The sequence below is a fragment of the Aquarana catesbeiana genome, linkage group LG08 (assembly GCF_042186555.1).
Source record: "Aquarana catesbeiana isolate 2022-GZ linkage group LG08, ASM4218655v1, whole genome shotgun sequence".
Lineage (NCBI taxonomy): Eukaryota > Metazoa > Chordata > Amphibia > Anura > Ranidae > Aquarana > Aquarana catesbeiana.
Genome location: NC_133331.1, coordinates 299,382,059 through 299,443,006, shown reverse-complemented (window position 1 = coordinate 299,443,006; position 60,948 = coordinate 299,382,059). Strand labels below are relative to the sequence as shown.

General features: G+C 45.8%; 1 protein-coding gene across 1 annotated transcript; it reads right to left on the bottom strand.

The window, feature by feature from the left end:
* Positions 1-205: 205 nt before the first annotated feature.
* On the bottom strand, positions 206-40,470 carry LOC141104764 (uncharacterized). Its single transcript, XM_073594479.1, is given in 7 exon segments — positions 206-2,469; positions 25,413-25,554; positions 25,990-26,087; positions 27,275-27,416; positions 27,532-27,629; positions 27,746-27,919; positions 40,344-40,470. Coding segments are annotated over 6 exon segments (2,778 nt in total). The 5' UTR covers positions 27,780-27,919; positions 40,344-40,470.
* Positions 40,471-60,948: the final 20,478 nt, after the last annotated feature.

Here is a 60,948-nt window from a genome sequence, read left to right as displayed (position 1 = left end):
GTGTTGTCCATGTATTGTCATATCTGGCCATGTATTAGCACAGTTTAGTTGTATGGTGCGGTCTGTGTGAGTGCGGGACCGAGTCATCTCTATATGTTTAGAGGATCGTATTACTAGAATTCAATCCCTGCAGACTCAGATCTATCAAACCGAAACCTGAAAAACATTCAATATATTCCGCCCCACCCCCAACACACCACTGTTATCATGAGAAAGATTGTTATCTCGTGTGACTTCTCTGATGTAGCACAAGGTTTCCCTTCTGAGTGAAAGATTTCCCGCACTCTGAGCATGAATAAGGACGTTCACCCGTGTGAATTCTCTGGTGTTTAATAAGGTCTCCTTTGATAATGAAACATTTCCCGCACTCTGAGCATGAACATGGATGCTCACCCGTGTGAATTCTCTGGTGTTGCACAAGGCTTCCTTTCCGAGCGAAAGATTTCCCGCACTCTGAGCATGAAAAAGGACGCTCACCTGTGTGAATCCTCTGGTGTTCATCACGGACGTTTTTCTGACTGAAAGACTTCCCGCACTGTGAGCATGAATAGGGACGCACCCCCGTGTGAATCTTCTTGTGTTCATCGAATGAAAATTTCCACCTGAAACATTTCCCACACTCCGAACATGAATAAGGACGCTCACCTGTGTGACCTCTCTGGTGTACATTAAGTTTTTCTTTTGTAATGAAACCTTTCCCGCACTCTGAGCATGAATAAGGACGCTCACCTGTGTGAACTCTGTGGTGTATATTAAGATTTACTTTCGTAAGGTAACCTTTCCCACACTCTGAGCATGAATAGGGACGCTCCCCCGTGTGAAGCTTCTGGTGTCTAATAAGATTTCTTTTATTAGGGAAACCTTTCCCGCACTCTGAACAAGAATAGGGCATCTCACCCGTGTGACATGTCTGGTGTGCAATAAGATTACTTTTGTCGGAGAAACATTTCCCGCACTCTGAACATGGAAAGGGACGTTCACCCGTGTGCATTCTAAGATGTTTAAGAAGGTGATTTTTCCGAAAGAAACGTTTCCCACACTCTGAACATGAATGGGGGCGCTCCCCCGTGTGAAGCTTCTGGTGTCTACTAAGACTGCTTTCACAAGTGAAACATTTCCCGCACTCTGAACATGGAAAGGGACGTTCACCTGTGTGCATTCTAAGATGTTTAAGTAGGTGATTTTTCCGAAAGAAACGTTTCCCACACTCTGAACATGAATAGGGGCGCTCACCTGTGTGAATCATCTGGTGTTTATTAAGATGTTTTTTCTCAGTGAAACCTTTCCCGCACACTGAGCATGAATAGGGAAACTCACCCGTGTGAAATATCTGGTGTGCAATAAGATTTTTTTTGTCGGCAAAACATTTCCCGCACTCTGAACATGAATAAGGACATTCACCTGTGTGACTTCTTTGGTGTATAAGGAGGATTCTTTTATCAGTGAAACATTTCCCGCACTCTGAACATGGAAAGGGACGCACACCCATGTGCATTCTAAGATGTTTAAGTAGGTGATTTTTCTGAAAGAAACATTTCCCACACTCTGAACATGAATGGGGGCGCTCCCCCGTGTGAAGCTTCTGGTGTCTACTAAGATTGCTTTCACGAGTGAAACATTTCCCGCACGCTGAACATGAATAGGGACGCTCACCCGTGTGAATTATCTGGTGTTGATCAAGATATTTTTTCTCAGTGAAACCTTTCCCGCACTCTGAACATGAAAAGGGCCTTACACCTGTGTGAATTGTCTGATGTTTAAGAAGGCTTTTTTTCTCAATGAAACCTTTCCCGCACTCTGAACATGAATAGGAACGTTCACCTGTGTGAATTGTCTGATGTGTAAGAAGTCTTTGTTTTCTAGTGAAACATTTCCCGCACTCTGAACAAGAAAAGGGGCGTTCACCAGTGTGAATTTTCTGATGTTCAAGAAGTTGTCCTTTCCTAATAAAACATTTCCCACACTCTGAACATGAAAAGGAACGCTCACCCGTGTGAATTATCTGGTGTTTATCAAGATATTTTTTCTCAGTGAAACCTTTCCCGCACTCTGAACAAGAAAAGGGGCGCTCACCAGTGTGAATTTTCTGATGTTCAAGAAGTTGTCCTTTCCTAATAAAACATTTCCCGCACTCTGAACATGAATAAGGACGCTCCCCAGTGTGACTGTACCAGTGTGTAAGAAGGTTTTGTTTACTAATGTAACATTTCCCGCACTCTGAACATGAATAGGGACGCTCAGCAGTGTGATTTTTCTTGTGTCTAAGAAGTGATCTCTTTTTTGTGAAAAGTTTCCCACACACTGAACATGACAATGAACTCTCTTCTGTGTGATCTCCTTCCTGCCCTGAAGAAGATTCCTCGGGAATAGACGGATCTATTAAAGTATTTCTACTGTGAGATCTTAGAGTCCTGGAATGTGATTTATCAGAAGATTCCTCAGACGTATTCCGCACATTATGGTCATCTGCTGAAAAATAATTTTACAATAAATGTTAGAAGAATTTTTGAAATTTTGTATTCAATGTCCCTTTACAGTGCGGTCCCCTTTATATCACTGTGCCCCTTTACATTACAGTGCCCCCCTCCCCCACAATCACAGCCCCCCATCACTGTGCCCCTTTACATCACAGTGCCCCCCTCCCCCACAATCACAGCCCCCCATCACTGTGCCCCTTTACATTACAGTGCCCCCCTCCCCCACAATCACAGCCCCCCATCACTGTGCCCCTTTACATCACAGTGCCCCCCTCCTGCAATCACAGCCCCCATCACAGTGCCCCTTGCAGTCATGGTCCCCCCATCACTGCCTCTTTAAATCTCTTCCTCCCCTGCACAGTCCTACCTTCAGTAGAGCAGAGGCAGTTATCAGCCCTCTGTGTCCTCTGCCGGGTCTCCCGCCCCACCGACAATGTCATCCAATCAGCAGGGCAGGGGGTGGGAGGAGCTGCAGATCTGAATGCTTGGTAATATGAAAAGACTCCCACTCTCTCTCCAGATCTCCTGCCCCCTTCCCTGCCGATTAAATGATATAGTCAGTGAGGTGAGAGGCCCGGGGGAGGGCACACAGGCTAAGTGTTATAAACGCACAGCATGAGGTGAGTGGTGACCGTGCTCTGTGATAGTCCTGTCCGGACTGCAGTCACCACTCACCTCCTGCTACGTGGACCGGTCATCAACAGGCCACGGACTGGTACTGGTCTGCAGATTGGGGACTCCTAGTCTACAATGTCTACACCTCATTTGTTGGGAACATGACGTTATATTGAGGAATGGAGATGGACCTTTCATATGGTGTACAGTATCTCCTCCTCATTTGTTGGGAACATGACATTATATTGAGGAATGGAGATGGACCTTTCATATGATGTACAGTATCTCCTCCTCATTTGTTGGGGACATGATGTTATATTGAGGAATAGAGATGGACCTTTCATATGGTGTACAGTATCTCCTCCTCATTTGTTGGGAACATGACATTATATTGAGGAATGGAGATGGACCTTTCATATGGTGTACAGTATCTCCTCCTCATTTGTTGGATACATGACATTATATTGAGGAATGGAGATGGACCTTTCATATGATGTACAGTATCTCCTCCTCATTTGTTGGGAACATGACATTATATTGAGGAATGGAGAGGAACATTTCATCTGATATGATACCTCATTAATTGGGAACATTGGTTAATATGGTAAATATAATTGGCATCTTCTGGTGAGGACTAGAGTTGATGCTTTCAAATGGTTTTCAGTACCCACAGCACATTGATGTTTTTACTATCAGCAGTTAAAGAGGAACTAAACCCTGATGGGTTTTACTTTCTCTTGGTTCCCTGCAAAGTAAAAGAATAATAGGCTAGTATGCATCGCATACTAGCCTATTATGTGCCACTTACCTGCAGTAGAAGCCCGGGATGTCACGCTGTCCCCACTGTGTAATCGCATCCATCTTCCATCCATGACACAAGCACTATAGAAATGACATGATCGTGCCCTTTCTTCAGTGCGCATGCACATATCAGTGGTGGGCCACCCATAGGGGGCGCAGGGGTGCCTCCCATCCAAAGCTACTCATCATAAAAAAATAAAATTAAATAAAAAATAAATACTGGCCCTTTAACTGTGTGCAGAGTGCCGGACACACAGCTGCTATGGGAAGCGTGATGTGTTTGCAATCACATGATTGAAAATAAGAAGCTCTATTGGCTTCCTTTAGAAAGTCCTCGGGGAGCTGAACTCTGCGCCCTGAACACTCCCTCTATAGCATTGTTCCCTGCTGTGATGTGTGATTGGCGGGTCCTGTGCCTTCACTTCCATTTCTCTGACTCACCCTGGCTGTCCGAAGGTGGATGACAGACGACTTGCTGTGAGTACGAGGGAGGAGGGGGGGACATCTAATGTAAAGGGGACTCTGATGGGGACATCCAATGTAAAGGGGACTCTGATGGGGACATCCAATGTAAAGGGGACTCTGATGGGGACATCCAATGTAAAGGGGACTCTGATGGGGACATGCAATGTAAAGGGGACTCTGATGGGGACATCTAATGTAAAGAGGGGCTCTGATGGTGACATCTAATGTAAAGGAGGACTCTGATGGGGACATTGAATGTAAAGGAGGACTCTGATGGGGACATCGAATGTAAAGGAGGACTCTGATGGGGACATTGAATGTAAAGGAGGACTCTGATGGGGACATTGAATGTAAAGGAGGACTCTGATGGGGACATTGAATGTAAAGGAGGACTCTGATGGGGACATCGAATGTAAAGGAGGACTCTGATGGGGACATCGAATGTAAAGGAGGACTCTGATGGGGACATTGAATGTAAAGGAGGACTCTGATGGGGACATTGAATGTAAAGGAGGACTCTGATGGGGACATCGAATGTAAAGGAGGACTCTGATGGGGACATCGAATGTAAAGGAGGACTCTGATGGGGACATTGAATGTAAAGGAGGACTCTGATGGGGACATCGAATGTAAAGGAGGACTCTGATGGGGACATCTAATGTAAAGGAGGACTCTGATGGGGACATTGAATGTAAAGGAGGACTCTGATGGGGACATTGAATGTAAAGGAGGACTCTAAAAGGGAGATCTAATGTAAAGGAGGACTCTGCTGGGGACATCTAATGTAAAGGAGGACTCTGCTGGGGACATCTAATGTAAAGGAGGACTCTGATGGTGACATCTAATGTAAAGGAGGACTCTGATGGTGACATCTAATGTAAAGGAGGACTCTGATCTGATGGTCACATCTAATGTAAAGGAGGACTCTGATCTGATGGTCACATCTAATGTAAAGGAGGACTCTGATGATTACATCTAATGTAAAGGAGGACTCTGATGATTACATCTAATGTAAAGGAGGACTCTGATGGTGACATCTAATGTAAAGGAGGACTCTGATCTGATGGTCACATCTACTGTAAAGAGGGACTCTGCTGGGGACATCTAATGTAAAGGAGGACTCTGATGATTACATCTAATGTAAAGGGGGTTCTACTGGAGACTAGGGATGAGCCGAACACCCCCCAGTTCAGTTTGCATCAGAACATTTGAACGGGCCGAAAGTTTGCGTGAACTTTCGAACCCCGTTAAAGTCTTTTGGACTTGAATGTGAGAAATCAAAAGTGCAAATTTTTAAGGCTAATATGCAAGTTATTGTCCTAAAAAGTGTTTGGGGACCCGGGTCCTGCCCCAGGGGACATGAATCAATGCAAAAAAAAGTTTTAAAAAAGGAAGTTTTTTCGGGAGCAGTGATTTTAATGATGCTTAAACACTTGAACACTGGGCACTTAAACTCCCTTAACCCCTTCCCACTGACCGTACGCACATCTGCGTACTCAGCTTTCGGGGGTTATACCGGGATGATGCCCGCAGCTGCAGGCATCATCCCAGTACCGTTGTTTAGAGCGGGCGATCGGCTATCCGAGTATAACAACCGATGCGGTTAGAAGCCGCTCGGCTGTTAAACCGGAGGAGCAGGAGGGGACACCCCCCCTCCCACCGTTCTTACCGGGCCTCCCGTGCGATCGGGAAGCCCGGTGTCCAATCGGCGGCCTTGGGCGGCTGGGGGCGGGCTGGAACGAAGCTGTGGGCGGCTTCGTTCCAGCCTTCTGAATGTAAACGCGGAAGCGACGTCATGATGTCACTTCCCGTTTACTCGGCTGCCAATGGCGCCAAATTTAAAAAAATACACAGTATTCAGAATCCCCGTTTTCGGCGATCTGAATACTGTGAAGTGCAAAGGAGGGATCGGGGGTCCCTTTATGGAGGTCCCGATCCCTCCATAAAGAGTACCTGTCACCACCTATTACTGTCACAAGGGATGTTTACATTCCTTGTGACAGTAATAAAATAAAAAAAAATAAAAAATGTTTTTTTTAAAATGCAATTTACAAGTATAAAAAAAATTTAAAGCGCCCCCGTCCCCGCAAGCTCGCGCAGCGAAGAAAACGCATACAGAAGTTGCGCCCGCATATGTAAACGGTGTTCAAATCACACATGTGAGATATCGCCGCGATTGTCAGAGCGAGAGCAATAATTCTAGCACTAGACCTCCTCTGTAACTCAAACCTGGAAAGCGTAAAAAAAAAATTTAAAGCGTTGCCTATGGAAATTCATAGCTACCATAGTTTGTCGCCATTCCACGAGTGCGTGCAATTATAAAGGGTGACATGTTTGGTATCTATTTACTCGGCGTAACATCATCTTTCACATTATACAAAAAAATTGGGGTAACTTTACTGTTTGGATTTTTTTTAAATTCATGAAAATGTCCCTTTTCCAAAAATTTGCGTTTAAAACACCGCTACACAAATACCGTGTGATATAAAATATTGCAACAATCTCCATTTTATTCTCTAGATTCTCTGCTAAAAAATATATATATAATGTTTGGGAACTCTAAGTAATTTTCTAGCAAAAAATACGGATTTTACCTTGTAAACACCACATTTCAAAAATAGGCTTAGTCATGAAAGGGTTACCAGACCAATTTTCAGCTTTCAGTGCTCTCACATTTTGAATGACAGTTATTCAGTCATGCAACATTGTATCTATATGACATTTTTGTCCTTTTTTTCACACAAATAGAGCTTTCTTTTGGTGGTAATTAATCACCGCTGGGTTCTTTATTTTTTGCGCTATAAAAGAAATAAGACCGAAAATTATGTAAAAAAAATGAATTTTTCTTCGTTTCTGTTATAAAATTTAGCAATTTAGTAATTTTTCTTCATATATTTTGGCCAAAATTTATACCGCTACATATCTTTTGGTAAAAATAACCCAAATCGGTGGATATTATTTGGTCTTTGTGAAAGTTATAGAGTCCAAAAGCTATGGTGCCAATATCTGAAAATTGATCACACCTGAAGTACTGATGGCCTATCTCATTTCTTGAGACCCTAAAATGACCCTTTTTTGGAAAGAAGACATTCCAAGGTATTTAGAAAGATGCATGATGAGTTTTTTGAAGTTGTCATTTTTTCCCACAATTCTTTGCAAAATCAAGATTTTTTTTTTAATTTTTTTTTTCACAAAATTGTCATATTATCAGGTTATTTCTCACACACAGCATATGCATACCACAAATTACACCCAAAAACACATTCTGCTATTACTCCCGAGTATGGCGATACCACATGTGTGAGACTTTTACACAGCATGGCCACATACAGAGGCCCAATATGCACGGAGCACCTTCAGGCGTTCTGGAGCACCTAGGCCAATTCTGACATTTCTCTCCTACATGTAAAAATCATCATTTATTTGCTAGAAAATTACATAGAACCCCAAAACATTATATATGTTTTTTTAGCAAAGACCCTAGAGAATACAATGGCGGTCGTTGCAACTTTTTATCTCACACGGTATTTGCGCAGCAATTTTTCGAACACTTTTTTTTGGAAAAAAGACAGTTTTGTGCTTAAAAAAAAAAACAATAAAATTAGCCCAATGTTTTTGCATAATGTGAAAGATGAAGTTATGCCGAGTAAATAGATACCTAACATGTCACCCTTCAAAATTGCAAACGCTCGTGGAATGGCACCAAACTTCGCTACATTTTTTACTGGTTACATGTTTTGAGTTACAGAGGAGGTCTAGGGCCAAAATTATTGCTCTCGCTCTTCCGATCGCAGTGATACCTCACATGTGTGGTTTGAACACCGTTTTCATATGTGGACGGGACTTACGTATGCGTTCGCTTCTGCATGCGAGCACACGAGAACAAAAACATTTTTTTTTTAATTTTATTGTTAATTTTACTTTATTTATTTTAGTTTGATGCTTTTTTCCAAAAAATTATTTTTTTGATCACTTTTATTCCTATTACAAGGAATGTAAACATCCCTTGTAATAGGAATATGGCATGACAGGCAGGGCTGGATTTGCCACAAGGCCACCGAGGCCAGGCCTCGGGGCGGCAGTGGTTCAGGGGCGGCGCTGCTCCTGCGGCGACTTTGCGGCCACCCGCCCCTTTCGGGCTGCCCGTTAAAGTCAATTAAGGGCACCGGTGCCCTTAGAAAAGATGGCCACGAGCCACCCACTACTGCGCATGCGCTGTTCCGAAGCAGCCGGGCTTGGGAAGGCTCATACGCGCTCGGCCAAGCGGCGCATGCGCAGTAGCGTGATTTTTGAAAAGATCGTAAAGCAATGTCATCGGTGCGGCGGCGGGGGAGAGATGACATCTCTCATTGCCCGCACCGCTGTTCCGCCCTCCTCCATCTGGTGGCAGCCAGGCAGCGTGGCAAGTGACATCTCCATTTGGTGGCAGCGTGGCAAGTGACATCTCCATCTGGTGGCAGCCAGGCAGCGTGGCAAGTGACATCTCCATCTGGTGGCAGCGTGGCAAGTGACATCTCCATCTGGTGGCAGCAAAGCAGTGTGGCAAGTGACATCTCCATCTGGTGGCAGACAGCATGGCAAGTGACATCTCTATCTGGTGGCAGCGTGGCAAGTGACATCTCCATCTGGTGGCAGCGTGGCAAGTGACATCCCCATCTGGTGGCAGGCGGCGTGGCAAGTGACATCTCCATCTGGTGGCAGGCAGCGTGGCAAGTGACATCTCCATCTGGTGGCAGGCAGCCTGGCAAGTGACATCTCCATCTGGTGGCAGGCAGCCTGGCAAGTGACATCTCCATCTGGTGGCAGGCAGCCTGGCAAGTGACATCTCCATCTGGTGGCAGGCAGCCTGGCAAGTGACATCTCCATCTGGAGGCAGACAGCCTGGCAAGTGACATCTCCATCTGGAGGCAGACAGCCTGGCAAGTGTCACTTGCCACGCTGCCACCAGATGGGGATGTCACTTGCCACGCTGCCACCAGATGGAGATGTCACTTGCCACGCTGCCACCAGATGGAGATGTCACTTGCCACGCTGCCACCAGATGGAGATGTCATCTCCATCTGGTGGCAGCGTGGCAAGTGACATCCCCATCTGGTGGCAGCATGGCAAGTGACATCCCCATCTGGTGGCAGCATGGCAAGTGACATCCCCATCTGGTGGCAGGCAGCGTGGCAAGTGACATCTCCATCTGGTGGCAGGCAGCGTGGCAAGTGACATCTCCATCTGGTGGCAGCCAGGCAGCGTGGCAAGTGACATCTCCATCTGGTGGCAGCCAGGCAGCGTGGCAAGTGACATCTCCATCTGGTGGCAGCCAGGCAGCGTGGCAAGTGACATCTCCATCTGGTGGCAGACAGCGTGGCAAGTGACATCTCCATCTGGCAGCATGGCAAGTGACATCCCCATCTGGTGGCAGGCAGCGTGGCAAGTGACATCTCCATCTGGTGGCAGGCAGCCTGGCAAGTAACATCTCCATCTGGTGGCAGGCAGCCTGGCAAGTGACATCTCCATCTGGTGGTAGGCAGCGTGGCAAGTGACATCTCCATCTGGTGGCAGCCAGGCCGTGTGGCAAGTGACATCTCCATCTGGTGGCAGACAGCGTGGCAAGTGACATCTCCATCTGGCAGCGTGGCAAGTGACATCCCCATCTGGTGGCAGCATGGCAAGTGACATCCCCATCTGGTGGCAGGCAGCGTGGCAAGTGACATCCCCATCTGGTGGCAGGCAGCCTGGCAAGTGACATCTCCATCTGGTGGCAGGCAGCCTGGCAAGTAACATCTCCATCTGGTGGCAGGCAGCCTGGCAAGTGACATCTCCATCTGGTGGCAGGCAGCGTGGCAAGTGACATCTCCATCTGGTGGCAGGCAGCGTGGCAAGTGACATCTCCATCTGGTGGCAGCCAGGCAGTGTGGCAAGTGACATCTCCATCTGGTGGCAGCCAGCGTGGCAAGTGACATCTCCATCTGGTGGCAGACAGCGTGGCAAGTGACATCTCCATCTGGTGGCAGCGTGGCAAGTGACATCCCCATCTGGTGGCAGCGTGGCAAGTGACATCCCCATCTGGTTGCAGCATGGCAAGTGACATCCCCATCTGGTGGCAGGCAGCGTGGCAAGTGACATCTCCATCTGGTGGCAGGCAGCGTGGCAAGTGACAAGTGATGGTGGCAAGTGACACGCTCAGGGCTCCCAATTATTCTGCATTATGGTGAGTTGAACTATTTCATTTTACATTACAATGTAATGATAGAAATAATGTGTTTCAATCATCCTGACACCATACCAACCATGGTGCCGGGGATGATTGAAACACTAACACCAGCCATTGCCCTGAAAAATTGCCCGCGAAAAATCCTTACCCCGCGTCCCTACCCTGAAGTATTTTTAGTCTGTACAATTAAAGCCAGTTATTTTCAGTGTTCTCATGTGTAGAGATATGTTTTTAATTGATCTATTGTAGCAGTCATCGATAAAGGATGAGAATGGTGGTGTGTGTGTGTGTGTGGGGGGGCAGCATTGAAGGGAGTAAATCCGGGCCTGATGACAGGTCCTCTTTACAGTGAGATATGGGGTCAATAAGACCCCACATCTCACCTCTAGGCTGGGAAGCCTGAAATAAAAAAAATAAAAAGATCCTGGCTTCAATCATAGCGGTGAGTCGGTAGAAGCACCTGAGGGCGGTGGGAGGGGGGAGTCCCCTCTCGCCTCCCGTAAGAATGATCAAGCAGTGGAACAGCCGCTATGATCATTCTTATGGTGTGGGGAATCGCCGGCTGAAAAAGTTGATATCTGAATGATGCCTGTAGCTGCACCCATGATTCAGATATCCCCGCACAAAGTCAAGGATATCGTATGATGGCAGGCGGGTGGGAAGTGGTTAAAAAGCATTTTCTTTTAACACAAAGTTGTCCATTTATACAATATTTCTAACACATAGCATGTACATACCAAAAATGACACCCCAAAATATATTCTCCTCCTCCTCCTGAGTACGGCAATACCACATGTGTGAGACTTCCACAGCCTGGCCACATACAGAGGGCAAGTACAGCCGAGTATGGCTTAGAATGGCAGAGTATGGCCAAGCATGGCCGAGTATGGCTGGGTATGGCTGAGTATGGCAGGGTATTGCAGGGTATGGCAGGGTATGGCTGGGTATCACCGAGTATTGCAGAGTATGGCTGGGTATGGCAGAGAATGGCTGAGTATGGCTGGGTATGGCAGAGAATGGCTGGGTATGGCTGGGTATTGCAGGGTATGGCTGGGTATTGCAGAGTATGGCTGGGTATGGCAGAGAATGGCTGAGTATGGCTGGGTATGGCAGAGAATGGCTGGGTATGGCTGGGTATTGCAGGGTATGGCTGGGTATTGCAGAGTATGGCTGGGTATTGCAGAGTATGGCTGGGTATTGCAGAGTATGGCTGGGTATGGCGGGGTATTGCAGAGTATTGCGGGGTATTGCAGAGTATTGCGGGGTATTGCAGAGTATGGCAGGGTATTGCAGAGTATGGCAGGGTATTGCAGAGTATGGCAGGGTATTGCAGAGTATGGCGGGGTATTGCAGAGTATGGCGGGGTATTGCAGAGTATGGCGGGGTATTGCAGAGTATGGCACGGTATTGCAGAGTATGGCACGGTATTGCAGGGTATGGCAGAGTATTGCAGAGTATTGCGGGGTATTGCAGAGTATGGCACGGTATTGCAGAGTATGGCACGGTATTGCAGGGTATGGCAGAGTATTGCAGAGTATTGCGGGGTATTGCAGAGTATGGCGGGGTATGGCAGAGTATGGCGGGGTATGGCAGAGTATGGCGGGGTATGGCAGAGTATGGCGGGGTATGGCAGAGTATTGCGGGGTATTGCAGAGCATTGCGGGGTATTGCAGAGCATTGCAGGGTATTGCAGAGCATGGGGGGATGGCTGAGCATGGATGGATGTGACTGCACTTGTCACAGAGCAGCGCTGTGGGCACTACACATCCAGGCCACAGCGCTGCTGCCATCCGATCCCTCCCCCTCTGTACCGATCGGTGCACAGAGGGGAGGGAGGAACCGGCGTCATGACATGACATGGTTTGTTTACATGTGATCATCCGTCATTTGACGGAGCGATCACATGGTAAACGGCCGCGATCCCCAGGGGGCGCGCGAGAGCAGGATTCTGTGAGGACATCACTGTACGCCCTCCCAGAGTTAAGCAACCGCCCTGTAGCCGTCATTCGGCTATGGGCCGGTTGTTAAGTGGTTAAAGTGAAAAAATAAAAGTGAAATATCCCTTTAAATATCGTGCCTAGGGGTGTCTATAGTATGCCTGTGGCGCATGTTTCCCGTGTTTAGAACAGTCCCTGCTCAAAATGACATTTCTAAAGGAAAAAAATAGGATTTTTTAAAACAGCTTACCTGTAAAATCCTTTTCTTTCGATGGACATCACGGGACACAGAGCCACGGTAATTACTGATGGGTTATATAGGTATCACTGGTGATTGGACACTGGCACACCCTATCAGGAAGTTCAACCCCCTATATAATCCCTCCCCTTGCAGGGATACCTCAGTTTTGTAGCCAAGCAATATAGTGTATTAGAAGAGGGGCGGGACCTCTGTGTCCCGTGATGTCCTTCGAAAGAAAAGGATTTTACAGGTAAGCTGTAATAAAAAATCCTATTTTCTTTCTCGAACATCACGGGACACAGAGCCTCAGTAATTACTGATGGGATGTCCCAGAGCAATGCTACCTGAGGGGGGGGAACCACGACCAAGTAGGGTGCAATCAGACCTGAGGACCCAGTACCGCTGCCTGCAGCACACTACGCCCAAAGGCGATATCCTCATGCCTTCTCACATCCACCTGATAAAATCTGGTGAATGAATGAACTGAAGACTGCGGTCTTGCAGATTTGAGCCATAGAGGCCCAGTAATGCACCACCCAAGAAGCACCAATAGCCCTTGTGGAATGTGCCCTGATCTGAAACGGAGGAATCTTCTGTTTCAAACCGTAAGCTTGGATGATCAATTGTCCAATCCATTTAGCAATGTTAGCTCTTGATGCTGCTTGTCCACTACTGGGACCTTCTGGCAGCACAAACAAAACATCCGTTTTGCGAATCTGAGCAGTTGCTTCCAGATAGACCTTGACTGCTCTTACTACATCCAAAGAATGTAGTGACCCTTCTTCCAGAGAACACGGATCTGGAAAAAAGGAAGGCAGAACAATGTCTTGGTTTAGATGAAAATCTGAAACCACCTTCGGTAAAAAAAACTAGGATGAGGGCGTAGTACCACTCTATCCTTGTGAACAATCAAATAAGGCTCCTTACAGGAAAGAGCTGCTAATTCTGATACTCTTCTAGCAGAAGAGATGGCTACCAGAAAAAATTAACTTCCTTGTCAGCAAGACCAAAGGAATCTGACGTATTGGTTCAAAAGGCTGTTTCTGTAACACAGCCAGGACCAAGTTCAAGTCCCACGGGTTTAGGGGCATCTTAACCGGAGGATTAAGCCGCGTCACCCCCTGCATAAAGTTTCAGGCCAAAGAATGCGAAGCAAGTGGCCGTTGAAATAATACTGATAAAGCCGAGACCTGGCCCTTGATGGTACTCAAGGCCAGCTTCATCTCTGATCCCAATTGTAGAAAATCACATATTTTCTGGGATGCCAACCCCTGGATTCACACCAGGATATATAAGCTTTCCAGATTCTCTGATAAATCATTCTGGAAGCTGGCTTCCCTTGCATTGATCAAGGTAGATACCACAGGACCTGAAAGTCCACGATTCTTCAGCACGTGGGTCTCAATAGCCAAACCGTCAAATTTAGCATTTGTAAGGCAGGATGGAACACTGGACCTTGAGATAACAGGTCTGGGCGTACCGGTAAGGTCCACGGGGAACCCACCATCCCCCTTACTATTTCTGCATACCAAGTCCTTCTGGGCCAAGCGGGGGCCACCAGAAGTACCGACTTCCTTTCCAGCCTGATCCTGCGAAGGAGTCGTGGCAGTAGCAGAATAGGCAGGAATGCATAAATCGGTGAGAACCGATGCCACGGAATCACCAACACATCCATCCCGCATGCAAGAGGATCTCTTGTTCTTGCCACAAATCTGTCTATCTTTTTGTTGAATCAGGATGCAAAGAGATCTACATCTGGAACCCCCCATCTTTGGCATATGGCCCAAAAGACGTCGGGAAGCAGAGACCATTCCCCTAGGAGTAACTGCTGGCGATAGTCCCTGCCAGTTTTCTATCCCTGCAATGAAAAAACTGCCGATATGCATGGCACCTGCATCTCTGCCCAGGCTAAGATCTGAATAACCTCCTTTTGAGCAGCTCGGCTCCGGATTCCTCCCTGATGATTGACATAAGCCACTGCTGTGGCATTGTCGGACTGGATCCTGACCGGCCAACCCTGTAGCCTGATAGTCCAGGCTTTTAGGACTAGATATACCACACGGATCTCCAGAATGTTGATGGTTAGGGTCCTCCGGTCTCAGACCATCGCCCCTGAATCGCAGACTGTTCCAGAACTGCTTCCCAACCTGACAGACTGGCATCTGTTGTTACCACCGTCCAGGTAACCGGTAGAAAGGATTTCCCCTTCTGCAGGTTTTCAGGTATGAGCCACCAATTGAGGCTCTGATGCACCGCATGCGACAGGTGCATCGGAAAGTCTAATGCCTGAACCTTCTTGTTCCAGGTCGACAGAATACTGTGTTGCAGCATTCTTGAATGAAACTGAGCATAGGGAACTGCTTCGAATGAAGCCACCATCTTCCCTAGTAGCCTCATACAAAGGCGGACAGAGGGACCCTTCTTGGTCCTGACTGCCAGAATCAGCTCTCTCAAAGCAGTGATCTTTGCCTGGGGTAGAAACATTTTCTCCTGGCTTGTATCTATAATCAGACCTAAATACTCCAGTCTTTTTACTGGTTTTAGGAAAGACTTTTCTAGGTTGAGGATCCAACCCAGGTGTTCTAGATACCTGACTGTGGTCCTTAAGTTTCCATTCAAAGAGGCTACCGACCGGTCTATCAAGAGCAGGTCGTCTAGGTACGCTATGACAGCTATACCCTGAGCCCTTAATCTGGCCAGAGGAGGAGCCAAGATCTTTGTGAACACTCGAGGTGCAGTGGCTAGCCTGAAAGGCAGAGCCACAAACTGGAAACGGCGCCCTCCTACCTCGAAGCGCAGAAACTTCTGATGAGCAGGGAAAATGGGCACATGCAGATATGCATCTCTGATGTCTATTGATGCCAGAAATTCTCCTCCCTGCAGGGTGGGAACTACTGATTCCATGCGGAAGGATTAAATCCTTAGGAATCGGTACAGATCCCTTAAATCCAGAATGGGTCTGACATCCCCATTTGGCTTTTGGACCGTAAAAAGGTTGGAATAGAAGCCCAATCCCTGGTCCTTTGCGGGAACTATCATAATGACCTCCTGCGACAAAAGTCGCTCTAACGCTAGAAGGAGCGACTGCTTCTTCTCTGGGTCTCTGGGGACACTTGATCTGAGGAACCGAGGAGAGGGAAATTCCTGAAACTCCAGCTTGTACCCTAAGCTTACCGTGGAGATTACCCATCTGTCCTGGAAATCCTCCTGTCAGAGCCCTGAGAACTGTCGCAGTCTTCCCCCCACTCGAGTGAGCGGGGGCGCCCCCTCATGCAGAGGTCTTAGTGTTTTGCCTAGTAGGCTTCTTCCCCCAGGACTTCTTTTGTCCCTGGGGTTGACTCTTGTCTCAGAACCCAGATGGATGTGGCCGTCGAGACTGCCTGGAGGCTGAAGCCCCTGGCGCTGGGGAAAGAGTCCGTTTGAAAGAGGGACGCTTACTCTTCTTCTTGACAGGTAAGAGAGTGCTTTTCCCACAAGAGATTCTCTTGATATAGTTATCCAAGTCTTCTCCAAACAACCTTGCACCACGAAATAGAAACCCAGCCAGCAGCTTCTTACATGGTGCTTCGGCTGACCAATCTTTCAACCATAGGATTCTACGTATATGCACCAACCCCAGTGAAAGACGGGAGGTTTGCACGATAGAATCTCTAATGGCGTCAACCACAAAGCATTAGGCCGCTGGAAGGTTAGCAAACCCCTGGGCCTGCTGTTCAGGTAATACTTTGATGACCTGCTTAACATGGTCTCTTAAGTATTGACAGACTCCAATCGCTGCTACTGCAGGTTGGGGCACTGATCCTGCTAAGGAAAAAACATCCTTCAATAAGGATTCCATCTTTTTATCCACAGGATCCCTGAGCATCTGAGCATTGTCTACAGGACAAGTCAGACTACTATTTACAGAGGAAATGGCCGCATCAATGGCTGGCATTCCCCACATCTTAATAAATTTTTCTTCCATAGGATAAAGTGTTGAAAACTTTTCCGGTGGAAGAAAACGTTTGTCTGGGTGTTCCCACTCAGAATAAAGGAGCTTTTCAAGTAATTTGTGAACAGGAAAAGCATGTGCTGCTTAAGCAGAAGAGGATTCTTTAACAGTTTCAGGTACGGGCAACTTAAATGTGGAGCGGACTAATCCAGTAAGGATCTGCACTAAGACTTTCTCCTCTTGGGAAGTCGCAGAGGGTCCCTCTCCACCTGATTCCTCCGAAGAGGAATCATCCGTCCCATCCCGATCCTCTGAAAGGGATTCATCTCCTTTATCCCAGAACTCCTCTTCCTGAGGGTCTTGGGGAACAGAGGAAGGCCTAGTGCGTTTTCTTCTACTGAGTGAAGACGTAATCACGCCCATTAATCTTTCCTCTAGACCATTAATGGTTGAGGAAAAAACCTGAGTGGGAGTCTAAGCACTCTGTGCTGACGTCCCGCCCCCCCCCCCCCCCTCTACCACCCCCCCTCGAGTTTTGAAAAAAACAAGCACTTCCCGCGCTGGCCGACTCTCCTGTAATACTATGGAGGAAGGCTGGGGGAGGGGGAGGAGGGAGAGAAGCTGGTAGTGAAGACCTGCCTAAACAGCAATGGTCAGAAATGGTGGCCTGAGGCAGCAGTGCCCGAGTGGTATAACCACTTTCTAGACCCCTGTGGCCTTTCTCTAGCCTGGGGGGAACATTCAAACATGAGAAATCCCCCCTTCCATCCTACCTTTGCAGCCGGCCTGAGACGCTGGGAGACATGTGCAGCGATGAACACTGAGACAGAAACATCAAGCATGTGAAGGTATGTGCTCTTGGCAGCCCCCGGTGATCACAATAGGCCTAGCATGCATTTACATTAAAGGAGAAACCTACTAGAATTAGAAAATTCTGTGGAATCTCCTCTTACCTTATCCAGCCGCAGGGTTCAGTTTACACAGACCCAATCTTCACCTCTCACGGTGGGCTCCGTTTGAAAAAACCATCAGAGACTGGGGCCCCCTATGAATAGGGGGATCCTGCAGTTCTGGGCCCGTAAAGCACCCAGCCAGAAATTAGGAGGTTTAAAGCCATTTTCTGATCTGCGGGGTCCAGCTCTCTAAAAAGAGAAGCATTACAGGTAAAACCTCGTTTCTTCGGACACGAGGCCCGGGTACCATCCAATTCGGCCTAGAAAGGACACTTTGAATGGATCTGGTCTGCCTGGCTTGCCCCAGTATAGGATCTTAGGATATTCCCTTTGGAGCTCAGCACAGGACATCTTTACACGTCCATCACCTAAGACACTGGCGTAAAAACTGAGGTATCCCTGCAAGGGGAGGGATTATATAGGGGGTTGAACTTCCTGATTAGGGTGTGACCAGTGTCCAATCACCTAGTGATACCTATATAACCCATCAGTAATTACTGAGGCTCTGTGTCCCGTGATGTTCGAGAAAGAAAGTCATTTAAAACTGCTTGCGGCTTTAATGTCACGTCTGGTCCCGGCAATATGGATGAAAATCATTGAGAACCCCCCACAGCCCATTACCAGCCCCTTTGGGTCTTGTATAGATATTAAGGGGAACCCCACCCTGCACCAAAATAAAAAAAAGGAAAGGCATTGGGCTTCCAGGCCCTATATACTCTGAACAGCAGTATACAGGCGGTGCAAGCAAGATAGGGACTGTAGGTTTGTTCTTAAGTAGAATCTGTTTGTAATTTTGAACTGGTACATTCTTTATGTGTAGCTCCAGCCAAAAAATCTATTTTTAAGCTTTTTGGAAAACATAGGGAAGGATTATCACCCCTGTAACATTTGTTTTGCTGTCTGTGCACCTGTTCAGAAGATTTCACCTCACTTTCTGTCCCAATGACAATTGGATTTTGAAAATTTGGGGTTTTTAGTGAAACAAGGAACTCTTACAGGAGAGAATTTCCCTTCCTAGGGGTAGATTTCCTCTCACTTCCTATTGTCTCCTTCCGTTTGCAAGTAGGAGTTGTTTGTAAGTTGGATGTTTGAAAGTAGGGGCCTGCCTTATATACTCTGCAGAAATTTGGGCCTTAGGTGTTGGTGTTGCCACAACACTGTAAGCCCTCACAGTTACTCTTGGTGGGCGCAGGAACGGGCCCTGCTGTGAAATATTAGATCAAGAATAGTAATTACATGCCCCTGTTGAACAGGGTCAGAAAAATTGGGCCTTTGGTGGTGGACGGTGTGGTGGTGTTGCCACAACACTGTAAGGCCTCACAGTAATGCCCCGTACACACGGTCGGACATTGATCGGACATTCCGACAACAAAATCCTAGGATTTTTTCTGACGGATGTTGGCTCAAACTTGTCTTGCATACACATGGTCACACAAAGTTGTCGGAAAATCCGATCGCTCTGAACGTGGTGACGTAAAACACGTACGTTGGGACTATAAACGGGGCAGTAGCCAATAGCTTTCATCTCTTTATTTATTCTGAGCATGCGTGGCACTTTGTGCGTCGGATTTGCATACACACGATCGGAAATTCCGACAACGGATTTTGTTGTCGGAAAATTTTATAGCCTGCTCTCAAACTTTGTGTGTCGGAAAATCTGATGGAAAATGTGTGATGGAGCCTACACACAGTCGGAATTTCCGACAACAAGGTCCTATCACATATTTTCCATCGGAAAATCCGACCGTGTGTACGGGGCATTACTCTTGGTGGGTTCAGGAACATGCCCTGCTGTGAAATATTAGATCAAGAATAGTAATTATATGCCCCTGTTGAACAGGGTCAGAAAAATTGGGCCTTTGGTGGAGGACGGTGTGGTGGTGTTGCCACAACACTGTAAGGCCTCACAGTTACTCTTGGTGGGCCCAGGAACGGGCCCTGCTGTGAAATATTAGATCAAGAATTGTAATTACATGCCCCTGTTAAACAGGGGCTGAAAAATTGGGCCTAAGGCACTGGTGCCACAGCACTGCAACCCCTCACAGATACTCTAGTTGGAGCGCAGGAATGAGCCCTGCTGCAAAGTATTGCATCAAAAATTGTAATTACATGCCCATGTTAAACAGGAGCAGAAAAATTGGGTCTTAGCCACTGGTGCTGGTGCCACAACACTGCAACCTCTCACAGACACTATTTGGAGCGCAGGAATGAGCCCTGCTGCAAAGTATTGCATCAAAAATTGTAATTACACACCCCTGTTAAACAGGAGCAGAAAAATTGGGCCTTAGCCACTGGTGGCGGTGCCCAGAACCAAAAATGTTCTTACAAACTATCAGCATGAACATTGAGGAGGAAGAGGATGGTCACTCAGCATAACAGGATAGTCACTCAGCATCAGCATAGGCAGTCTTGAAGGGATCTCACATTAAAAAAATAAATTTTGGTTACATCAGCATCAGGTGCTTGGTAGCTGGTGATCCAAGACTGATTCAATTTTATGAAGGTCAGCCGATCGACCGATTCGGTGGACAGGCGCACCCTGCGATAGGTTAGAAAGAACGCTGATGCAGGACAGGCCAGTAGCTCAATTTCATACTGTGCAAGCTCTGGCCAGTGATCCATCCTCAAGACCCAGTAACCCAGAGGATTTTCGGTGGGAAAGGTGTCCAAGTCTGATCTTGCCCCTAGGTATTCCTGCACCATGTGAATCAGACGCTGGCGATGGTTGCTGGAACCGATCATACCTTGGGGCTGCGGACTAAAAAATTGTCTGAACGCATCGGTCAGATGGCCACCTTCTCCACCGCTCCTTCTGTGACTGACCGAAGCCTCAGCAACACGTTGTCCAGGAGGACCAGGAAATCGTAACCTCACAGGCTCTGGAAACGCGTTGCACAAACCTCTCTGCAAGGCATCCAGAAGATGTTTCATCCTCTGCTCCCTCTGCGATGGCAAGATAAGGTCCGCAACCTTACCCTTGTAACGTGGATCAAGGAGGGTTGCCAGCCAGTAATGATCCCTCTCCTTGATACTACGAATACGAGAATGCTTCCGCAGGCTTTGCAGGATCAGGGAGGCCATGCAGCGTAGGTTTGCTGAGGCATTCGGTCGGGAGTCCTCTGGGTCACTAAGGATGACATGATCTGCAGCCACCTTCTCCCAGCCACGTACAAGTCCATGGGTTTCTTTGGACTGTAAACGATCCCTTGAAGACTGCTGCTGATGCTGAGTGCCAGGCTCCACCTCCATACTGTCACAATCCTCCTCCTTCTCGTCCTCTTCCTGTGGGATTGGCAGGCACGCAGGAACAGTGTCTGGATAAAGGGGGCCTTGAGAGGTAAGGAAGTCCTCCTCTTCCTGCCTCTGTTCTGCCTCAAGTGCCCTGTCCATTGTTCCACGCAGTGTGTGCTCCAACAGGTGGACAAGAGGGACAGTGTCACTGATGCATGCACTGTCACTGCTCACCGTCCTCGTGGCCTCCTCAAATGGTGACAGGACAGTGCATGCATCCCTGATCATGGCCCACTGGTGTGGGAAAAAAAACAAGCTCCCCTGACCCTGTCCTGGTGCCATAGTCGCACAGGTACTCATTGATGGCCCTCTGCTGCGTGTGCAGCCGCTGCAGCATGGCCAACGTTGAGTTCCACCTGGTGGACATGTCACAGATTAGGCGGTTCTTGGGCAGGTTAAATTCCTTTTGGAGGTCACCCAGCCAAGCACTGGCATTATATGACCGGCGGAAATGCACACAGACTTTCCTCACCTGCCTCAGGATATCCTGTAAGCCCGGGTACCTGCCCAAGAACCGCTGCACCACCAAGTTAAGGATGTGAGCCAAACAGGGCACATGGGTCAGTTGTCCCTGTCAGGGGGCGGAGAGGAGGTTGGTGCCATTGTCGCAAACCACCATTTCTGGCTTAAGCTGGTGTGGCGTCAACCACGTCTGAACCTGCCCCTGCAGAGCTGACAGAATCTCTGCCCCAGTGTGGCTCCTGTCCCCCAAGCACACCAGCTCAAACACCGCATGGCATCTTTTTGCCTGCGTGCTTGCGTAGCCCCTTGAACGCCTACGGAGCACCGCTGGTTCCGAGGACAAATCAGCACAGGAAGAGGCCATTTAGGAAGAAGAAGAGGAGGGGTGGAGGAGAGAGGTGTGGCGGAATCACCACTAGTAGAATTTTGGAGGCGTGGTGGTGGAACAACCTCCAACACTACTGCCCTTCCCAGCTGCCAGAAGAGTCACCCAGTGCGCAGTGAAAGATAGGTAACATCCCTGTCCATGTCTGCTGGACCATGAATCAGCAGTAATATGCACCTTACCACTGACCGCCCTGTCCAGCAAGGCATGGACATTGCCTTCCACATGCCGGTAGAGAGCCGGAATTGCCTTCTGTGAAAAAAAGTGAAGTTTGGGAACCTGCCACCGAGGTACCACACATTCCACAAACTCACGGAAGGGGGCAGAGTCTACCAACTGAAAAGGCAGCAATTGAAGTGATAGCAATTTAGCCAAGCTAGCATTCAACCGCTGGGCATGTGGATGGCTGGGAGCGAACTTCTTTTGCCGGTGCAGCAACTGGGGTAGGGAAATCTGCCTGCTAGAATCTGACGTTGGTGTACCGATAGCAGATTTCCCGCAAGTACTTGGCAGTGGCACACCTAATTCTACACCTTCATTCCTCTCAGTGCAGGTTTCTGAGAGGACTGTAAGTATAGTGGGGTTGGAGATCCCAGCTGATGAGGAGGAGCAAGGAGAGGTCCACCTTGTTCTTTGGTGTGGGTCTTTTACGTAGTTTTGCCAAATGGCTGCATGGGAGCTTGACATATGTCTGATTAAGCATGTGGTGTCCAAGCGCTTGCTGTCTAGTCCATGCTTGATACGCTTCAGACATATGTTGCAAATAGCAACGGTGCGATCTGCTGCACACATCTCAAAAAAGGCCCACACCGAAGAACTTTTGGAATAACGCGCAGAGTCACCAGCTCCCTGCACTTGCGGAGCTCTGCGGTGTGATGCAGTCGGTTGGCTGCCCTTAAGCTGGCCGCTGGAGGGCATCCTGCCTGGTTGGAGATGTGCCTCTTCCTTCTCCTCTCTCCTATCAGGCACCCAGGTAGAGTCGGTGAGCTCATCATCCCCTCCCTCCTCATCACTGGGGCAAACCTGGCAGTATGCTGCGACTAGGGGAACATGACTGCCAATTTGTTGTCCTTCTTGGGCAACCCCTCTCTCTGGGCTCAGGTTGCTGCCTTCCTCAAGCTGGGTACCATCATCGGAGCCCTCAAAACGCTGCGCATCCTCCTGCAGCATGTACCCAAAACTGTGGTCGAACAGTTCGGGGGACTCCTCCGGTGGGACTAGGGAAGGAGTAACTGATGATGACCTCGAGTCCAAGGAATAGGCCACTTTGGCACCTGCATTGGCAGCCAAGGTAGCCTGGGTGACAAAGGATGAGGAGGATGAGGACGGCTTGGTCATCCACTCTACAAACTCTTCGGCATGTTGTGGATCAACATGGCCAGCTGCCGAGAAAAAGGACAAGCATGCCCCATGGCCATGTGCTGATGAGGATGCACCTTGTCCACGACCAGCACTGTTGCCTCTAGACAAAGAGCCTGCTTGCCCTCTTTTATTGACCTGTGACTGTCTGCCTCTCCTTGTTGGCCTTCCAGACATACTGTCTTTGATGTATTGGAATAGGTACACAAGGAATGGCCTGCAGTGAGATGTAGCTGCACAAAGCTGGAATGTATATATACTAATTATACTGCAGCTAGCTGAAGCGCCTGCCTGCCTGTAGTATTATTAGAAAGAGAACACCAACAATTGTCTGCAGTTAGCTTTAGTTGCACACTGTGCACAGGATACAGTAGACTGACTGAAAATACTGCAGCTGCCTGCCTGTAAGTATATTAGGAAGAGAATAACAGGAACAGATCTAGCTAAACTGAATACAGTGTATATATATATATATATGTATATTATATATATATATATATATATATATATATATATATATATATATATATACACATACACACACACACACAACACCTGAGATGCATATATATACACACACAATACACTGACTGAAAATACTGCAGCTGCCTGCCTGAGGTATTATTAGGAAGAGAACACCAGCAATTGGCTGCAGTTAGCTTTAGTTGCACACTGCGCACAGGATACAGTACACTGACTGAAAATACTGCAGCTCCCTGCCTGAGGTATTATCGGAAAGAGAACACCAGCAATTGTCTGCAGTTAGCTTTAGTTGCACACTGTGCACAGTACACTGACTGAAAATACTGTAGCTGACTGCCTGAGGTATTATTATATAGAGAACACCAGCAATTGTCTGTAGTTAGCTTTAGTTGCACATTGTGCACAGGATACAGTACACTGACTGAAAATACTGCAGCTGCCTGCCCGAGGTATTATTAGAAAGAGAACACCAGCAATTGTCTGCAGTTAGCTTTAGTTGCACACTGCGCACGATACAGTACACTGACTGAAAATACTGCAGCTGCCAGCCTGTAAGTATATTAGAAAGAGAATAACAGGAACGAATCTAGCTAAACTGAAAATATATATATAAAGAAAAAGTCCAAAGGGTTGCTGCACTTAAAAACCTTTGGCTGCTTTCCAGACGAAATCATGGCAATAAATGCCTATACAATACAGATATGAATGGATCCATTCATATCTGTATTGTATAGGCATTTATTGCCATGATATAGTATGGGGCATGTACTAAATCCCCTGAGCCATGATTGGCAAAAGGCACCCTTTCTTTGGCCAATTATGGCTCTCTGTGCTGACAGCGCTGTGATTGTCCAAAGCATGCGGGTCATAGTGCATGCTTGGCCAATCATCAGCCAGCAATGCACTGCGATGCCACAGTGAATTATTGGCCGTGACGCGCCACTCTAATTTGTCGCGAACGGCCCATAATGTTCGTAATACGTTCGACTTGAACTCGAAGCTCATCCCTACTGGGGACATCTAATTTTTAGGGGATGCTGATTGGGATACCTGATGTAAAAGGGGGCACCTGTTGTAAAGGGAGACTTTGACTGGGACATCTGATGTAAAAAGGGGGCTCTGAGGAGGACTCCTTATGTTAAGTGGTTTTATTTTCTTTTACTTGATATGTGGATGTGATTGGCCTACTGTGACGAGCACAGTGAGGCTGCATATGATGGGCACAGTGAGGCTGCATATGACGGGCACAGTGAGGCTGCATATAACGGGCACAGTGAGGCTGCATATGATGGGCACAGCGAGGCTGCATATGATGAGCACAGTAAGGCTGCATATGACAGGCACAGTGAGGCTGCATATGACGGGCACAGTGAGGCTGCATATGATGGGCACAGTTGTTTCTAGCAGTAATGATACATAATCACCTGATAAATGGCTATTTACAGTCCTGCATTACTAACAGTTTAATTTTTCAGTTTGTTTGCGCCCCCCCAAAAATGTTGAGCACCAGCCGCCACTGCTGTATATGATTACAAACATTTTAGAATGTTGATCTGGGAAGTTATCTGATTGCCTTTTCGGATCAGGAAAGAACATTTTTAAACTAAAGAAAATGAGGCCGAGCTTTATATGGTTATTCTGTCTTCCTCTGTAAAAACTACTGCTTCAAAATTTTAAGTTTTCTCCTGGGTGAATTCAGTAGACATAGACCTTTTCTCCTCTGATGTAACAATGTAAATACAAACTTTATACTCATAGAAGTAATATAATAATGGAAACTGGTTCTATATTTAGTGCTTTTACTTACTTGTGTCTATATGTAGAGCAGATTCCTCCTGTTTACTTTCCATAGTCATCTCCCCCTCCTCCATAGACTGCTGATCTCCACTCACCAACCTCTCTTCTTCTTCCTCTTTATCCTCAACTTTGATGTCTTTCAGTTCTTCGCCCTAAACCCCAAAGATGGTAGAATACATTGGTAAAATAAAACAAGAGACTACACAGAAGAATATCCTCTCATAAATGCAGGGCTTTTTTTCAGGGGCAACTTGGTGGAACTCAGTTCCACTACCTCTGGCTCAGACTCTTTGGTGCCTGCTCACCACAATCACTTGTAATCACAGAAGTCTGGTTTCTGCGTTTACGTAAGTGACAGCTCTGCACTCTGTATGTAATGCAATCCTGGTATTTAATGCCCCTTTAAGACCCTCCTACTGTTTTCTTAAAATATGTCTGAACACACTATTTGATGTGATTTTGTTGGGTGTGTGTAGGGGAAAGGGTTTTGTGGGGCAGTGGTTAAGTTCCAGTACCTATTGTTTGAGAAAAAAAGCCCTGCATAGATGAGAATACATTTTTAGTTCTAGTTGCTCAGTACCACCTACCTGATGATGGTGAGGGATGGTGTAATGTTCCTGTGTTGAATCCCGGGAATACAGAGGACGAGGACATCTCTCTGGTGGGTTCACATTACTGGATCCATCTGTAGGAAACACACACACACTGACTGAATACATTGTTTCTATGTGTTTATCAGATGATGGGAGATCTAGGTGGACCCTCCGTATTGCTCTCTCCTTTACAATAAAGTCTCCTCTTACCCAGTGATGTGAGGGGCGGCTGATTGTCCATCAGGATGTCCATGTAGAGATTATTGCATCCTTCTAAATAAATCTGTTGTCAAGCAGTGAGGTGGAGGCACTGTGATGTGTGGGAGACCCGGTAGAGGGCACACAGGCGAAGTGATACAGGAGCACAACAGTAGGTGAGTGGCGACCTTGGTCTGTGATAGTCTGGGCCAGACCGCGGTCTTCACTCACCTCCTGCTGTGTGAACCAGCCATCAACAGGCCACAGACTGGTACTGGTCTGTAGCTTGGTGGTTGGGGACCCCTAGTCTATAGTGTCTACACCTCATTTGTTGGGAACATGACTTTATATTGAGGAATGGAGATGGACCTTTCGTATGGTATACAGTATCTCCTCCTCATTTGTTGGGAACATAACGTTATATTGAGGAATGGAGATGGACTTTTCATATGGTGTACAGTATCTCATCCTCCTTAATTGTGAACATTGGTTAATGTGGTAAATATAATTGCCTTCTTCTGGTGAGGACTAGAGTTGATTATTTCAAATTGTTTTCAATACACACAGTACATTGGGCGGTGGGGTAGGTACACCGATGATGTTTTTACTATCAGCAGTTAGGGTTTCTCAGTTTTTCCTGTACAGAATGATGTGACATTCTCCATTTCGTATGTGAGCAGAATAGATTGTGTGTAACTAAATAGAAAAAAACGAACCTCTGTATACGGAAGGGGTGCTTTGTTTTTAGAGCTCTGTGGATGAGGAATAATCTGGTCCCAGATGACTAAAAAAAAATGACTGGATGTTCTTATTACAAATACTGTATACTAATAATTGTAAGAAAAATATTTAGAATGTTGATCTGGGAAGTTATCTGATTGCCTCTTGGGATCAGGAAAGAACATTTTAACCTAAAGAAAATGAGGCCGAGCTTTATATGGTTATTCTGTCTTCCTCCTGGGTGAATTCAGTAGACATAGACCTTTTCTCCTCTGATGTAACAATGTAAATACAAACTTTATACTCATAGAATAAAATAATAATTGAAACTGGTTCTATATTTAGTGTTTTCTTTACTTACTTGTGTCCATATTTAGAGAAGACTCCTCCTGTTTACTTTCCATAATCATCTCCCCCTCCTCCATAGACTGTTGATCTCCACTCACCAACCTCTCTTCTTCTTCCTCTTTATCCTCAACTTTGATGTCTTTCAGTTCTTCACCCTAAACCCCAAAGATGGTAGAATACGTTGGTAAAAATAAACAAGAAATTACACAGAAGAATGTCCTCTCATGGATTAGAATACATTTTGATTTCTAGTTACTCAGTACCACATACCTGATGATGGTGAGGGATGGTGTAATGTTCCTGTGTGGAATCCCAAGAATACAGAGGACGGGGACATCTCTCTGGTGGGTTCCCATTACTGGATCCAACTGTAGGAAACACACACACTGACTGAATACATTGTTTCTAAGTGTTTATCAGATGATGGGGGATCTAGGTGGACCCTCCGTACTGCTCTCTCCTTTACAATAAAGTCTCCTCTTACCCGGTGATGTGAGGGGCGGCTGATTCTCCATCATGACGTCCTTGTAGAGATCCTTGTGTCCTTCTAAAAACCTCTGTTGTCAGACAGTGAGGTGGAGGCACTGTGATGGGTGATGTCCTGTGAAGACGGCTGCTGGGTGTTAATGGATCTCCAGATGTTTATTGCTCTATAATCCTGTGAGAAGACAGGAAGTCATAATGATCACTTCATACTTTCCAGAATTATCCCTACTTCTACCCATGTCAAAAAAATAGGATTTTTTAAAACAGCTTACCTGTAAAATCCTTTTCTTTCGAAGGACATCACGGGACACAGAGGTCCCGCCCCTCTTCTAATACACTATATTGCTTGGCTACAAAACTGAGGTATCCCTGCAAGGGGAGGGATTATATAGGGGGTTGAACTTCCTGATAGGGTGTGCCAGTGTCCAATCACCTAGTGATACCTATATAACCCATCAGTAATTACTGTGGCTCTGTGTCCCGTGATGTCCTTCGAAAGAAAAGGATTTTACAGGTAAGCTGTTTTAAAAAATCCTATTTTCTTTCTCGAACATCACGGGACACAGAGCCACAGTAATTACTGATGGGATGTCCCAGAGCAATGCTACCTGAGGGGGGGGGGAACCACGACCAAGTAGGTTGCAATCAGACCTGAGGACCCTGTACCACTGCCTGCAGCACACTACGCCCAAAGGCGATATCCTCATGCCTTCTCACATCCACCTGATAGAATCTGGTGAATGTATGGACTGAAGACCAGGTTGCGGCCTTGCAGATTTGAGCCATAGAGGCCAGGTGATGCACTGCCCAAGAAGCACCAATAGCCCTTGTGGAATGTGCCCTGATCTGAAACGGAGGAATCGTCTGTTTCAAACCGTAAGCTTGAATGATCAATTGTCGAATCCATTTAGAAATGGTAGCTTTTGACGCTGCCTGTCCTCTATTGGGACCCTCTGGCAGCACAAATAAAACATCCGTCTTGCGGATCTGAGCAGTTGCCCCTAGATAGGCCTTAACTGCTCTTACTACATCCAACGAATGTAGAGATCCCTCTTCCGGAGAACAGGGATCTGGAAAAAAGGAAGGTAGAACAATGTCTTGGTTTAAATGAAAATCAGAAACCACCTTCGGTAAAAAACTAGGATGAGGGCGTAGTACCACTCTATCCTTGTGTATAATCAAATAAGGCTCCTTACAGAAAAGAGCTGCTAATTCTGATACTCTTCTAGCAGAAGAGATGGCCACCAGAAAAATTAACTTCCTTGTCAACAAGACCAAAGGAATCTGACTTATTGGTTCAAAAGGCTGTTTCTGTAACACAGCCAGGACCAAGTTCAAGTTCCAGGGGTTTAGGGGTGCTTTAACCGGAGGATTAAGACGCATCACCCCCTGCATAAAGTTTCGGTCCAAAGAATGCGAAGCAAGTGGCCGCTGAAATAATACTGATAAAGCAGAGACCTGGCCCTTGATGGTACTCAAGGCCAGCTTCATCTCTAATCCTAATTGTAGAAAATCAAGAATTCTACCTATGACATATTTCCTGGGATGCCAACCTCTGGATTCACACCAGGTTATATAAGCTTTCCAGACTCTATGATAAATCATCCTGGAAGCTGGCTTCATTGCATTAATCAAGGTAGATATGACAGGACCTGAGAGCCCACGACTCTTCAGAACGTGGGTCTCAATAGGCAAATCGTCAAATTTAGCGTTTGTAAGGCAGGATGGAACACTGGACCTTGAGATAACAGGTCTGGGCGTTCCGGTAGTGTCCACGGGGAACCTACTGTCATCCTTACTATTTCTGCATACCAAGTCCTTCTGGGCCAAGCGGGGGCCACCAGAAATACCGAATTCCTTTCCTACTTGATCCTGCGAAGGAGTCGTGGTAATAGAAGAATAGGCGGGAATGCGTAAATCAGTGAGAACCAATGCCACGGAATCACCAACGCATCCGTCCCGCATGCAAGAGGATCTTTTGTCCTTGCCACAAATCTGTCTATCTTTTTGTTGAATCGGGATGCAAAGAGATCTACATCTGGAACCCCCCATCTTTGGCATATGGCCCAAAAGACGTCGGGATGCAGAGACCATTCCCCTGGAAGTAACTGCTGGCGACTTAGATAGTCCGCCTGCCAATTCTCTATTCCCGGGATGAAAACTGCCTATATGCATGGCACATGCATCTCTGCCCAGACTAAGATCTGGTTCACCTCTTTTTGAGCAGCTCGGCTCCGGGTGCCTCCCTGATGATTGACATAAGCCACTGCTGTGGCATTGTCGGACTGGATCCTGACTGGACAACCCTGTAGCCTTATAGTCCAGGCCTTTAGAGCTAGATGTATCGCCCGGATCTCCAGAATGTTGATGGGTAAGGTCCTCTCTGTCTTGGACCATACCCCTTGGACCGCAGCCTGTTCCAGAACTGCTCCCCAACCTGACAGACTGGCATCTGTTGTTACCACCGTCCAGGTAACCGGTAGAAAGGATTTCCCCTTCTGCAGGTTTTCGGGTATGAGCCACCAATTGAGGCTCTGACGCACCGCATGCGACAGGTGCATCGGAAAGTCTAATGCCTGAACTTTTCTGTTCCAGGTCGACAGAATACTGTGTTGCAGCATTCTTGAGTGAAACTGAGCATAGGGAACTGCTTCGAATGAAGACACCATCTTCCCTAGTAGCCTCATACAAAGGCGGACTGAGGGACCCTTCTTGGTCCTTACTGTCAGAATCAGCTCTCTCAAAGCAGTGATCTTTGCCTGGGGTAGAAATATTTTCTCCTGGCCTGTATCTATAATCAGACCTAAATACTCCAGTCTTCTTACTGGTTTTAGGAAAGACTTTTCTAAGTTGAGTATCCAACCCAGGTGTTCAAAGAGGCTACCGACCGGTCTATCAAGAGCAGGTCGTCTAGTTATGCTATGACAGTTATACCCTGAGCCCTTAATCTGGCCAGAGGAGGAGCCAAGATCTTTGTGAACACTCGAGGTGCAGTGGCTATCCCGAAAGGCAGAGCCACAAACTGGAAATGGCGCCCTCCTACCTCGAAGCGCAGAAACTTCTGATGAGCAGGAAAAATGGGCACATGCAGATATGCATCTCTGATGTCTATTGATGCCAGAAATTCTCCCCTGCAGGGTGGGAACTACTGTTCGAATTGATTCCATGCGGAAGGATTGAATCCTTAGGAATCGGTTCAGGTCCCTTAAGTCCAGAATGGGCCTGACATCCCCATTTGGCTTTTGGACCGTAAAAAGGTTGGAATAGAAGCCCAATCCCTGGTCCTTTGCGGGAACTATCATAATGACCTCCTGCGACAAAAGTCGCTCTAACGCTAGAAGGAGCGACTGCTTTTTCTCTGGGTCTCTGGGAACACTTGATCTGAGGAACCGAGGAGAGGGGAATTCCTGAAACTCCAGCTTGTACCCTAAGGTTACCATGGAGATTACCCATCTGTCCTGGAAGTCCTCCTGCCAGAGCTCTGAGAACTGTCGCAGTCTTCCCCCCACTCGAGTGAGCGGGGGCGCCCCCTCATGCAGAGGTCTTAGTGTTTTGCCTAGTAGGCTTCCTTCCCCAGGACTTCTTTTGTCCCTGGGGTTGACTCTTGTCTCTGGACCCCGATGGAGGCGGCCGTCGAGACTGCCTGGAGGCTGAAGCCGCTGGCGCTGGGGAAAGAGTCCGTTTGAAAGAGGGACGCTTACTCTTCTTCTTGACAGGTAAGAGAGTGCTTTTCCCACAAGAGATTCTCTTGATATAGTTATCCAAGTCCTCTCCAAACAACCTTGCACCACGAAATGGAAACCCAGCCAGTAGCTTCTTACATGGTGCTTCGGCTGACCAATTTTTCAACCATAGGATTCTACGTATATGCACCAACCCCAGTGAAAGACGGGAGGTTTGCACGATAGAATCTCTAATGGCGTCAACCACAAAGCAAAAGGCCGCTGGAAGTTAGCAAACCCCTGGGCCTGCTGTTCAGGTAATACTTTGATGACCTGCTTAACATGGTCTCTTAAGTATTGACAGACTCCAATCGCTGCTACTGCAGGTTGGGCCACTGATCCTGCTAAGGAGAAAACATCCTTCAATAGGGATTCCATCCTTTTATCTACAGGATCCCTGAGCATCTGAGCATTGTCTACAGGACAAGTCAGGCTATTATTTACGGAGGAAATGGCGACATCAATAGCCGGTATTCCCCACATTTTATCAAACTTTTCTTCCATCGGATAAAGTGTTGAAAACTTTCTCGGCGGAAAAAAACGTTTGTCTGGGTGATCCCACTCAGAATAAATGAGCTTTTCAAGTAAAGTATGAACAGGAAAAGCATGTGCTGCTTGGAAAGGTTTCAGTGACCCCAAAGCAGAAGAGGATTCTTTAGCAGTTTCAGGTATGGGCAACTTAAATGTGGAGCGGACCAATCCAGTAAGGATCTGCACTAAGACTTTCTCCTCTTGGGAAGTCGCAGAGAGTCCCTCTCCACCTGATTCCTCCGAAGAGGAATCATCCGTCCCATCCCGATCCTCTGAAAGGGATTCATCTCCTTTATCCCAGAGCTCCTCTGTCTGTGGGTCTTGGGGAACAGAGGAAAGCCTAGTGCGTTTTCTTCCACTGAGTGAAGACGTAATCACGGCCATTAATCTTTCCTCTAGACCATTAATGGTTGAGGAAAAAACCTCTTGTGTAATATATACAGGGGCTGAAGTGCCAGAAGCAGGTGTAGCCCCTGACCCCGATGGCTCTCCCTGGCTAGCCGTCCCTGGCCCATCTTTAGGGGGGGAGGATGCTGCCGACAGGGGGCCCTCAGAACCTGAACGAGATCCCCTAGTGTCTCTGGTTCCTGGGGTGCTTGAACCTCTTCTACTCATAGTGCAAAGCAACAAGGTGTGAGGTATACAAATGAACACTGCCCGCTGAGCGATGTAGTCTGGCTAAAAGCCTTGCTACCCAATGCTCAGTCTGGTGTTACTTCAGTAAATGCTGCCTAGGAGAATGCCTGTGTCCCACCTTACATGCGACCGTCAGCTCTGTGTCTCTCAGAAGGCTGTGTGCACCTGTACAGAGTGCCTTTAATAGCCTGCAGCTGTCCTGAGTGGGAGTCTAAGCACCTGTGCTGACGTCCCGCCCCCTCCTCTACCGCCCCCCCCCCTCGAGTTTTGAAAAAAACGAGTGCTTCCCGCGCTGGCCGACTCTCCTGTCATGCTTCTGGAGAAAGGCTGGGGGAGGGGAAGGGGAGAGAGAGAGGCTGGTAGCAAGATCTGCCTAAGCGGCTATCTTCAGAGATGGTGGCCATTAGGCCGCAGAGCCCGGGTGGTATAACCACTTTCTAGACCCCTGTGGCCCCTCTCTAGCCTGGGGGGGAACATTCAAACATGAGAAATCCCCCCTTCCATCTTACCTTGCAGCCGGCTTGAGACGCTGGGACATAAACAGCGATGAAAACACTGAGACAGACAGTCAGCATGTGCAGGTTTGTGCTCTTGGCAGCCCCCGGTGGTCACAATAGGCATAGCATGCATTTACCTTAAAGGAGAAAAGCCACTAGAACTCAAAAATTCTGTGGAATCTCCTTTTACCTTATCCAGCTGCAGGGTGCTGTTTACACAGACCCAATCTTCACCTCTCACGGTGGGCTCCGTTTGAAAAAACCGTCAGAGACTGGGGCCCCCTACGAATAGGGGGATCCAACAGTTCTGGGACCGTAAAGCACCTCGCCAGAAATTAGGAAGTTTAAAGCCATTTTCTGATCTGCGGGGTCCAGCTCTCTAAAAAGAGAAGCATTACGGGTAAAACCTCGTTTCTTCGGACACGAGGCCCGGGTACCATTCAATTCGGCCATGAAAAGACACTTTGAATGGATCCGGTTCGCCTGGCTTGCCCCAGTATAGGCTCTTAGGATATTCCCTTTGGAGCTCAGCACAGGACATCTTTACACGTCCATCACCTAAGACACTGGCGTAAAAACTGAGGTATCCCTGCAAGGGGGAGGGAATATATAGGGGGTTGAACTTCCTGATAGGGTGTGCCAGTGTCCAATCACCAGTGATACCTATATAACCCATCAGTAATTACTGAGGCTCTGTGTCCCGTGATGTTCAAGAAAGAAAGAGGGTTTTTAATTACTGGCTGGCCAGAGCCAGAAGAGTCGTGGAGAATACCTTTGGGATAATGGCCAGCCGGTTCCGCCTATTTCTAACAGCACTAAATATGGCGGAGTACAAACTTAACCACATCATGTTATCATGCTGCATACTGCACAACTTTTTAAGCGAAATACTACTAGTTATGTAGCCTCAGTTGGGACTGAGGCCGGACTTCATAAAACAACAATGATGGCCCTGGAAGCTGGCCACCCTGGCTTGCCCCCCCAAAGCACCCGTGAAGTGAGTCAAAAATATGTCAATTGTTTTACGGGGAGGGGGGCTATTGCTATGCCAGCAAATTTTTAAATATTTTCAAAATTAAAAAAAATTGATATGATAAAATCTTGAATTTGATTTACTGCTTGTTTTTCTTTTATCTGTCTCCTAGGTTCTCCTAGTGCAATTGTAGTGCCAAGTGGTTTTTCCATTATTTAAATAACACCCATTGTCACTGTAAACACCAACTTAATACAAAAACTGGTATTGAGCAGTGAAAGAAGAAGCCACACATTGTTGAGTATAAAACCTTTTACTCCGTGCACATTCACATGTGCGTTGTAAAACATTTTTGGTAAAAAAAAATAACATCTTGGTTTTATAAAGTTTTACTTTGAAATTTTTTTTTTAGTACATAAACAGGCATGTTTCAAAACATAACATACACAACTCAGGAACTTACAAAGTTCAACATTGAAAAACTGAAGGCAATATCAGACAGAATAGTGTCAAAAATGTGTTGATTGCCTTCATCAGATGGGGTGATATCACCCCTGTAAAAGCCAAATTTAGAAGATGCACACAAATTGGGAGTCAAACTGGGGATTTCCCTCCTGATCCCATGCCTAATGTCAACATGTGCTATCTCCCATCATGGGGGACCAACGGACGTGTTTTGGGGGTGCAACCCCTTCCTCTCACCTACTTGAGTTGCAAGGAAGGGGTTGCACCCACAAAACGCATACATTGATATCCCCTGATGGCAGATAGCACATGTTGACACAATGTGTGCATCTTCCAAATTTGGCTTTTAAACTGTAATAAAAAGTTATTTAAATTTTCTTTTAAAAAACAAAAAAAGGTGTAATATTTTTTGGATTTAGATTTTCCATAATACATCAATTATGTTCTTCATTCTTTGTTCAATCTCCTTGGTTTTTTCCTTTATGATGTCTAAATCCCGACTACAAAACATTATGTCCTGGATTAACCTTTGTGCACTGTCAGTGGTGAAATGAGGAGACTGTTCTTCCACAACATTCACATCACCTAAAACAAAAAATACACACCATGTATTATAAATATGCAGGCATACATCTATTACCTGAATCTGTGGTGTCAGACACTCACCTGCTGTGGTGACAATTTCAACCACCTCTCCTTCCTCCACATCCTGAGGTTGTGGTGTCCTCTGCTCCCCTTCTTCAGGGGATGGGGGGTTCCTGGTGTCCTCAGACATCCCAAGTCTTTTCTCCCCTATGAGAATGAAACAAAAGGTATACTTAGCACACAGATATTTGTGGCCAGAAATATGAATGTGAAACATTGCTTGGAAGTGGAGTACAATTGTCTGTTTTGGCAGAGTTCCAAGTTGAAGACATGATTTATTCCCTTAACAAAGCTTGAATGCTTACCTTTTTTAGACAAGTTTCACACATGTAGACACCCCTAGTATCCACTGAAACACCTGTGTGGGACACCCTAAAAAGTTTGTTCTTGTGTCCCACACTAGTGCTCCTGAGCCCAGATGTGTAAACAGTAGTGTCCTCTCCTTACATTACACTGAATCAAGTTTGCAATCCATTCTAGTTACAAACACATCTAGACAACAATGTCCTAAACTTCTTTTAATACAAATTAGCATGACAAAATGTAGTTAACCCTGTATCTGCCAAAAACATTGTATTTAGTTCACGAATGAACGATGTTTACTACGAAAGATTACTGTGCCCACGAGCCTGAAAGTTGCCACTTTAAACTGTACAATAGTAAAGAAAAGCACATGGAGCAGCATGCAAGTAATATTATTATTATTATTAATAGGGACACACGACAACTACTTACTTTTTAGAAGCCCTCTCTTGATCCTTCTGTACTGATCCTGCTCCCTCAATTTCAGGTCTGACCAGCTTTTCCTCAGTTGCTCCTTGGATCGCTGTACCCCAAAATTCCTGTGCAGACTCTTCACTACTTTAAACATGATCTTGGCCTTTCTCACATTTGGGTTTAGGTAAGGTCCATACTTCCCATCATAGTCGGCCCTCTTCAAGATGTCCACCATCTCTACAAAGGCAATATTTGAGGCCTTAAATCTTCTCCTCCAGGATCGTGACGTTTCTGGCTCCGGGCCTTCCTCTTCGTTACTGCTATTACGCACCTGCTGTATCTCCGCCATGTCATCTCCCACTGCACCGAAAGAGAAGGGGCAGGGAATATTCTAGAAAGAACGTCAGGAGCAGGCGACCTGGGCGGAGTCTTACTCATGTGCAGTGTATATAAAGCTAACATGCATATGTCATACCTACGTTCTGTGTGCGTAGGAAGGAGGACCAGAAGCGCCGAACGTTATAACGAAGGTAACATTTTAATTTGCGACATCAGTGGCCTATACTGATTCGAGATTGAGGCCTATATTGGGAAAAGATTAGGAGAGTTTAGCCTGATATTAGTGTTTTTGTCTTGTGTTTTGTCTTACAGCAAATATGAAACAATTCAAAGACCCTGAATTCATGGGCTAGTTCATCGACAAATACAGGGATATGCGAAATTTGTGGGAGGTTAAAAACCCCTTATATAGAAATAAACCAGCTAGGAAGGCATTGCTGGAGAAACTGCTGCAATTTGTGAAGACGCAGGTCCCCGACGTAGACATCGAGTTTGTGGAGAAGAAAATTGGTAGCTTGAGAAGCACGTATAGGAAGGAGCTTAATAAGGTCCAGGCTTCCAGGAAGTGTATGTACCCAGTCTGTGGTACTACAACAGGATGCAGTTTCTGGAAGACCAGATGGAAGTCAGGGAATCACTTTCTATACTTCCATCAACCCTTCCCTCAACCCCAGCTGAGGCTTCCAAGGACCAACCTGGGCCTTCCATCCTGGAAGAAGTGGAGGAGCCAGGTATAATATTTTTTAACATATTTATTGTCCGAAAATTATTGTTGTTAACTAGATGTTATTATTGCTAACAAATTAATGATTTAACAAAAAGTGTTTTACATATCAATAGACAGTAGGGCCAAAAATGATTGGGACAAGAATGAAAAATGCTGGGCTCAGAATGATAGTCTTTTCTATTTATTCACAGTTAAATTGCAACAGTCATGAGCTGAAAATTGTGTGTGATTGATGAACCAAAAACTAAAACTATGTCCCTTTTTCATACACAGGAAGACCTCAGCCAGGACAAGGCTCTGGAATATGGCACACAGGAGGAGGCGGGGGTAAGTGTCAGCTAAGAGGTGGTGGGGCCCTGTAGCCTCACACAATCCCAGGTGCCTCCCCTCCGCCTTCCAACAAAAAGGGCCAGGAAGGGGAGTAACATGGAGGAGGCAGCACTGGGCCTCATTAAGGACGATAATGCGGCCCTGAAAACACCCCCTGACGCTGAAGAGGCCTATGGATACTATGTAGCTGCCAAATTGCAGCAAATGGCAGAGGGCCAACGCTTCATGTGTGAGAATATAATTTTTCAGGTCCTTCAGAGGGGGTTGAGGGGCCAAATTAGTGAGAACATGCACTTATGTGCGCTCGCCCATCCTCCTCCTCCTCCTGCCACAAGTCCACCTCCAGAGCCATAGCCTCCAAGGAAGGTGTTTTGCTTGCGTCTATCTAGCAAGGTTACTCTTTGGTATAAGCAAGGAAGCTAAGACTTCTGCAGTGTGTAAATGTGCTTTTACTATACAAAGATGCTGTACAAACAAAACTATTACAATATTAGGAATACAATACAAGACTGACAGATATCTATAAGAAGCAAAATGCCTAGCAATGTGTCTGTGTGTGTCCCTAGCTTATGCCTGAATCCCCCTTTTATGTGCCAGGCTATTTACCATAGTTACCAAACAACAGAAAACATACCTTTTACTGTAGCTGTGTAGACAATGGACTGTCAATTGGATACAACAATGATATCTATGTAAACCATTGTCTACTCAAGCCAAGACCTGACAGTAATCTAACAGTCATTCTTTCAGTTTGAGAGCTGAAAGAATCTCAAACAAGTAATGTCTTACTTGTTCACTGTAGCTTTAGAGACAATAGACTGTTCTGAAACTGCCAAAGGAATACAACAATGATATCTACATTCCCATTGTATCCAACAACATTTGTTTGAGAAAGTCTGTCTCTGTGACACCAGAATGCTATGAGTCTTATAGAAAAACTATATTTTATATCAAACGCAACACGGAAGGCCGCAGGGAAGCGTAGAGAGAAGGCTGCAGGGAAGACAAGAAAGTGATGGCCTGGGTTCAGTCTGGTCTGACAGAAGACGCAGCCTGTTGTAGTACTACAGCCTGGGGACATATATGTCATCTGCTGCTGTTCCTGATCTCTGGGAGTCCTGGACCAGACTGTGCTCCCTATTATATGGACTTCTCAGGCTACCAATTTTTATTTATAAAAAGTTGATGTCTGCCCTAGGGGCCAAAGGCTTCGCAAATTCAAGCAGTTTCTCCAGCGTTGCCTTCCTCTTTATTTTGTTATTAGGAGCCAGAATAAATAGAGATTTTTTTATATGAAAATACTTGCCTATGTGTTTTTCTTCAAACAGGACAGTTTTTTTGTGAGTAGGCATAATACGATGTCAAATTAACAAGGGACACCAATCAACCTCCTCGAGCTTTAAAAATACAAGATAATTATGTTGTTGTGGATGATACGACTTATTCCTACCCGTGTGCTTTGAGTTCCTGTGTGGACTTCTTTATCTTGCTGTCAGGTTAAGTATGTTAGTAGGATCACCAAGTTATCAAACCCTTCAAATGCATTTGGGAGCAAAACACCACAGGAGACAGGTTTATGATGCTTTAACTCAAATTATATTTTAACCATTCATGGCATATATAGTATGCTTACAAGGCAAAGTATAAGAGGCGTAGTACAAGGCGGTGTATTGAGAACCAATCACAAGGATAAACTTCAAATGGTACGAGACTAATTACTGATTAATTACACATAGCGTCTTCTGGTCATTTGATCTCTTATCTACTATTTACGGTACTTTGTTGGAGCATGTCATGTTAAACTGTTCAGGGACTTTCCAAGAACTATTTAGTAGGTTACATGATCTACCTTGTCAGCAATTTCTATCTTAACTCTTATTTCTATTCACTGACTAATTCTCTATTCAAAATGCAGCTGTATACCAAAATGGAGACTGTATAGTCAATCATATCCTTACAGTGGAAACTTGACACATAAAAAAAAAAATTATGGAGATCACTGAAAACTAATTTAAAAATAATCCAAAAAACAGGAGATCTTGATAAAAAAAAAAAGACTATAAAAAATAATTCTAAACATTATTATGGAGTTCTGGCTTTAAAAAAAAAAAGATTATTCATGAGATCACAAGAAATAATAAAGAAATAAGTTTGTCATAACTCTGTGTGAATATCAGCAGCAAAACAAATTCATTATTCTAGCATTAAAAAGAACAAAAGGATGTGCTGCATTAAAAGATCCAATAATTTGCAGCGTGACGAATGTGCTATCTCCATTCCGAACGCTAGTTTTACCAGACCGAGCGCTTCCATCTCGTACTTGATTCTGAGCATGCATCATTTTTTGCACGTCGGAATTGCATACAGACGATCGCATTTTCGGATAGGAACTTTTTCTGACCGAAAAATAGAGAACATGCTCTCAATCTTTTGCTGGCTGGAATTCCGCTAGAAAAAGTCAGATGGAGCATACACACGGTCACATTTTCCAACCAGATTGCCGATCGTGTGTACGGGGCATAACACTCTACACTCAGAGTCACAATAAGTGAACACATTATACTCGCTAGTAGCAAACTGATACCTGCTCTATATATCTCCACTCCAACAACACTACAAGAGCTGGCTATGGGAAGTTAGCTTTTATAGTGTGGGGTGGGACCATGAGTACTTGATTAGGGAAAGTAACCATCACTTTGTCCAATCAGAGGGCCCTGACAGTGCTAATTGGCGAAGCTAACTGTCCAGCGGACAGTTGGAAAAATGGTTCTATATTTAGCATGTATCCGGTCTATAAACCAGAGGCTCTGGATGGAGAGTTGGATAAATAATTCTATATTTAGCATGCATCTGGTCTATAAACCAGGGGCTCTGTGTACATATTATAATACTCTATATATACGTCTGTATAGTAGTATCTGCTGGAGGTAAAAGACATCACAGTGACTATGGAGGAAGAGGATGGACATGATGTGGGAGGTTACTGGGAGTAAATATAAAGTAATTTGCATTACCTCCTCTGCTACCAATTGCAATGATATCCTTCTCTGCTTCCTGCAATCTGTCTTATCTCTAGGAACTGCCCATCTGTAGTTGTAATCACTTCCTGTCTTCTATCAATTCCTGTCTGTGCGTTTCCACTGAAAATAAGAAAGATCAGCACCTTGTGGAGAAAATACCAACTGCAGCCTGTGTTTTTAAATACTTTGAAAGCTGCTTCTTGTATTGTTCTTCAGTTTTGGTGCCTAACCACTTGCCATATACAGTAGCCGTATAAAAACAAAAAGACGGCGGTAGGGTTACACATCATCCCTTTAATCCAGGACACATATGAATTACACGGGTTCTGAGGCTGATTTAATGCAGATAATGCACCAAGTGAGTTTAATTACCACCTTAATCAGCCACAGAACCTGTGTAATTAATGTGTGTCCTGGATTAATGGGATGATGTGGCAACCCTAGACGGCGGGCTCCTGAAGGTTGGGGGCTGTATAAGAATGGCCTCCCTATTGCACTGCTCATGTGCGCCCTCTAGCGTGTGCAGTAGCGTGCTCCGTAATTACTGAGCCCATCAGTTACGGCAGATCAAGGAGCAGGGTGCAAGACCAATTAAATTTGCCATGTCCCATGTGATCACTGTGACCAATCACAGGCATCACAAATGTGAACAAAAGCTGCATGTTGGTGCCACCATAAGCACAGTACAGTGTCACCAGAGCAGCCAACCAATGTCCTTGATCACTACCAACTCCAGTACAGTATCACCATACCAGTGCAACCAGCAACAGTGTCCCTTATTGCTAGCCATCCCAGTACAAAAATCACTTGGGAACAGTGTTCCTGATTGCTGCCACCCCATGACACTGTCACTACACTAGTGTAAGCCAATAACCGTGTTCCCGATCACCGCTACACCAGTCCTACTGTCACCGGACAAGTGCAGCCATCAGCAGTGTTCCTGATCACTCCCACAGCAGTCCCAGTGTCACCTGACCAGTGTCAGCCAGCAACAGTTTTCTTGATTACCACCACATGAATTCCAAAGCCACCAGACCAGTATAGGCCAATCACACTGTTTCTGATCACTTGCCAAATCAGTCCCAGTGTCACCAGACCAGTGTAAGCCACCAACATCATTTTTTTTTTCTAATTCTTTATTCTCAGAAAGGTATTCATGTGAAAACATAGATACAATCCTAATGAAATGTACAGAAGTAACTGTAGACCCCCCAAGGGCATTCAATAGTACAAACAGTGTAGTCATAGTAAAATCACACCCTCTGTGGGTTATCATCAAGTTTTAGAAGAATAGGGAGGCTCTGCATCCCACATGTCCACCTTTAAACGCCAATCACCATTTTTATGTAAAAAAAAAGAAAAAAATAGCGGGGATCACTTTGGTCCCAGGGTCAATAAACCCAAAATAAGTAAAAGAAGATTAGTAGCTTAGGTAGAGAAACATAGAATAGGAAAGGGGAGAATGGGAGATAGGGAGGAAGGATGTCTGTGTCTCCGTCCAGCCTCACCCTCCCCCTCCGGGGGGCGTGAAAGATCATCGTAGCACTGAGAAGTTAGATCAACAGCTCGGTATATTCCTCGGAGTAGACAAATTCATGCCTGCCAGTTCAGGGACAGTGGCACAGCGGGGGGGTTGTCAGGTAATGGTTAGAATGGAGATGGTAAGGATTGTAGACGCAAAAAAAAAAAAAAAGAGAACATAGGAGAGGTACGGATGCTTTGAGGGTCCCCTGGGGAACACAATTATAGCGGAGGTCCGGGATACGATTTGGAAAAGGATGGGCAATGCGGACGGCGTTCGCCATTATGCTATCGTCATTGGAGGGAAGAATCAGATAGTGGTTCAGCGTTGTTCTGTTATATGTAGGTCATTGGTAGGTGCACAGGTTGAAAGGGGGATATGTTTGGCTACGGGATGACGAGCGGTTTAGACTGTGCAGGTCGGTATGGCTGTCTCCTCGTGGGGGATCAAAAGATAGTGGCCTCTGGATGTGGTTTCTGTAGTAGTAGAGGCCTCCGAAGCAGTTCCTTTGGGGGTGGGGGGTTTACCCCCCCTCTGTACTGTCAGCCATGAAGAAAGCGGGGTGGTTTGTTGGTGCACTGAGAGACTGTCAGTTCGGGGGTTTGCAACGTTACACTTGAGTGTTAAGGGGGTGGGGGACCCACCTGTGTATCGTGGCTTCATGTGAGGACAACGGACAGGCGAGCTTAGTCACAAATGGGATTACTTTGGGAAGGAGGCAAAGGGTTGCAGCCTTTCCTAAGTAGCTTCCCGGATACGGAAATGCTGAGGCTGATTGCCTCAGGGGTTTGTTAATAATGGTGTCACCAGCGGGGGTGGTGCATGAGAAGGAACCAAACAAGTTTCGCCTCGCTCCCCACTCATCTGTCCTAAAAAAAAAGGGGGATTTTGTCATAACCCGATGTGGTGCAACGTGTACAATACTTACGGTACGCAGCTTTACGGTGGGTTAGGTGTGCCGGGAGAGGGGCGCCTATGGCAAACTAGGACATAGAATCCGTGTTCCGATGGCTTACAGTTCATTCGGAAAGCTTCGGCTGCTTGATAGATGCTGGCAGGAGGAGTTTTTATTTAGTTCGCTGGGCATCCTCCTGGAGCATGTACCCAACACTTTGGTCAAACACTTCGAGGGACTCCTCAGGAGGACATGGTGGGGCTAGGGAAGGAGTCACTGATGACATTGAGCCGAGGGAAGAGGCCGCGTTGGCAGCTGATTTGCCAGATAGAGTACCCTGAGCATGGGTGAGAGAGGATGAGGAGGATGAGGATGGCTTGGTCATCCACTCGACCAAGTCTTCCGCATGTTGCGGCTCAACACGGCCAGCTGCCGAAAAAAAGGACAAGCGTGTCCCATGGCCACGTGCCGATGAGGATGCACCGTCTCCACGATCAGCACTGTTGCCTCTAGACACAGAGCCTGCTTGCCCTCTTTTATTGGCTTGTGACTGTCTGCCTCTCCTTGTTGGCCTTCCAGACATACTAATGGCCTGCAGTGAGATGTAGCTGCACTAAGCTGGGATAGATTATATATATATATATATTTATTTTGATACTGCAGCTAGCAAAATCAACTGCCTGCCTGTAGTATGAGAACACCACCAATCTTCTACAGGTAGCTTTAGATGAACACTGTGCAGAGGTCGCACTACACTAACTTGTAGCTTTAGCTGAACACTGTGCAGAGGACGCACTACACCAACGTTAAATGTAGCTGCCTGCGGTAGTGATAGGATCAGAAAAACACCACCAACCTTCTACAGATAGCTTTAGCCAGGGCTTTTTTTCTCAGACAATGGGTGCAGGAACTCCCCCTTTCCGAGTCACCCCTTTTCTCCACCCCTACCCACCTCCCAGTACCGTCCCTTTTAGACAATATAGAACCAAGTATCGTTTTGAGGTGCTAAGTAATTTTTATGGAATTTGTTAATGATATCAAGAAAAACAGTAAAATAGATCCCCTGCAGCCAGCAACAATAGATCCCCCTAACAACAATGAACCAACCACAACAAAATTTCCCGGCCAGCAAGAGTAGACTCCCGGCAGCATCAACAGATCTCCGCACAGCCAGCATAAATAGTCTGTCTGGCTGCCATCAACAATAGACCCCTCCCCCAACAGTAGATCTCTTTCAGCAACAACTGAACCCCCCAGCAACAATAGGTCCCCCACCAGCAACTATAGACCTCTCATGCAACAATAGACCCCCCTTGCAAAAATAGATCCCCAGCAGTGAGCATTAATACCCTGCAGCACACCCCTTGCCATTACATACAGTCAGTCCAAGAGGTGCCGGAACTGCGTTCCCCCGCGTTCCCACTGAAAAAAAGCCCTGGCATTAGCTGAACACTGTGCGGAGGACGCACTACACTAACGTTAAAATAATGTAGCTGCCTGTGGTAGTGATAGGATCAGGAAAACACCACCAACCTTCTACAGGTAGCTTTAGCTGAACACTGTGCAGAGGTCGCACTAGACTAACGTGTAAATAATGTAGCGGCCTGTGGTAGTGATAGGGTCAGGAAAACACCACCAACATTCTACAGGTAGATTTAGCTGAACACTGTGCAGAGGTCGCACTACACTAACGTTAAAATAATGTAGCTGCCTGCGGTAGTGATAGAATCAGGAAAACACCACCAACCTTCTACAGATAGCTTTAGCTGAACACTGTGCAGAGGTCACACTGCACTAACTTGTAGCTTTAGCTGAACACTGCTCAGAGGACGCACTACACTAACTTGTAGCTTTAGCTGAACACTGTGCAGAGGTCGCACTACACTAACTTGTAGCTTTAGCTGAACACTGTGAGGAGGTTGTACTACACTAACTTGTAGCTTTAGCTGAACACTGTGCAGAGGTTGTACTACACTAACTTGTAGCTTTAGCTGAACACTGTGAGGAGGACTCACTACACTAACTTGTAGCTTTAGCTGAACACTGTGCAGAGGTCACACTAAACTAACTTGTAGCTTTAGCTGAACACTGTGAGGAGGACGCACTACACTAACTTGTAGCTTTAGCTGAACACTGTGCACTACACTAACTTGTAGCTTTAGCTGAACACTGTTCAGAGGACGCGCTACACTAACTTGTAGCTTTAGCTGAATACTGTGCAGAGGTCACACTACACTAACTTGTAGCTTTAGCTCAGGGGTCTTCAAACTGCAGCCCTCCAGGTGTTCAGGAACTACAATTCCCATCATGCCTAGTCATGTCTGTGAATGTCAGAGTTTTACAATGCCTCATGGTATGTGTAGTTCTGCAACAGCTGGAGGGCCATAGTTTGAGGATCCCTGCTTTAGCTGAACACTGTGAGGAGGACGCACTACACTAACTTGTAGCTTTAGCTGAACACTGTGCACTACACTAACTTGTAGCTTTAGATGACCACTGTTCAGAGATCGCACTACACTAACTTGTAGCTTTAGATGACCACTGTTCAGAGAACGCACTACACTAACTTGTAGCTTTAGCTGAACACTGTGAGGAGGACGCACTACACTAACTTGTAGCTTTAGCTGAACACTGCAGAGGTCACACTACACTAGGGATGAGCCCCGAGTTTGAGTCGAACTCATGTTCGACTTGAACATCGGCTGTTCGCAAGTTCGCGGAACAGCGAACAATTTGGGGTGTTCGCGGCAAATTCGAATGCCACGGTACACCCTTTAAAAGTCTATGGGAGAAATCAAAAGTGCTAATTTTAAAGGCTTATATGCAAGTTATTGTCATAAAAAGTGTTTGGGGACCTGGGTCCTGCCCCAGGAGACATGGATCAATGCAAAAAAAAGTTTTCAAAAGGCCGTTTTTTCAGGAGCAGTGATTTTAATAATGCATAAAGTCAAACAAAAAAAGTGTAATATCCCTTTAAATTTCGTAGCTGGAGGGTGTAGGCATACCTATAGTATGAAGTATAAAATTGATGCGCTTTAAATAAATAGTGCACAATATGCTGCTGCGACTAAGCTTAAATCCAGGAATAAAAAATGCATACATGTGAATAAAATAGATAAATAATTATGGTATCCTTGAGAAAGTCACGTGTCAGTGATGCAACGCGTGAGAGGAGCTTAGGACGTTCAGTGCTGCAATACACCTGAAGGTTAACAGCAGCTGTTTCTCTATGGGAAACCTCGTCCACGGCGGCTGACTGCAATCTGCATATTTGAATGCTTCTAATAGACCGGGAGTTTGTGAGTGTATCTCTTGTCCCTGTTTTGCTTGTGCACTATCTAGTAAGTTCACTGCACAATGATCTATTTTTTCTTTGCTTGCTTTGCATAAAACCTTTATCCTGAGAGCCGAATCACCAGCAGTATTATGGCTAAAGTGGGATGCAAGAAAAACTAAATATCCTGGTACAAACGATCTAACCCAGTGAGTCAATCAATCTGGATTAAGGGAAGGAACTGTTTAATTATTTTTACTTTCCCCAACTATTTATCTCTGCCTGGACATTGCACTCAGAGTGTCATTATTATTTTATTTATATTCACCGTCACATCACCAATTTGAAGATTTATTTTGGCAATTTTAACACATGTATTAGCACCATAATTATTTATCTATTTTATTCACATGTATGCATTTTTTATTCCTGGATTTAAGCTTAGTCGCAGCAGCATATTGTGCACTATTTATTTAAAGCGCATCAATTTTATACTTAGTACTATTTGTTTGGTTATCTGATCACCCTATATTGATAGCAGCTTTAATTTACTGATTTTATCATAGCACTAACTATATTGGTATATATATATTTTTAAGCACAATCTATTTATATCACACATATCTATCCACATCAGCGCTTGGTTTTTATTCATTTTTTTAATACCTATAGTATGCCTGAAAAGGGGCGCATGTTTCCCGTGTTTAGAACAGTCTGACAGCAAAATAACATTTCAAAGGAACCAAAGTCATTTAAAACTACGCGGCTATTGCATTGCCGGTCCGACAATACACATAAAAGTTCATTGATAAAAACGGCATGGGAATTCCCCACAGGGGAACCCCCGAACCAAAATTTTTTTTTTAAAAATGACGTGGGGGTCCCACCTAAATTCCATACCAGGCCCTTCAGGTCTGGTATGGATATTAAGGGGAACCCGCACCACAATTAAAATAAAAACGGCGTGGGGTCCCCCCAAAGATCCATACCAGACCCTTATCCGAGCACGCAACCTGGCAGACCTCAGGAAAAGAGGGGGGACGAGAGAGCGCCCCCCCTCCTGAACCGTACCAGGCCACATGCCCTCAACATTGGGAGGGTGCTTTGGGGTAGCCCCCAAAACACCTTGTCCCCATGTTGATGAGGACAAGAGCCTCATTCCCACAACCCTGGCCGGTGGTTGTGGGGGTCTGCGGGCAGGGAGCTTATCGGAATCTGTAAGCCCCCTTTAAAAAGGGGACCCCCCAGATCCCGGCCCCCCTGTGTAAAATGGTAAGGGGGTACTTTTGTACCCCTACCATTTCACTAAAAAAGTGTAAAAAATGTTAAAAATGACAAGAGACAGTTTTTGACAATTCCTTTATTTAAATGCTTCTTCTTTCTTCTTTCTTCCTTCTTCATCTTCTTCTTCTGGTTCTTCTGGCTCTTCTGGTTCTTTCTACTGTGTTCTCATCCAGCATCTCCTCCGCAGCGTCTTCTATCTTCTCCTCCTCGGGCCGCTCCGCACCGATGGCATGGGGGGAGGCTCTCGCTCTTCTCTTCATCTTCTTCTCTTCATCTTCTTCTCTGGGCCGCTCCACACCCATGCTGGCATGGGAGGCTCCCGCTGTGTGACGCGTCTCCTCTTCCGACGGTTCATAAATAACGAGGGGGGCTGAACACTGTGCACTACACTAACTTGTAGCTTTAGCTGAACGCTGTGCAGAGGTTGCACTACACTAACTTGTAGCTTTAGCTGAATTCTGTGCAGAGGTTACACTAAACTAACTTGTATTTTTAGCTGAACACTGTGAGGAGGATGCACTACACTAACTTGTAGCTTTAGCTGAACACTGTGAGGAGGACGCACTACACTAACTTGTAGCTTTAGCTGAACACTGTGAGGAGGACGCACTACACTAACTTGTAGCTTTAACTGAACACTGTGCAGAGGTCGCACTACACTAACTTTTAGCTTTAGCTGAACACTGAGGAGGACGCACTACACTAACGTTAAAATAATGTAGCTGCCTGCGGTAGTGATAGGATCAGGAAAAAAACACCAACCTTCTACAGGTAGCTTTAGCTGAACACTGTGCAGAGGTCGCACTACACTAACTTGTAGCTTTAGCTGAACACTGTGCAGAGGTCGCACTACACTAACTTGTAGCTTTAGCTGAACACTGTGAGGAGGACACACACTACACTATCTTCTAGCTTTAGCTGAACACTGTGAGGAGGACGCACTACACTAACTTGTAGCTTTAGCTGAACACTGTGCAGAGGACACACTACACTAACTTGTAGCTTTAGCTGAACACTGTGCAGAGGACACACTACACTAACTTGTAGCTTTAGCTGAACACTGTGAGGAGGATGCACTACACTAACTTGTAGCTTTAGCTGAACACTGTGCAGAGGTTGTACTACACTAACTTGTAGCTTTAGCTGAACACTGTGAGGAGGACTCACTACACTAACTTGTAGCTTTAGCTGAACACTGTGCAGAAGTCACACTAAACTAACTTGTAGCTTTAGCTGAACACTGTGAGGAGGACACACTACACTAACTTGTAGCCTTAGCTGAACACTGTGCAGAGGTCACACTACACTAACTTGTAGCTTTAGCGGAACACTGTGCACTACACTAACTTGTAGCTTTAGATGAATACTGTGAGGAGGACGCACTACACTAACTTGTAGCTTTAGCTGAACACTGTGCACTACACTAACTTGTAGCTTTAGCTGAACACTGTGAGGAGGATGCACTACACTAACTTGTAGCTTTAGCTGAACACTGTGAGGAGGATGCACTACACTAACTTGTAGCTTTAGCTGAACACTGTGCAGAGGTCGCACTACACTAACTTGTAGCTTTAGCTGAACACTGTGCAGAGGTCGCACTACATTAACTTGTAGCTTTAGCTGAACTCTGTGCACTACACTAACTTGTAGCTTTAAATGAACACTGTTCAGAGGAGGCACTACACTAACTTGTAGCTTTAGCTGAACACTTTGCAGAGGTTGCACTACACTAACTTGTAGCTTTAGCTGAACACTGTGAGGAGAACGCACTACACTAACGTTAAAATAATGTAGCTGCCTGCGGTAGTGATAGGATCAGGAAAACACCACCAACCTTCTACAGGTAGCTTTAGCTGAACACTGTGCAGAGGTCACACTACACTAACTTGTAGCTTTAGCTGAACACTGTGAGGAGGACACACTACACTAACTTGTAGCTTTAGCTGAACACTGTGAGGAGGACGCACTAACTTATAGCTTTAGCTGAACACTGTGAGGAGGACGCACTACACTAACTTGTAGCTTTAGCTGAACACTGTGCACTACACTAACTTGCAGCTTTAGATGAATACTGTTCAGAGGACGCACTACACTAACTTGTAGCTTTAGCTGAACACTGTGCAGAGGTCGCACTACACTAACTTGTAGCTTTAGCTAAACACTGTGAGGAGGACGCACTACACTAAGTTGTAGCTTTAGCTGAACACTGTGCACTACGCTAACTTGTAGCTTTAGCTGAACACTGTGAGGAGGACGCACTACACTAACTTGTACCTTTAGCTGAACACTGTGAGGAGGACGCACTACACTAACTTGTAGCTTTAGCTGAATACTGTGCAGAGGTCACACTACACTAACTTGTAGCTTTAGCTGAACACTGTGCAGAGGTCACACTACACTAACTTGTAGCTTTAGCTGAACACTGTGCACTACACTAACTTGTAGCTTTAGCTGAACACTGTGCAGAGGTCACACTAAACTAACTTGTAGCTTTAGCTGAACACTGTGAGGAGGACGCACTACACTAACTTGTAGCTTTAGCTGAACACTGTGCAGAGGTCGCACTACACTAACTTGTAGCTTTAGCTGAACACTGTGCACTACACTAACTTGTAGCTTTAGCTGAACACTGTGAGGAGGACGCACTACACTAACTTGTAGCTTTAGCTGAACACTGTGCACTACACTAACTTGTAGCTTTAGATGAACACTGTTCAGAGGACGCACTACACTAACTTGTAGCTTTAGCTGAACACTGTGCAGAAGTCACACTACACTAACTTGTAGCTTTAGCTAAACACTATGAGGACGCACTACACTAACTTGTACCTTTAGCTGAACACTGTGAGGAGGACGCACTACACTAACTTGTAGCTTTAGCTGAATACTGTGCAGAGGTCACACTACACTAACTTGTAGCTTTAGCTGAACACTGTGCAGAGGTCACACTACACTAACTTGTAGCTTTAGCTGAACACTGTACACTACACTAACTTGTAGCTTTAGCTGAACACTGTGCAGAGGTCGCACTACACTAACTTGTAACTTTACCTGAACACTGTGAGGAGGACGCACTACACTAACTTGTAGCTTTAGCTGAACACTGTGCACTACACTAACTTGTAGCTTTAGCTGAACACTGTGCAGAGGTCGCACTACACTAACTCGTACCTTTAGCTGAAAACTGAGGAGGATGCACTACACTAACTTGTAGCTTTAGCTGAACACTGTGCAGAGGTCACACTACACTAACTTGTAGCTTTAGCTGAACACTGTGCACTACACTAACTTGTAGCTTTAGCTAAACACTGAGGAGGACGCACTACACTAACTTGTAGCTTTAGCTGAACACTGTGCAGAGGTCACACTAAACTAACTTGTAGCTTTAGCTGAACACTGTGCACTACACTAACTTGTAGCTTTAGCTGAACACTGTGAGGAGGACGCCCTACACTAACTTGTAGCTTTAGCTGAACACTGTGCAGAGGTCACACTAAACTAACTTGTAGCTTTAGCTGAACACTGTGAAGAGGACGCACTACATTAACTTGTAGCTTTAGCTGAACATTATGCACTACACTAACTTGTAGCTTTAGCTGAACACTGTGCAGAGGTCGCACTACACTAACTCGTACCTTTAGCTGAAAACTGTGAGGAGGATGCACTACACTAACTTGTAGCTTTAGCTGAATACTGTGCAGAGGTCGCACTACACTAACTTGTAGCTTTAGCTGAACACTGTGCAGAGGTCACACTACACTAATTTGTAGCTTTAGCTGAACACTGTGCACTACACTAACTTGTAGCTTTAGCTAAACACTGAGGAGGACGCACTACACTAAATTGTAGCTTTAGCTGAACACTGTGCAGAGGTCGCACTACACTAACTTGTAGCTTTAGCTGAACACTGTGAGGAGGACGCACTACATTAACTTGTAGCTTTAGCTGAACTCTGTGCAGAGGTCACATTAAACTAACTTGTATTTTTAGCTGAACACTGTGCAGAGGTCGCACTACACTAACTTGTAGCTTTAGCTGAACAGTGTGAGGAGGACGCACTATACTAACTTTTAGCTTTAGCTGAACACTGTGCAGAGGTCACACTAAACTAACTTGTAGCTTTAGCTGAACACTGTGAGGAGGACGCAACTTTTAGCTTTAGCTGAACACTGTGCAGAGGTCGCACTACATTAACTTGTAGCTTTAGCTGAACACTGTGCACTACACTAACTTGTAACTTTAGCTGAACACTGTGCAGAGGTCGCACTACACTAACTTATAGCTTTAGCTGAACACTGTGCACTACACTAACTTGTAGCTTTAGCTGAACACTGTGCAGAGGTCGCACTACACTAACTTGTAGCTTTAGCTGAACACTGTGAGGAGGACACACTACACTAACTTGTAGCTTTAGCTGAACACTGTGAGGAGGACGCACTAACTTATAGCTTTAGCTGAACACTGTGAGGAGGACGCACTACACTAACTTGTAGCTTTAGCTGAACACTGTGCACTACACTAACTTGCAGCTTTAGATGAATACTGTTCAGAGGACGCACTACACTAACTTGTAGCTTTAGCTGAACACTGTGCAGAGGTCGCACTACACTAACTTGTAGCTTTAGCTAAACACTGTGAGGAGGACGCACTACACTAAGTTGTAGCTTTAGCTGAACACTGTGCACTACGCTAACTTGTAGCTTTAGCTGAACACTGTGAGGAGGACGCACTACACTAACTTGTACCTTTAGCTGAACACTGTGAGGAGGACGCACTACACTAACTTGTAGCTTTAGCTGAATACTGTGCAGAGGTCACACTACACTAACTTGTAGCTTTAGCTGAACACTGTGCAGAGGTCACACTACACTAACTTGTAGCTTTAGCTGAACACTGTGCACTACACTAACTTGTAGCTTTAGCTGAACACTGTGCAGAGGTCACACTAAACTAACTTGTAGCTTTAGCTGAACACTGTGAGGAGGACGCACTACACTAACTTGTAGCTTTAGCTGAACACTGTGCAGAGGTCGCACTACACTAACTTGTAGCTTTAGCTGAACACTGTGCACTACACTAACTTGTAGCTTTAGCTGAACACTGTGAGGAGGACGCACTACACTAACTTGTAGCTTTAGCTGAACACTGTGCACTACACTAACTTGTAGCTTTAGATGAACACTGTTCAGAGGACGCACTACACTAACTTGTAGCTTTAGCTGAACACTGTGCAGAAGTCACACTACACTAACTTGTAGCTTTAGCTAAACACTATGAGGACGCACTACACTAACTTGTACCTTTAGCTGAACACTGTGAGGAGGACGCACTACACTAACTTGTAGCTTTAGCTGAATACTGTGCAGAGGTCACACTACACTAACTTGTAGCTTTAGCTGAACACTGTGCAGAGGTCACACTACACTAACTTGTAGCTTTAGCTGAACACTGTGCACTACACTAACTTGTAGCTTTAGCTGAACACTGTGCAGAGGTCGCACTACACTAACTTGTAACTTTACCTGAACACTGTGAGGAGGACGCACTACACTAACTTGTAGCTTTAGCTGAACACTGTGCACTACACTAACTTGTAGCTTTAGCTGAACACTGTGCAGAGGTCGCACTACACTAACTCGTACCTTTAGCTGAAAACTGAGGAGGATGCACTACACTAACTTGTAGCTTTAGCTGAACACTGTGCAGAGGTCACACTACACTAACTTGTAGCTTTAGCTGAACACTGTGCACTACACTAACTTGTAGCTTTAGCTAAACACTGAGGAGGACGCACTACACTAACTTGTAGCTTTAGCTGAACACTGTGCAGAGGTCACACTAAACTAACTTGTAGCTTTAGCTGAACACTGTGCACTACACTAACTTGTAGCTTTAGCTGAACACTGTGAGGAGGACGCCCTACACTAACTTGTAGCTTTAGCTGAACACTGTGCAGAGGTCACACTAAACTAACTTGTAGCTTTAGCTGAACACTGTGAAGAGGACGCACTACATTAACTTGTAGCTTTAGCTGAACATTATGCACTACACTAACTTGTAGCTTTAGCTGAACACTGTGCAGAGGTCGCACTACACTAACTCGTACCTTTAGCTGAAAACTGTGAGGAGGATGCACTACACTAACTTGTAGCTTTAGCTGAATACTGTGCAGAGGTCGCACTACACTAACTTGTAGCTTTAGCTGAACACTGTGCAGAGGTCACACTACACTAATTTGTAGCTTTAGCTGAACACTGTGCACTACACTAACTTGTAGCTTTAGCTAAACACTGAGGAGGACGCACTACACTAAATTGTAGCTTTAGCTGAACACTGTGCAGAGGTCGCACTACACTAACTTGTAGCTTTAGCTGAACACTGTGAGGAGGACGCACTACATTAACTTGTAGCTTTAGCTGAACTCTGTGCAGAGGTCACATTAAACTAACTTGTATTTTTAGCTGAACACTGTGCAGAGGTCGCACTACACTAACTTGTAGCTTTAGCTGAACAGTGTGAGGAGGACGCACTATACTAACTTTTAGCTTTAGCTGAACACTGTGCAGAGGTCACACTAAACTAACTTGTAGCTTTAGCTGAACACTGTGAGGAGGACGCAACTTTTAGCTTTAGCTGAACACTGTGCAGAGGTCGCACTACATTAACTTGTAGCTTTAGCTGAACACTGTGCACTACACTAACTTGTAACTTTAGCTGAACACTGTGCAGAGGTCGCACTACACTAACTTATAGCTTTAGCTGAACACTGTGCACTACACTAACTTGTAGCTTTAGCTGAACACTGTGCAGAGGTCGCACTACACTAACTTGTAGCTTTAGCTGAACAGTGTGAGGAGGACGCACTACACTAACCATGTAGCTTTAGCTAAACACTGAGGAGGACGCACTACACTAACTTGTAGCTTTAGCTTAACACTGTGCAGAGGTCGCACTACACTAACTTGTAGCTTTAGCTGAACACTGCAGAGGTCGCACTACACTAACTTGTAGCTTTAGCTGAACACTGCAGAGGTCGCACTACACTAACTTGTAGCTTTAGCTGAACACTGTGAGGAGGATGCACTACACTAATTTGTAGCTTTAGCTGAACACTGTGAGGAGGACGCCCTACACTAACTTGTAGCTTTAGCTGAACACTGTGCAGAGGTCACACTAAACTAACTTGTAGCTTTAGCTGAACAGTGTGAGGAGGACGCACTACACTAACTTATAGCTTTAGCTGAACATTGTGCACTACACTAACTTGTAGCTTTAGCTGAACACTGTGCAGAGGTCGCACTACACTAACTTGTAGCTTTAGCTGAACACTGTGAGGAGGACGCACTACACTAAATTGTAGCTTTAGCTGAACACTGTGCAGAGGTCGCACCACACTAACTTGTAGCTTTAGCTGAACACTGTGAGGAGGACGCACTACATTAACTTGTAGCTTTAGCTGAACACTGTGCAGAGGTCACACTAAACTAACTTGTATTTTTAGCTGAACACTGTGAGGAGGACACACTACACTAACTTGTAGCTTTAGCTGAACACTGTGCACTACACTAACTTGTAGCTTTAGCTGAACACTGTGAGGAGGACGCACTACACTAACTTGTAGCTTTAGCTGAACACTGTGCACTACACTAACATGTAGCTTTAGCTGAACACTGTGCAGAGGTCGCACTACACTAACTCGTACCTTTAGCTGAAAACTGTGAGGAGGATGCACTACACTAACTTGTAGCTTTAGCTGAACACTGTGAGGAGGACGCACTACACTAACTTGTAGCTTTAGCTGAACTCTGTGCAGAGGTCGCACTACACTAACTTGTAGCTTTAGCTGAACACTGTGAGGAGGACGCACTACATTAACTTGTAGCTTTAGCTGAACTCTGTGCAGAGGTCACACTAAACTAACTTGTATTTTTAGCTGAACACTGTGAGGAGGACGCACTACACTAACTTGTAGCTTTAGCTGAACACTGTGCACTACACTAACTTGTAGCTTTAGATGAACACTGTGCGGAGGTCGCACTACACTAACTTTTAGCTTTAGCTGAACACTGTGAGGAGGACGCACTACACTAACTTGTAGCTTTAGCTGAACAGTGTGAGGAGGACGCACTACACTAACTTGTAGCTTTAGCTGAACACTGTGCAGAGGTCACACTAAACTAACTTGTAGCTTTAGCTGAACACTGTGAGGAGGACGCACTACACTAACTTGTAGCTTTAGCTGAACACTGTTCAAGGTACGCACTACACTAACTTGTAGCTTTAGCTGAACACTGTGCACTACACTAACTTGTAGCTTTAGATGAACACTGTGCGGAGGTCGCACTACACTGACTTGTAGGTTTAGCTGAAAACTGTGCAGAGGTCACACTACACTAACTTGTAGCTTTAGCTGAACACTGTGAGGAGGACGCACTACACTAACTTGTAGCTTTAGCTAAACACTGTGCAGAGGTCGCACTACACTAACTTGTAGCTTTAGCTGAACACTGTGCACTACACTAACTTGTAGCTTTAGATGAACACTGTTCAGAGGACGCACTACACTAACTTGTAGCTTTAGCTGAACACTGTGCACTACACTAACTTCTAGCTTTAGCTGAACATTGTGCAGAGGTCGCACTACACTAACTTGTAGCTTTAGCTGAACACTGTGCACTACACTAACTTGTAGCTTTAGCTGAACACTGTTCAGAGGATGCACTACACTAACTTGTAGCTTTAGCTGAACACTGTGCACTACACTAACTTGTAGCTTTAGATGAACACTGTTCAGAGGACGCACTACACTAACTTGTAGCTTTAGCTGAACACTGTGCACTACACTAACTTCTAGCTTTAGCTGAACATTGTGCAGAGGTCGCACTACACTAACTTGTAGCTTTAGCTGAACACTGTGCACTACACTAACTTGTAGCTTTAGCTGAACACTGTTCAGAGGACGCACTACACTAACTTGTAGCTTTAGCTGAACACTGTTCAGAGGATGCACTACACTAACTTGTAGCTTTAGCTGAACACTGTGCAGAGGTCGCACTACACTAACTTTAGTAGCTTTTGCTGAAGACTGTGAGGAGGACGCACTACACCAACTTGTAGCTTTAGCTGAACACTGGGGATGAGCTTCGTGTTCGAGTCGAACCCATGTTCAACTTGAACATCGTCCGTTTGCCAAATTGCAAACGTTATGGGCCGTTCTCGCCAAATTCGTGTCTCGCATCACGGCCCATAATTCACTGCGGCATCGCAATGCATTGCTGGCTGATGATTGGCCAAGCATGCACTATGACCCGCATGCTTGGCCAATCACAGCGCCGTCAGTAGAGAGAGCTGTAATTGGCCAAAGCCAGTGTGGCTTTGGCCAATTATGGCTCAGAGGGTTTAGAACACGCCCCACACTATATTAGGCCGCCTGCACGGCGGCCCTGTGTAGTGTGTTCCGGCATGCTTAGAAAGAGACAGTGTCATTTCATTTGAGTTAGCTAGATTAGGCAGGACAGTCAGTGAGTTAGCTGCACTTACAGTGTATTGTGTGTGTATATATATATATATATATATATATATATATATATATATATATATATGCATCCCAGGTGTTGTGTGTGTGTGTGTATATATATATATATATATATATATATATATATATATATATATATTATAGTTTAGCTAGATCCGTTCCTGTTATCTTCCTACTGACAGGCAGGCTTGTCTTGTTACAGTATTTACAGCTACCTGAAGAAAATTGCTGGTGTTCTTTTGATCCTATTAGTACTACAGTCAGGCAGCTAGACTATTTACAGTTAGTGTAGTGCATCCTCCTCACAGTGTTCAGTTAAAGCTACAAGTTAGTTTAGTGTGACCTCTGCACTGTGTTCAGCTAAAACTACAAGTTAGTGTAATGCGTCCTCACAGTAATCAGCTAAAGCTACAAGTTAGTTTAGTGTGACCTCTGCACAGTGTTCAGCTAAAGCTACAAGTTAGGGTAGTGCGTCCTGCTCACAGTGTTCGGCTAAAGCTACAAGTTGGTGTAGTGCGTCCTCCTCACAATGTTCAGCTAAAACTACAAATTAGTGTAGTGCGACCTCTGCACAGTGTTCAGCTAAAGCTACAAGTTAGTGTAGTGCATCCTCCTCACAGTGTTCAGCTAAAGCTACAAGTTAGTGTAGTGCGACCTCTGCACAGTGTTCACCTAAAGCTACCTGTAGAAGGTTGGTGGGGTTTTCCTGATCCTATCACTACCGCAGGCAGCTAAATAAGCTATGAAAAAAGAAATTATTAATGCGCTACCTAAAAAGAAGAAAAAAAGAAAAGAACGAAAGCTGCTACAAACCATATGACCAAAATGTGAACAAATGCTAAATAAATTGTAGCGCTGAAAAACACATAGCATATGAACAGAATGTCTCTGTAAACATAAAATAGTGTCCCAATGGTGACGTGTAGTCAAAGAAACCAATAATAATCCACAGTGAATGGGTGTAAACAATATGACAGTTCCTTCTGCTTCCCAAATCTCAACTCAGATGTCATCAAACTCATGAATAGATGGGGTACGCTTACCAGAACTGTTGGATTCTACTGCCATTAGCATAGAATCAATCGAGCTATATGGAGTAATGGCGGACAGATGGAGCCTCTGAAGAGCCTGGATGTTGCCTCTGGATACACGGGAAAGAAGCCAAAAACTGGTTCCAAGGTGGAAGTGATTTCTCAAATCCCGGAGGTGTATAGAAAAAAAGAGGGATACCTCCACATGGTGTAAATCTGGGTGATTTATTACTAAAAAACCGCAATACATAAAAGTGATCACAAATGTAAAAAGGCAGTGTATAGGGTATGAGAACCGCCCTATGCGTTTCGATCAAAAGACCTTCAACAGGGGCATGAAAGTACCATCTGTCCGCGATTACTCCATATATCTGCCCTTGGTGGCACACAGCTCGATTGATTCTATGCTAATGACAGTAGAATCCAACAGTTCCGGTAAGCGTACCCCATCTATTCATGAGTTTGATGACATCTGAGTTGAGATTTGGGAAGCAGAAGGAATAGTCATATTGTTTACACCCATTCACTGTGCATTATTATTGGTTTCTTTGACTACACATCACCATTGGGACACTATTTTATGTTTACAGAGACATTCTGTTCATATGCTATATGTGTTTTTCAGCGCTACAGCTAAATTTTATTTTTTTTGCGAGCTCTGCACAGTGTTCACCTAAAGCTACCTGTAGAAGGTTGGTGGTGTTTTCCTGATCCTAACACTACCGCAGGCAGCTAAATAAGCTACAAGTTAGTTTTTTGCGAGCTCTGCAGTGTTCAGCTAAAGCTACCTGTAGAAGGTTGGTGGTGTTCTCATACTACAGGCAGGCAGTTGATTTTGCTAGCTGCAGTATCACTTTTTCTCACGGAAGGCGATTCCGGCTCTCTACCGCCATGTAGAAGGCAATGTCCATGCCTCGCTGGACAGGGTGGTCAGCAGTAAGGTGCATATTACCGTTGACTCATGATCCAGAAGGCATGGACAAGTACGTTAACCTAAGTTTCACCGTGCATTGGGTCACTCTGCTGGCAGCTGGGAAGGATGCAGGACAAGGTGCAGTAGTGTTGGAGGTTGTTCCGCCACCACGCCTCCAAAATGCCACTACTAATGATTGTGACACAACTCTCTCCTCCACCCCCTCCTCTTCTTCTTCCTCCATGGCCTCTTCCATTGCTTTGTCCTCAGAACCAGCGGTGCTCTGTAGCCATTCAAAGGGCTACGCAAGTATGCAGGCCAAAAGATGCCATGCGGTGCTTGAGCTGGTGTGCTTGGGGGACAGGAGCCACACTGGGGCAGAGGTTCTGTCAGCTCTGCAGGGGCAGGTTCAGAGGTGGTTGACGCCACGCCAACTTAAGGCAAGAATGGTGGTTTGCGACAATGGCACCAACCTCCTCTCTGCCGTCCAACAGGGACAAATGACCCATGTGCCCTGTTTGGTTCACGTCCTTAACTTGGTGGTGCAGCAGTTCTTGGGCAGGTACCCGGGCTTACAGGATGTCCTGAGGCAGGCCAGGAAAGTCTGTGTGCATTTCCGCCAGTCATATAATGACAGTGCTCGGCTGGCAGACCTCCAAAAGGAGTTTAACCTGCCCAAGAACCGCCTAATCTGTGACATGCCCACCAAGTGGAACTTAACGTTGGCCATGCTGCAGTGGCTGCACACACAGCGGAGGGCCATCAATGAGTACCTGTGCGACTATGGTACCAGGACAGAGTCAGGGGAGCTTGTTTTTTTTTCCCCACGCCAGTGGCCATGATCAGGGATGCATGCACTGTCCTGTCACCATTTGAGGAGGCCACGAGGATGGTGAGCAGTGACAGTGCATGCATCAGTGACAATGTCCCCCTTGTCCACCTGTTGGAGCACACGCTGCGTGTAGTGCGACCTCTGCACAGTGTTCAGCTAAAGCTACGAGTTAGTGTAGTGCGTCCTCTGAACAGTGTTCAGTTAAAACTACAAGTTAGTGTAGTGTGACCTCTGCACAGTGTTCAGCTAAAACTACAAGTTAGTGTAGTGCGTCCTCCTCACAGTGTTCAGCTAAAGCTACAAGTTAGGGTAGTGCGTCTTCGTCACAGTTTTCAGCTAAAGCTACAAGTTTGTACTGTGCGTCCTCCTCACAGTGTTCAGCTAAAACTACAAGTTAGTGTAGTGCGTCCTCTGAACAGTGTTCAGCTAAAGCTACAAGTTAGTGTAGTGCGTCCTCCTCACAGTGTTCAGCTATAACTACAAGTTAGTTTTTTGCGAGCTCTGCACAGTGTTCAGCTAAAGCTACCTGTAGAAGGTTGGTGATATTTTCCTGATCCTATCACTACCGCAAGCAGCTAAATAAGCTACAAGTTAGTTTCTTGCGAGCTCTGCACAGTGTTCAGCTAAAACTACAAGTTAGTGTAGTGCGAGCTCTGCACAGTGTTCAGCTAAAGCTACCTGTAGAAGGTTGGTGGTGTTTTCCTGATCCCATAACTACCGCAGGCAGCTAAATAATAACCTACAAGTTAGTTTTTTGCTAACTCTGCACAGTATTCAGCTAAAGCTACCTGTAGAAGGTTGGTGGTGTTTAACTACAGGCAGGCAGTTGATTTTGCTAGCTGCAGAATCAATATATATATATATATATATATATATATATATATATATATATATATATATATCCCAGCTTAGTGCAGCTACAGGCCATTAGTATGTCTGGAATGCCAACAAGGAGAGGCAGACAGTCACAAGCCAATAAAAGAGGGCAAGCAGGCTCTGTGTCTAGAGGCAACAGTGCTGGTCGTGGAGACGGTGCATCCTCATCAGCACGTGGCCGTGGGACACGCTTGGCCTTTTTTTCGGCAGCTGGCTGTGTTGAGCCGCAACGTGCGGAAGACTTGGTCGAGTGGATGACCAAGCCATCCTCATCCTCCTCATCCTCTCTCACCCATACTCAGGGTACTTTGTCTGGCAAAGCAGCTGCCAACGCGGCCTCTTCCCTTGGCTCAATGGCATCAGTGACTCCTTCCCTAGCCCCACCATGTCCTCCTGAGGAATCTCTCGAACTGTTTGACCACAGTGTTGGGTACATG